The sequence below is a fragment of the Mobula birostris genome, chromosome 2 (assembly GCF_030028105.1).
Source record: "Mobula birostris isolate sMobBir1 chromosome 2, sMobBir1.hap1, whole genome shotgun sequence".
In the NCBI taxonomy this organism is placed as follows: domain Eukaryota; kingdom Metazoa; phylum Chordata; class Chondrichthyes; order Myliobatiformes; family Myliobatidae; genus Mobula; species Mobula birostris.
In genome coordinates this window covers 33500088-33560708 of record NC_092371.1, presented here as the reverse complement: position 1 = coordinate 33560708, position 60621 = coordinate 33500088, and the positions used below count along the sequence as shown (strand labels likewise).

General features: G+C 40.7%; 1 protein-coding gene across 3 annotated transcripts; it reads left to right on the top strand.

Annotated features, from left to right (window-relative positions):
- Positions 1-4763: 4763 nt before the first annotated feature.
- On the top strand, positions 4764-56125 carry znfx1 (zinc finger, NFX1-type containing 1). 3 transcript variants are annotated; one of them, XM_072239744.1, is made up of 14 exons: positions 4764-4985; positions 19115-19235; positions 21728-23623; positions 27136-27267; positions 30085-30233; positions 30893-31036; positions 32581-32698; positions 33937-34166; positions 34500-34639; positions 36029-36183; positions 41204-41349; positions 45973-46083; positions 48627-48722; positions 51949-56125. In XM_072239744.1, the coding sequence occupies exons 2-14, from the start codon at positions 19130-19132 to the stop codon at positions 54394-54396; spliced, it is 5871 nt and encodes a 1956-aa protein (XP_072095845.1). In that variant the 5' UTR covers positions 4764-4985; positions 19115-19129; the 3' UTR covers positions 54397-56125. The 3 variants fall into 3 exon arrangements, with proteins under 3 accessions (XP_072095845.1, XP_072095838.1, XP_072095852.1); XM_072239737.1 differs by lacking the exon at positions 4764-4985 and adding an exon at positions 5048-5177; XM_072239751.1 differs by lacking the exon at positions 4764-4985 and adding an exon at positions 6076-6302.
- The last annotated feature ends 4496 nt before the right edge of the window (positions 56126-60621 follow it).

Sequence of the window (60621 nt, the reverse complement as noted above, 5' to 3'; positions counted from 1 at the left end):
TCTGGTTCCATACACACTTTTCCACTGTCACACTTGATTGGTCCTATTCTCTCACGTCTTATCCTCTTGCTCATCACATACTTGTAGAATGCCTTGGAGTTTTCCTTAATCCTGCTCACTAAGGCCTTCTCATGGCCCCTTCTGGCTCTCCTAATTTCATTCTTAAGCTCTTTCCTGCAAGTCTTATAATTTTCTACATCTCTGTCATTACTTAGTTTTTTGAACCTTTTGTAAGATTTTCTTTTCTTCTTGACTAGATTTTCAACAGCCTTTGTACACCATGGTTCTTGTACCCTACTATCCTTTCCCTGTCTCATTGGAACATACTTACGCAGAATGCCACACAGACGTGAGAGCACAGCGGAACATCTGGAAAACTTCTGAAATGACTGCTTTGCTACCGCTGCTACTGTGTGATAACCAGAATCTCCGGAGCTGAAGGCCCGGAAATCCTCGGCTTTGCGTGTTTCAGCGGCCGGGGAGAGGTTTAAGGCGCTCGGGAGGCTGTATCGGAGAGGCTGCTCGGAAGCTCGGAGTTTTCGGACGGATGGACTCAGGGTCGGCTGGGGTCGGCTGCTTCCAAGGTATCAGCAAGTTGATGGTGCCCGGAGGGTTATGGCAGGGACTTCCTCCCTTTTGCTGCCTGCTATCGGGGACTCGGGAGTCGATCGACTCGGGACTTTGAGAACTTTTTTTTACTGTGCCTATGGTCTGTTCTTTATCAAATTATGGTATTGCTTTGCACTGCTGTAACTATATGTTATAACTATGTGGTTTTGTCAGTGTTAGTCTTTGGTCTGTCTTGTTTTCTGTGATATCAATCTGGAGAAACATTGTATCATTTCTTAATGCATGTATGCATTTCTAAATGACAATAAAAGAGGACTGCGTGTTCTCATAATCTAAGTCTAAAAAATATCCCCTGAACATTTGCCACATTCTTCCATACATTTCCCTGAGAACATCTGTTCCCAATTTATGCTTCCAAGTTCCTTCCTGATAACCTCATATTTCCCCTTACTCCAATTAAACGCTTTCTTAGCTTGTCTGTTCCTATCCCTCTCCAATGCTATGGTAAAGGAGATAGAATTGTGATCACTATCTTCAAAATGCTCTCTCAGTGAGAGACCTGACAGCTGACCACATTCATTTCCCAATACCAGATCAAGTACAGCCTCTCCTCTTGTAGGCTTATCTACATACTGTGTCATGAAAACTTCCTGAACACACCTAACAAACTCCACCCCATCTAAAACCGTTGCTCTAGGGAGATGCCAATCAATATTGGGGAAATTAAAATCTCCCATCGTGACAACACTTATTATTGTATCTTTCCAGACTGTCTCCCTATCTGCTCCTCAATGTCCCTGTTACTATTGGGTGGTCTATAAAAAACACCCAGTGGAGTTATTGACCCCTTCCTGTTCCTAACTTCCACACACACTCAGTGGACAATCCATCCGTGACTTCCTCCTTTTCTGCAGCCGTGACACTATCTCTGATCAGCAGTGCCATGTCCCCACCTCTTTTGCCTTCCTCCCTGTCCTCTCTGAAACATTGATAGCTTTAAGTAACCATTCCTGTGCCTGAGCCATCCAAGTCTCTGTAATGGCCACAGCATCATAGCTCCAAGTGCCGATCCATGCTCTGAGCTCATCCACTTTGCTCATGATGCTTCTTGCATTAAAATAGACACATCTCAAACCATTGGTCTGAGCGCATCCTTTCTCTATCACCTGCCTTTCCTATGTCTCTCACTGTCTCCAAGCTTTCTCTATTTGCGAGCCAACAGCCCCTTCCTCCGTCTATTCAGTTCAGTTCCCACCCCCAGCAATTCTAGTTTAAACTCTCCCCAACAGCCTTAGCAAACCTCCCTGCCAGGATATTTGCCCCCCCCCCAGGATTCAAGTGCACCCCGTCTTTTATGTACAGGTCACGTCTGCCCCAAAAGAGCTCCCAATGAATCCCTGCCCCCGCTCCAATCCCTCAGCCATGCATTTATCCTCCACCTCACTCTATTCCTATACTCACTGTTGCGTGGCACAGGCAGTAATCCCGAGATTACTAACTTTGAGGTCCTGCTTTTCAACTTCCTTCCTAACTCCCTGTAGTCTGTTTTCATGACTTCCTCCCTTTTCCTGCCTATGTCATTGGTGCCAATATGTACCACAACCTCACCTTCCCACTTCAAGATAATGTGGACGCGATCAGAAACTTTCCGGACCCTGGCATCTGGGAGGCAAACTACCATCCATGTTTCTTTCCTGTGTCCACAGAATTGCCTGTCTGACCCCCTAACTATAGAGTCATCTATTACTGCTGCCTTCTTCCTTTCCCTACCCTTCTGAGCCACAAGCCCAGACTCTGTGCCAGAGAGAGTCTGAGCACATGTTGCCACTGTTGCTTCTCCCAGGTAGACTGTCCCTCCCAACAGTACTCAAACAGGAGTACTTATTGTTAAGGGGGACAGCCACAGGGGTGCTCTGTAGTATCTGCCTCTTGCCCTTCCCTCTCCTGACTGTTAGCCACTTATCTGTCTCCCGAGGCCCTGGTGTGACTACTTGCCTACAGCTCCTCTCGATCACCTCCTCATTTTCCCTGACCAGACGAAGGTCAGCAAGCTGCAGCTCCATTTCCCTAACCCGGTCCCTAAAGAGCTGCAATTTGATGCACCTGGCACAGATGTTGCCTTCTAGGAGGCTGGGAGTTTCCCAGACTTCCCACATCTGACACCCAGCACAGAATGCCAGCCTCACAGATCTACGTCCTGTTTCTATTCTTCATAGATAACCTACCTGGCCTCAATCCATTATCACCGAAGCCCTGTTGAACCAAAGCCCTCCAACTCTGTCTCCCTCTACTCCGTTGCCTGCTCCTCTGATGCCCGCTCTGTAAAGCTGTCTCCTTTTAAACTTCATGCCAGTCCAACTCGCTGATGTTCACACACTTCCGCAGTCATCCCTCGATCAAACCGCTGAAGAAAAATCTGTCTCCTTTTAAACTCTTCGTGCCGGTCTAACTCACTGAAAAGCAGAGTTTCCCTTCTTGTGGCCAATACTCATGCCCTAAGTCAATATTACCAAAAATAGATATATTGGTGGTTCCTATCACTCATTTCTATTTATGAATTCTGTGTACAAAATGTAATTGCACTTACTAAAAGACAATAAGATATAGGAGCAGAATTAGATTACTTGGCCCATTGAGTCTGCTCTGCCATTTCATCATGGCTGATCAATTTTCCCTCTCAGCTCCAGTCTCCTGCCTTCTCCCCATATCCCCTCATGCCCTGACTAATTAAGAACCTATCAACATCTGCTTTACATGTACCCAATGACTTGGCCGCCACAGCCACCTGAGGCCATGAATTCCACATGCTCTAGCTGAAGAAATACCTCATCACCTCTGTTCTAAAAGGATGTCCCTCTATTTTGAAGCTATGCCATCTGCCCCTAGACTCTCCCACCGTAGGAAACATCTCCACATCCACTCTATTTAGGCCTTTCAACATTAGATAGGCTTCAATTAGGTCATCCCTCTTTCTTCTGAATTCCAGTTAATACAGACCCAGAACCATCAGATGCTCTTCAGATGACAAGCTGCCCAATATTGGAATCATTTTCGTGAACCTCCTTTGAATCCTCTCCAGTGTTAGAACATCCTTTCTATGAAAAGGAGCCCAAAACTGTTCATAATACTCCATGTGAGCTCTCACCAGTGCACTAGAAAGCCTCAACATTACAATCTCGTTTTTATATTCTAGTCCTCTTGAAATGAATCCTAACATTGCATTTGCCTTTCTCACCACCGACTTAACCTGCAAGGTAATCTTTAGGGAATCTTGCACAAGGACCCAAATCCTTTTGTGCCTCAGATTTTTGAATCTTCTCTCCATTTAGAAAATAATCTAGGCTTTTATTTCTTCTGCCAAAGTGCATGACCAATCACTTCCTGACGCTGTATTCCGCCTGCCGCTTTCGTTGCCTATTCTCTTTATCGGTCTCATTCCTTCTGGAGCCCCCCAACTTCCTCAAAACTATATTATAACGATGTTCCCACTTCCAAAACTACAGCATTTCTGTAACGTCCACTGATGGGCAGCATAGAAATGACAGAGCACTTTTTTTATTCCATGGAACTTAAAACTATGGGAGGTTATCAGTATTATTTGTTTGTGCATATATTTTGATATCCTAAGGCGACGCAATGTCAAGGCACATCTTGTTACAAAAGGGTATGGATGGAATGGTAAATCCGGGATTTCAGAATCGGGTTTATTATAACGTGATTTTTTTTGTGACAGCATTACAGCGTAAAGACGTAAAATTGCTGTAAATTGCAAAATAAATAAAAATGCAACTAAGGAATATTGAGGTAGTATTGATGGAATCAAGAGTCGTTCAGAAATTTGGTGACGGCGGCGGGGTGGGGGAAGAACCTGTTCCTCTAATTCTCTGTGTATGGGTCTAAAGGCTAATGTACCTCCTTTGTTTTTTTTTAAATTTGCAATTGTAAAATTGAGAATTGAGAAATAGATTAACTGCACTCTTACGGTTCTCGGTATTTTGGTTTTCTAGTCAACTACTTTTTTTTAAGCCGAGCTGCATTTTTTTTTACTCGGATGAAACCGGGTTCGGCGTCAGCCGCCGCGGAGACGGGATCCGCCTTGAGCAAAACGGTGGCCCTATGATTCCAGCTGATCATGCGATTGGCTTTCAGATCCGGTCGCTGTTGTTTCTTCAGACCAGGAACCAAATCGAGGAATGAAAACCGAAAGTGACGAGAATGAGGGCGGTGATGAATCAGTGCCACTTTATAAAAGGAGGGCGATAGCGCGGCTGATCAGACATAGCAAGAAGACTAATCTGACCGACAGGCAGTAGATGAAGCGATCTGTTCACTGGCATTTTGATTATTTTACAGTATTTTAGTGCTGTCGCCATCGCTAGGCGAAGCAGCAGTGAGGTGGACAGGAACAAAACAAGGTGAGCGCGACAGTAACCAATAAGACGGGCGGAGATGAGTGTTGTCTCGTTGTAGATTAATGTTCGGGGTCGTGAATGGGTGAACGGAATGAAGGAGAGTGGATGTATTTTCGCGTTCTTGACAGCGACAAGCTCCCCAAGCATGAATAACTCATGACAGTCAACTCTGGGCAAAGTTCTTCCGGAAGTAAAGTGCGTAAACAGAACGCGGAAGTATGTTTATTGTTGTAACAAAGTAACTGCAGTGAAAAACTTCTTAACACCAGGGGAATTGCCTTGAAAATGCTCCCTGCACCCCTTCCCCTATAAAGGTGACCGAATTGCGCTGCCTTCGCGAATATGTAACGCGAGTTGCGTCCTCGTCCAGGTTCTGCCGAAGATGATGTCACGAAGTGGGTGGAGATTGGTGACCCATTTTTATTTCCCAAATGCTGATCAATTATATACGGTTTCTCGGTATTTTAATCGGATTTTCCAAAACAGCTTTGTTCAGAAAACAAAAATTGTTTTGACTTGTTTCCGTACCCACTCACTCAAAACGGGAGGGAGGTATGCCTGGCTACCGTGATAATTCTTATCAAATAAAATTTCACGCAAACAGGCGTGAGAATATCATAGCTCACATTTTTGTTTCAGTGTGAAACAAGAGGGCGACCTTCTGGTACGTCTTTGTTATTCAGACCTTTGCTATTGACATTCAATCCCATGGCCTAACTTTTTGAACATATTGACAACAAACCGAGTAACCTAATAAATAAATAAGGCCACCTTTACGCGAGTATGGAAATAAACTCTTGCTTCCTGTTTTGCAGGATGTAATTTCACCGATAATCCGGTGTTTGTTTTCGAAACTCTTTTGGTGTTGAAATCACCATTTTCCAACAAATGTGACACAGTGAATTTGCTTTGATAATATTGGGAACAGAGGCTCATTAAAAGTAATGTTTGTTTACCGTAATTGCTGCAAAATAGGAGGAGACCGATTGTAAACTGCAGCGATCCATTGGCTTATATATTTGCTTTTTTTCCTTATGCGGAGGTAAAGTAGCGGACATATTGGGACTGGGTTCGAAATGTTGCTATGCACGTCTAAGTGTATGTCTGTAATAATCGTTGTCACCATGGTAAAATCACCACGTTACCTCTCCCATGGATGCTTTCAGACCGATGTGAAAATGATGTCATTGCACCATTGGGTTACTGCACCATCAAGTTGTTTCCTCGCTCTACCTTACAGTATTCCGGGGGATGCATGTTTTTGCCAAAACTGTGAAAGCTAGTGCCATTTCCTGATGTTCTGTAAGCAATTGCCTGCAGGTACAGTATAAACTGACGCTGTTGATTGTGTGACCTCTATCTATCATTCGCTCCCTCAGTGAAGGTCAAATCATCCTTATGGGCATTACATGTTTGGTCCTACCAGGGAGGACAGCAAAGACAATGTTTAAGTGCATTTTAATGTAAGTTTAACTGTGCAGTAACGCAAAAATATTTCAGCTTATTGGGACACCATTTATACTCCCGCCTTTCCGGTGAGCTGTAAGACTTTGTTGTGCTGAAAGTAGGAGTTGATCTAGTGAAGGTAGTAGCGCCGGTAGTTTTATCAGAACCCTCCAGTGTTCGCTCGGGTGCGTGCTGCTGACCACGACGGATAACGGTACTCTGGCGGAATGAATTGCTCAGAGTAAAAATAACGATGACTTCGTTTCAGAAGATAGATACTTCATTGATCCCAAAGGAAATTGCATTGTTACGGTAGCATTACAATTGCATAGATATACAAATATCAGAGGCGAAGTAAGAAAGAATAAAAAATAGGTTACCTCTTACAGGAGGGGATAATCACTTCCCTGGCTATAGGTTGAATCATAGAGCCTAATGGTCGAGGGTAAGAATCCACCGCTCTTTTGGAGCAGCGCAGTTGTCTTAGTCTATTACTAAAAGTGCTCCTCTGTTCAGCCAAGGTGGCGTGCAGAGGATGAGAAACATTGTCCAGAATTTTCCGTAGGGCCCTTTGTTCTACCTCAGCCTCCAGTGTGTCCAGCTTGACTCCTATAATAGAGCCGGCCTTTCTGATCAGTTTATTAAGCCCGCCCCAATGGCTAACGGTTCTGGTTCCACTAACACGTCAAATATGTGTGAGAGTCAATTACTTTGAGTTTCAATTATGAATTAAAATATTGTATAAAACAATCAAGTTTAATATTAGTACTTAAGAATAAACTTATCAATTTTATTAATATAAACGTTTATTAGGTTTTCTAGGGGTGCCATATTCATCACATGAACCATTATTTGCATTAAATTTGAAGGAAGTTGCATATAAGTTTGCCTTCTTGGGAAGCAAATTTATATTTATCTTTCTGCTAGGAATAATTATCTAAAATATCTGAGATTGGCAACTTGAAAGTTGAGTAAAAAGTGCAGACCAATTTGATAATCATGATAAAATATGTAAGACAAAAGTACCATTTCATTCTTACTGTTGAGTAAGATTTTTAAAAAAAAGGACAATTAGGTTTGAAGAGATTAAGTGGTAATGATGCAATTCTTGTTTTGGAAAGCTATTCTTATGATGTTTGCATCACATGACAAGAACACAACATGTTTTTAGTGTGTATTATGTTTTGAAAAAGGTATAGGTGCTCAGTCTTATGATACAGAGCAAATTGTATTCTATTTTACAAAGATATCTACCGACATATATTAAATACTACATTTGAAGGAGGATTTGAGTGTAAAATGTGCTTCATTACAATGGAGACCACTTTAATTTTCCTTAAGATCTCAGAGAAATTGTAACAAATATTTATTGCCTTGTGGGCATGAATTTTTTTCATAGAAAACCTACAGCACAATACAGTCCCTTCGGCCCACAAAGTTGTGCGGAACATGCCCCTATCTTAGAAATTACTAGGCTTACCTATAGCCTTCTATTTAAAATTTTCCCAGCGACATCACAGTTCATGTTAAGTTCACATAACTTAAGAAACAGAATGTTGGATTGGTGGTAAAGAAAATGTTAATTGTGCCATGTGTGCAAACCATCATTATAAAAAAATTAAAATGATGCATCATAAATGTACTGCTCCCCTTATAATCTCTTATTAGTCTCTGGCATTAATTAAACTACACCCCAATACTGTTACAGCATTGCGACAAGTCCCAGTTGCCCCATGTTATTCACTGTTACTTCGAAGTTGTCATGTAAATGCATCAATACATAGCATTTATGTATACTACTATATCCTATTAATGGGAAGCTTGCATTAGATATTTTGAAGCAAGGAATTGTAATTAACGCTTATATCAGGCTCTGTTTAGTTCGTTACTCCCAGTTGTGCCACTGGCACTTAGGGCAGCAATGAAGATTACCCATCACCGTCTGACCTTGGCCATCTTCTCTGTTGTGCCCCAGGTATGGTTCAAGGTCATTATTTCTGTCTCTGTGGTATGGCACTAAATTGTCTTTGGTCTCCCCATTTCCTCTGTCCTTCAGGGGTTCAGTGAGTGCTGACGATGATGGAGTTGGCCTCTGTTCTCATCACATGTCCAACCTATCTGCAGCATTTCCTCATGATGATTTTGGCCTTGAGCTCTTGGTGACACTGAATAAGGGTGATGAACTTAGAACATGGATCAGTACATGCAGTCATGATGCAATGGCCTTAAAATGGTTTTGGCTATCACAAGGGCAGGATTGGCTGCTTGGTGTTCCAGGGTTTAGATCCACCTTTCTCAATCTTTTTGCCCTGGAGGAAGCCTTGAAATAATTTTCAGGTCTCAGGGAACCCCTGCGTAAAAACTATTGCAGGACATTTACAGCTCATGGTACGTTAGTGTGATCGGTAAGTTGTAGGTATAGTTATCCAAAATAATTATCAATGCTCTTATGAGTAGAGAATGAATTCTTGCAAACCTTTCCTGGGAAAAGAACAGTTAGTTAAGTTTAGCTTAACTTTCTTGAAATTAATCTCTTTCTTTCTTGTTCATAAATTTTAAAGGCTCATAAGGCAAACATAATAGGTTTCTGTTAAATAACTGGCTTAAACCAAAATGGTATTTCATTTTTCTGAAGGTAGGCTTGGTAGATTTAATTGAAATAAAGATTGTAAATTGATTTTATTTTATGTTATTTACAACATGAACATTTATCGACAAAGTTGAATAGTAACGTTATTAAAAACTATAAGCTAAAGCGATATGAATAAAAATATAGCCTAAGACACAATTTTATACAAGACTTTGAAAAAACATTTACTTACTAAATGAGACATGTCTGTAAAACACATGCGTTAATAAAATATAAAAAAGAAAGCATAATAAATGAGAAAACTGCAAAAAATATGAAAACTTCACAATACAATTCACTTTTTGCAATGTTTACAACAACAGCAAAGTGGCAGGCCAACAGCTGAGTTGCGGTGTGGAAGAATTCCTTCTTTAGAATGAAAATTTCCCTCCAGTGTTCTACTACATTGATGGCTTGTTTGATCCTATAAGTCAGTGCATAAGGGGAAGTTGGGCGAGTTAATTCGAGAGGGAGAGGCTGACATTACAGCCCAAATTGGGTGAGTCCATTCAATGCTCAGAAAGTGCACTTCACGTTCCTCATCAGCCTCTTCTCCATCAATTATCAGCCTACCGTCCTCCCCTCCGTGCAATACAGCATTCACCGTTTGTCAACGGCCTCCCCTATCTCCCGTTGAAAACTGGGAATGGACTCAATCAGATAACTGTGCTCTGCCGTACTGGGCTGAGAGATTTCGAACGAGATAGTTAGCTGGGCTGCCTGGCCACAGCCCACCACTGTGAGTACTAGCATTGCAAGTTGCACAAGTCCAAAAAATGATGTTACTTTTTTAACCACAGTCTCTCGCGGAACCCTTAGCAATTTTCTGTGAAACCTCAGTTGAGAAACCCTGGTTTAGATGTTTGAAAGGTGACAGGGAAGTAAAAGACACGGCATTGCTGATCATCAATAATGTCACAGCTTCAGAAAGGAAGGATATCATGGAGGGAATACCTACTGAATCAATGTGGGTTGGAAGTCAGAAACAGGAGGGTGCAATCACCCTGTTAAGAGTAGTCTACAGCCACCCCACCCCCCATTCTGCCCAGCAACAGGGAAACTGAAGAGCAATTAAGTAGGCAGATTTTGTAAAGGTCAAAAATAACAGTTGTTGTCATGGGTGATTTCAACTTGCCTAATATTGATTGACACCTTAGTGCAAAAGGTTTGGATGGGGCAGAGTTTGTTGAATGTGTTGGGAAGGATTTCTGATACATTATGTACACAGACCAACTGAAGGAGAGGCCTCACTGCATCTTGTACTAAGTAATTAATTTGTTCAGATGACAAATCTCGCAGGATGAACATCTCGGAGATAGTGACCATAACTCACTAACATTTAGCATAGCCATGGGCAAGGATGGGAGCAGACTGTATGGGCAGGTATTTAATTGGGGGAAGGCAGATTATGAGGGTATGAGGCAGGAACTTAGGTGCACAAATTGGGAGCAGATATCCTCAGGGAAATGCACAATGGAAATGTGGAGGGAGCACTTGCATGGGGTTCTGAATAAATTTGTCCCATCTGAGGTAGGAAGAATATGGCAGGATGAAAGAACTATGGTTGAGAAGAGAGGTGGAACATTTAGTTAAGAGGAAAAAGGAAGCATACTTAAGGTTTAGGAAGCAAAAATGAGTCAGAGCACTTCAAGGTTATAAACTAGTCAGGGAAGAGCATAAGAATGGATTTAGGAGAGCTCGAAGGGGACATGAGAATGACTTGGCAAGTAGGATTAAACAAAACTCCAGGGTCTACATGTACGTGAAGGTCAGTAGGATAATTAGATCATTGGTAGGGTTGCTTGGGGATAAAAGGGAAAACATTTGCCTGGAGTTGGAGGAGGTCCTTGATGAATACTTTGCTTCAGTGAGAGGGACCTTTATGATTGAGGTCAGCACAAAACAGATGAATGAGCTAGAGCATATTGAGGTTAAAAAAAAGGCAGTGTTGGAGCTTTTGAAAAACAATAGTATAGATAACACCCCGGGCCCTGATGGGATATATCCCAGGTTACTACAGGAAGCGAGGAAAGAGATTGCTAGGCCATTGAAGATAACATTTGCTTCCTCACTTCCCACAGGAGTAGTATCTGAGGATTGGAGATGGGAAATATTGTTCCTTTGTTCAAGAAGAGTAATAGACCAGTGAGTTCTATGTCAGTGGTAGGCAAACTCATGGAGAGGATTCTTAGGGGTGAGAATTTGGAGAAGTATAGACTTACTAGAAATAGTCAGCATGGCTCTGTGAGGGGCAGGTTGTGCCTCACAAGCCTGACTGGCTTTTTCAAGAAAGTGAAAAATACAAATTGAAGAAGGTAGATCAGTGAATGTGGTTTATATTGATTTTAGTAAGCCAGTTGGACAAGATTCCCCATAGAAGGCTCATCCAGAAAGTCATGAGGGATGGGATCAATGGAAACTTCGCAGTGTTAATACAGAATTGGCTTGCACACAGAAGGTAGAAGGTGGTAGTAAATGGAATATACTCTGTGTGGAGTTTGGTGATGTAGTGTTATGTGGGGAACTGCTTTGAGAACCCTGGTGTTTGTGATTTTAATAAATGACTTGGATGAGGAAATGGAAGGGTGGGTTAGTGCATTTGCACATGACACAAAGGTTGGTAGTGTTATAAATAGTCTAGAAGGTTATTGCAGGTTACAACAGGACAAAGTGCAGAGCTAGGCTGAGAAATGGCAGATGGAATTCAGTCAAGAAAAGTATGAAGTGATACACTTTGGAAGGTCAAACTTGAATGCAGATTCAAAGATAATGGAAAGATTTTTAGCAGAGTGGAAGGACAGAGGGATCTTGGGGTCCAAGTCCACTGGTCCCTCAAAGTTGCTGCCAAGTTGATAGTGTGAATAAGGAAGCATTAGTTTGTTGGCTTTCATTATTTGGGGACTGAGCTCAAGAGCCATAAGGTAAAGTTGCAGCTGTATAAAGCTCTGGTTAGACTATACTTGGAGTATTGTGTTCAGTTCTGTTCACCTCATTTTAGGAAGGATGCAGAAGCATTAGCAAGAGTGTAGAGGAGATTTACTAGGACGAGAAGTGACTTTATAGAGATGTATAAGATTATAAGAGGCATAGATAGAGTGGAGCCCCACTCAGCCACTTTGTTGGTCATAAGGAAGGCAAATACAAAATTAGCTTTCATTGCTAGAGGACTAAAATATAAAAGCAAGGATGTAATACTGAGGCTTTATAAGGCACTGGTCAGACCACATTTAGAGTTTTGGACCCCTATCTAATAAAGAATGTTTTGGCATTGGAGAGGGTCCAGAGGAGTTTCACGAGAATGATTCTAGGAATGAAAGAGTTAATGTATGAGGAGCATTTGGTCGTTCTAGACCTGCACTTTCTGGAGTTTAGAAAGAGGATGGGGATCTCAATGAAACCTATTGAAAATTAAAAAGCTTAGAAAGAGTGAACGTAAATGTGTATTTAAGTAATATTTGAGTAATACTGTAAATATGCTGTTTGATTATGCATTCTTTGTTTAAATAATTCATAATAGTTATATGTATGAAATAAGGGAATTGCATACGTCGTGACTCTACCGTGTCATACGTGTGCACCTCACTGACAATAAAAACTAAGTTGGACTCTCATTTCGGACTCTCTCTTTTCCTTTAAATTAGTTTGATGGTTTGGAGTTACAAAACAAAACCACGGAGATGTTTCCTATAGTGGAGAGTCTAGGTCCAGAGGACACAGCCTCTGAATACAAGGACATCCCTTTAGTACAGAGGTGAGGAATTTTAGCCAGAGGGTGGTGAATCTGGAATTCATTGGCACCGATGGCCATGGAGGCCAACGTATAGAGAATACATAAAGCAGAGGTAGATAGGTTCTTGTTAGCAGAAGCGTTAAAGGTTAAAGGGAGGAGTCAGGAGAATGGGGTTTAGAGGGATAATAATCAAACGGCAGTGCAAATTCGATGTCCCAAAGACCTTAATTCTGCCCCAATGTCTTAGGGTCTTAAGGTTGTACAACAGCCAGTGTCTTTTTCCCAGGGCGGCAGTGACCGATATCAGAACGCATCTGTTTAGGGTGAGTGGAGCAGAGTTTAGTTGTGATGGCACAGGTGGGCTGTTTACACAGAGAGTGGTAAAGACCTGGAACGTGGTGTTTCAATAGGTTTCAATAGGTAAATTTGATATCTGAGAAATGTATACTTTTGCTGTGGGAGGTGGTGTTAGAGACTGATACAATAGGGACATTTAAGAGGCTCTCAGATAGACAACAAGGATGAAAGGAAAATAGAGAGTTATGGCCTATGTAGGGGGTAAGGGTATATTGATTGGGAGTATTTTAAAACTTTGTAAGATGAAGGGTCTATACTGTGCTGTACAAGTTCTGTGTTCTGTATGAGTCCGCTGTAGATGATGCTTTCAGATTGTGGCATTTGGATAATCTTCTTCATGTCCTTTATCCAGGATCAATTTTATTTGCCATATACATTTACAGGTACTAGGAATTCGTTGTGCTTTGGTGCGACATGCAACAAAAAAAACAATATACAACATTTATAAAGAATTATATAAAATAATGCTGGAAGTATGCATATGGAATAAAATGTGCATAAATAAATAAATAGCAGCATGTATTTACAATGTAGGCAGAATTATAAAATGTTTAGTTACAGTGCAGTGCAGTTACTGACGTAACTCTGGGCGAGAGGTGGAAGCTAACTAGAATAGTTGATCAGATTAATTTAAGTAATACACACAAAATGCTGATGGAACTCAGTAGGCCAGGCAACATCTATGGAAAAGAGTAAACAGTTGACATTTCAGGCCAAAACCCTTCATCAGATTAACTGCCCGGGGGAAGAAACTTTTAAGGTGGTGTGAAGTTTTTGTTTTAATAGCCCTATAGCTTTTGGAAAAAACAGTTTGTCCTGTTCCTCTGAAATCAATTGTTCGACCATGTGGTGAAGCAGTATTCTGGTGGTGATTTCAAGTCAGTGACATTTGTGGTAAAATCATGTTGACTCCATGAATCCCGGTCAAACAAAGAGGAAAAATACATCCCATTTTTAATTACTAATGAATAATGTGTCCAGCAAGTGATTATGCCTAGCTATCAAAAAGTGGCAGGGTAGCATTGTATAATGAAATAATACTAGCCATTATAGAGGATGGATATTTGATTGAAGTACCAGAGGTCAGCCAGCGCTTCTGCAACCTGGACTGGATTTTTTGTTAGTTATTTTTAACTTTTATTTTTTCTCAACTCAAGCTGGTAAAACCTGAGGTACAGGCATAGCCAAGCAGGCTCATTTCTCAATTGCTAGGAACTTTCAGACTACTCTACTGGTGTTCTGAAGATTTACGTAACTATTCCTGTATAGGCCTAATTGTTTAATGCTTTGTGTGGTGACTTTGGGATGATACCAATTGTAGATATTGCTATTGGGACAACGTATACTCTTGTTCATGTTCCATAGTCTTTCAATTTCCTCTTTTAATTCAGCACTTTTCTGGTGCTTTTCACATTGATTTCTATATGTGTGTGTTTGGTATGGCTACATCAATTTAATAAGTTGTTCTTGCTTGTTTATCTTGTAATATTATATCCAGATGGTTATTATGGATTGTCCTATTTGTAATAATGAATCAGTCATAATATAATTTGTGGGACTCTGACTCTAAAACTGGATCAGGCTTGTATTTATAGTGAGGTATGGTGTCTTTTATAAGACTGTATTATTATTATTATTATTACTACTACTACTATTGTCACATGTACCAAGATACAGTGAATAGTTTGTCAAGCATACAGTTTACTTCATTACACAGTGCATTGAGGTAAAACAAAATAAAACAATAACCAAACAGGAAAACATGTAACAGCTACCGAGAATTACAATGCAGGTATACAACAGGTGCAAGATCATGATGAGGTATATTGTGGGGTCAGGAGTCCAACTTATTGTGCTGAAGAGCTACAAAATAATCTTATAGCAGCAGGGTAAAAGCTGTTCTTGACCCTGGTGGTTTATGCTTTCAGGTTTTTGTACCTTCTGCCCAGTGGAAGAGGGGAGAAGAGAGAGTGCCCGGGATGAGTGGGTCTTTGATTAATAGGCTGCTTTACTGAGGCACTGAGAAGTAGTGACAAGTTCTAGCGATGGTGAACTGTGTCCACAACTTCATAGTTTCTTGTGGTCATGTGCAGAGTAGTTGCCATGCCAAGCCATTATGCTTCCGGATAGGATGTTTTCTATGGTGCAACAATAAAAATTGGTGAGGATCGACGGGGACAAGCCAAATTTCTTTAGACTCTTGTGGAATTAGAGGTGTTCAGGCATGGGCTAGACATATGTCAGGAAATATAAACTAGCATACACAAAGTGCTGGAGGAACTTAGTCGGCCAGTCTGCATCTGTGGAGGGGGATTAACGGTCACCAGTTCAGGCCAAGACCCCTCATCATGACTGGAAAGAAAGAGGACATTGTGTGGGAAGGAAGTGGGGAAGCAAATGTCATCAGTTTGGAGACTACTAAGACAGAACATGAAATGTTGCTCCTCCGGTCTGCATCTGGCCTCAGCATGGCAGTAGAGAAGGCAGTAGATACACATGTCAGTGTAGGAATGGGAAGTGGAATTAAAGTGGATGGCCAATGGGAGATTCTGGTTGTTACAGTGGATTAAACAAGGACGCTCGATGAAGCAATTTCCCCCAAACTGTGTCAGGTTTTGGTTGTCTTTAACCTGATGGCATCAACGTTCCAGTAACTTTTCACTTCTGTTTTCCTCACACCTTTTGTTTTCCCTGATACCTCTGGCCTCTTTACCCCTTCTCTTTCCTCTCCCTTGCCCTTCCAACCTGCCCATCACCCACACTTTCCTCCATCATGTTTCCACCTGCTTTATTCCATGGTCGACTGTCCCCTATATTTACGTATCAAGTATTTCAGTATACTGCTGCTATAATGTTAATGAATTACACAACATATGCCAGTGATATTAAATCTGATTCTGATTTCTATCAGATTTCATTTTCTTCAGCCCTTTGCCTCTTCCACTCATCACCTTCCAGCCTCTTCCAGCTTCTCAAATCATTCCCACTTCCCGCCTCCCCCTGCCACCCTCACCATCTCCCCATCTGCCCTGTCACACCTGGATTCATGTATCACCTGAAATCTCTGCTTCTCCCCCGCCCTCCACCTATTTATTCTGGCTTCTGCCCTTTCTCTCCAGTCATTTTGAAGTGACTTGGCCCAAAATGTCTAATGCTCATTTTCCTCCATTGACCTGCTGAGTTCCTCCTGTATTTTGTGTGTATTGCTCTAAATTTCCAGCATCTGCAGTTTCTCTTGTCTCACCAAGTACGTAGTATTCAGAGACCAATCTTATAGAACTGTGTAGAAGTCTTAGGTACACATATATATAGCTAGGTTGCCTGTGACTTTTGCACAGTACTGTGGTTGCCAATGTGGAGCAGAGAGCGAGTTTGTAAATCTGGCATGAGCAAAGGGTGGAGCAGTATGGCAGAGGAGTGCTGGGGCGGGTGCAGATACACTCAGCCCTGGCACACCGGGCAAGATCATTTTAATCCAAACAGTTGGTTTATTGATCTTTCTTCCTTCCCTCTCACTTCCCCATTTCTCAACCATGATTCCCCTCTCCCATTCTCAGTCTGCAATAGACCCATATCAGAATAAGGTTTATTATCACTCATGTCTTGAAATTTTTTTTTGCAGTGGCAGTACTGTACAATACATAAAATAACTACAGTATTGTTCAAAGGTCGTCGACACCCTATTTATATATACAGTATATGCCTAAGATTTCTGCATAGAACTGTAAATGTCCCATAGCTGTCCAGACTAGATACTAAATATGGAAGATTAGTTTGTAATCCTGTAAAAACCATCCCTTCAGGTATGGAAAACTCTGAGCTTTATGTAATTCTGCATTAATTTTTACAGCACTGTGCATTCCATATATAATCAGTTGACAGTGACACTTTGCAACTTTGCTTAAACTTAAACAAAAGCTAATAGCTAATAATTTATCATTGAAACTTGTCCTTGCACACCCATTCAGTGAGGGATGTGCATCTAGGTATTTGCAAACTTTACATGCCAAATAGAATGATGTCTATGGATAATATTTTTCATATTGTTATTAGGGGCTAGCTGATTATTTGTAGGGACGTGAAGTACGAAATGTTGCTTAGCTGATTTCAAATACGTGATCCTGAACAGTTGTCTGATATTCCACCCAGCATTCCCATTAATGTGAAAGGAAGCTGATCCACAGTGAGAAAATAATTCTTGTGCTTCTAATTGTTTTACGGGGAATCTCTATTTCTCGTAAGCAGAAGAGATTGTGCGCTGGCTGCAGAACCAGAATTAGAATCAGGTTTATTATCACTGCTGTGCAGTACGTCATGAAATTTGTTGTCCTGTTGCACCAGTACAGTATGACATATATATATATATATATATATAAACTAAACAATAAAATTGCAAAAAAGGAATAGCAAAGTAATTTCTGTGGGATCATGGATAGTTTAGAAATCTGATGGTAGACACCAAACTTTGAGTGCGGGTCTTCAGGTTCCTGGGTTTATTAGTTCAGGAATTTATTATTTTTTAATTTGCTGAGCTATTTATAAGGGTACATGAAGAAAATGTGCAGGGAATTATAATAACAAACTTCTCTTTTCTAATTAATCATTTGAAAATATTGCTAGAGAAAGGAATGACATCTGTCTACCAACAATGAGAGGAACTCTCTAATCTCAGAATCACATTATTGCCAGTCAGTGAAACTCACCAGCATTGATTGCCATTCGGTGCCAAGCATAAAGCACGGGGCATACCATAACAGACAACACAATAGCAACCAGCAATTTACAAGACAATATTGCAAACAGCCATAAGCAATCAACAAGTACTAGAATGGTCACATGCGTAAGCATCAATAATCAAACTTATATAAATATAAACAGAAACCGGGGGGGGGGGTGATTGATAAGTTCGTGGCCTAAGGTAGAAGGAGCCAACTTTAGAAAAACTAGCCCATTTATTTTTCAACATAGTCCCCTCTTACATTTACACACTTAATCCAGCGTGGAGCATACGGATCTCTTCTTTGTAGAAGTTGGCGTCTTGGACCTCCAGAAAGTGCTCCACTGCGGGGGTGATTGATGAGTTCGTGGCCTAAGGTAGGAGATGAGTTATACAGCTCTCGTTACATGCATGTGCAGTTCAACTCTTTGAGTGATTATGCAGAAAGTTTGAAGTTAATAACTCATCTCCTTCTACTTTAGGCCTCAAACTTATCAATCACCCTGCTGTGGACCACTTTCTGGAAGTCCAACATGCCGACTTCTACAAAGAAGGGATCCGTATGCTCCACAACTGCTGGACTAAGTGTGTAAATGTAGGAGGGGAAAATGTTGAAAAATAAATGTGCTAGGTTTTCTAAAATTGACTCCTACCTTAGGCCACGAACTTATCAATCACCCCTCGTAATTTTAATCAAATCCATGGATCTAGAGTCATCATTGAAATACCAAATCATAAGATATTTCAAACAAATTATGGATTTTGTTATTTTCACAGACCATCCTTGTGGAATCCCAGCTTCTAAACTTTTCACTGTTAAAATGGTTAACACGTTGAGTAACAGAACATCTAATTTTCCTAGGATTCATTGCCTGGGGAATTCAGTTCATTGCTGACACTGTTACGTTTGGAGAGAGCAGAGAACTTGGGCATGTTTTCAATTGTTAGTAAGTGTCCTTTGAGATCTGTTGGATGACTATGTGCACATAATTTGGGTAGAGACCCGAGCTGGATTTGCCTCTGGTACTCATTCAATCAAATTGATTGCGATGACTTGTAATCTAGGTTTTGCTAACAACTGTTGCTTGAACAAACTTCAAGGACTGAAGACAAGAAAAAAATATGGGAAGCATTATGAAACTTTTTTTTTGCTGCTTTTTAGACCTTAAACCAGGTTGCACCAGGTTTTCTTGGAAAGCTCTATTTGTTGCTGGTAAAGTAAATGACATGTAATGGCTTGATGTCCTTCACAGAGCAAGCCATTTCGAATGGATCCAGGCTACAGGTTGAGGGACCGAGAAGGTGAAGTGGAGAATCCATTCAGAAGAACAGCTACAGCAGAGCAGTCAAGACGAAATCCTAGAAGAGGGGATGGTAAGAGTTTGTTTTGGAAGATTACTGACAGTTCTTTAAGTCTGTATTTTAGATCTAGTTTTCTTTGTCTTTTACAATGTTCTTTTCTTCTTCCTCTCTTTATGCCTTTCTGAAGTATTCACCATTTACCAAGGTAGAAAGGCAGGTAAGTGACCTGCTTCCAAGCCTTAATGATTGCTGCTTGAAGCTGGATTGATAGAGAGGAATGGTGAGATCCTGGAATAGGAGGATCAGCTTGGGAGTGATACAGGACCTCAGGAAGACAGCAGGATTAGATTGGGATTGATATATACAGTGTGGAGAAAGTTAGTCTTAGAACCGCTGGGCCATGGTGATCCTGCTGCTAGGTTTGGAGGCCAATGATCTAAGGGTACATTGTTTTCATCTCCTCCATTCTTGTGGTTATAGGGTGGTCACACAAGAACATTAGAAGAACGAAAGATGAAAGGATTCCTACTAAGAGTCTGTTTCCAGTGGACAAAGTGTCAACAGTTAGGCTGAAGCATAAGGGTTTGACATTTACAGCTGAGATGAGGAACAATTTCTTCACCAAGAGTTATAAGCCTCCAGAATTCTTTATATTAGAGATTCTCAGGCGTAGCATTTTCATCATATTGATAGATAGATTTTGAGCATAATGAGAGTTTGAGGTTATTCCAATTGGACATACAAATGGAGAAGATCTCCCAGAATCCTGTGGCGTGGAGGGATAGGTTTCAGTCATTGACTGTCCTACACTTGGGGTCCTAGTTCTGGTTATACTGTTTCTAGATGATATTTTGCAACTTAACTTTGAATTCTTGCATCCAATAAAAAGACCTCGTGCGTAATGCCGCCTCTAGTAACAACCAAGATAGGGAACCAACCTCATTAGAGTACTGCATCACGGTATTTAATTTCACAATGTATTTTCAAGGTACAAGGTTCAGCTAAATATTGTTGTGTTCAACTTCTTGAATAATGCAGATATTTCAGGACAAGGGAAACCTGAGTCAGTGTTGATTGTTCTCTTTCTTTCCCCAAAGAGGAAGCATTAGTATTTATTCCTCTTACACCTAACCAGTTTTCATCTACTTCTTGCTTTGACTTTACTTTTTTTTTGCATTACTTTCTCATGTTTGTCTTAAATTTTCCATTCTTTCACTGTTGACCTTTACTCTCTGGATTGTAAATGAGATTGGCAGGTTTGATTCTGAATAGAGCCCTGCAGTATTAGATTGAGCTTGAATTTGTAAAACCATCCATTAAAATATCTTTCTTGCTACATTATCACAATATGGATTAGAACCTATAAACTATTAGCAATAAAACAATGATGACCATGTAAAATATGCATTAGTTGTAGAGTCCCAGAAGATCTGAGTTGCAATGATTATTAATGTAATGGATCTGAGAAAAGGCAGAAGACTGCATTTGATTCACATGATTTTTGTAAATATTCACATGGCCTTGAGGGACAATTTCTGATCTTGGTGCATGCCTTGATTCTTGTTTCCACTTTCTCCTCTTCTGGAGTCCACCTAACAGCTGAGGTAAGTGTTCAGGGTGTAACATATGAAGACTGGACCGCGGCATTGATTCTAGCCAGTAATGGGAGTTCAGCAGACTCCTAATGATCTTGTAGCACTGAGAGTAAAGAGGTTCTTCTTGTGTCCTGACCAACGCACACAGAAATAAATTTTCTTTTCATTTCCAACAAAACTAAAAAATGCTGGCAAATTTCAACAGGTAAGGTAACATTTGTGCAAACAGAAACAATCAATGTTTTGATTCTTTGACTCTATCCAACTAGCTTGTATTTAAGTTTCATATTTCCAGCACTTGCAGTTTTTAAAAAATATATTTTCATTCACTTGTCATTTCATCCTTTTGATTATGGGACTATAGCACACAAAATAGCTCCTGTATTTACCCACCCAAAGACAGTCAGCATACTATCAAAGGAGGTCACTGGCTATGATGCAATGTGGGAGATCCAACACACATGTAATCTCTGTGATTTTATATTTTCTCTCAGCCAGGAAACACAGCCTGTTTTCAAAGTGGCGTTCAGATAGTTATTAAATACACAGCCAATAAACCAAACTGTAGATAAGAAACTGCAATATAACTAGCTGGTGAATTTCAACTTTTTAAAACTAGAATGCAATTTAAATCCAAGAAAGATACTATATTATGCAATAATTTTGAGAACAGCACTTTGATGGTAAATGCAATATTAGTTGTAGGATAGTTGGTTGTTTCAAGTGACTTTTATAATGCCCAATTAATTATATTTAAAATAATAATAATAAAAAACTAAGGTTGCATTGTCTGCTGTGGTCCTCTCGAACTGAAGAACAGGCATTGTCCTGAATAGCAAACCATTGCATGGAATTTTGGAGCTCATTAAATTTACAATTAATAGAAAGGATAAAAGTGCTTTTGAAAGCATGTGGTAATACACAATTTGACTGAAATTTAGAATGTGTTTTCCTTTTCAATGTTTTTAGCCTCTGCAGAAAGAGCTTTACCACAAGGATATCATCATAACAGGAACCAGAGAAATGCCACAGGAGCACCAGACAGAAAAGGTGCACCACATCCCAGGAGAGCACTTTCAACACCTAGGCCAGGAGAGTTGCTCCTAACCAAAGATTTTGGAGAAAGGAACCAAGATCGTAACTTTAATCACAATCCCAGGAATGCAGATGGGAGGCAAAATGGTCCCAGGGCGAATCGGAACACAGCTGGTAGAGCCCCCAGCGTTCAGGGCAATTGTCAAGGCCTCCAGCAGGTTAAGAGGGACCAGCACAATGAACATAGACATGAACCATGGAGAAGGAATGACTTTCCTGAGGGAGGCAGAGGAAGACAGGCTGAAACGCAGGATAATTTGCACCATCAGGAAAGGAGATCTCACAAAGTACACACAAAGGACAAAGAACACAGTGTGAGAAAGTTAGGTTATAAAGCACTGGAGAACCTTCTGGATAAAGAGCCATCTGAAATTGTTATAACATTAGCTTGCAGTTCTGGCCTGAAAGACGTATTAAATAAACAACTAGACATAGGTTTTATCCAACTCATTTGTAAAGTTTTGCATAAGGCTTGTCAGTCTAAGACTGATCGTCAGAGCATTCAACATCTCTTGGGCATGGTAAAGGACTCTCAATTTCTGAAGGTTCGATTGCCTCATTATGTGGTTCAGATGAGTACAGATTCGGTGCCTGTCCGTAGAGAGCAGTACCCTGAACATATTGAAAGAATTTTGTTCTTGCTTCAGGAATTAATAAGCATCTTTCCAGCCAGTTCAGTTCAAGAGGTGTCTATGGTAATTTTGGTATTGGACCCTACGGTGAATACACTACGGGCTGCTGGGGTTTCAATTGGTGAAGAGATTGAAAATAGTATGGAAAAGATAAAAAATATAATTCAACACTTACAGCAGAGAAAGCGAGATGGAACTCTCAAAAATGACACCCTTATGTTGCTAGACAATAAGGAAACAAATCCTGAAGACAACTACAGAAGAATGACCATCTATCCTACTTACAATGAGATGCATCTTGAAGAGAAGCCATTTCTGCGACCTAATCTAATTACTGAAAAATATACAAATGCTGAAGTGTACCTTGACACCCATTTTCGTCTTCTGAGAGAAGACTTTGTGAGACCTTTGAGAGAAGGTATCTTAGACTTGCTTCATAATTATGATGGCAAAGGCCTGAGGAGGAAAGTATTTGATGACATCAGAGTATATTTCAATACCCGCATCTTAGTCCCCCTGTGCACGGCTAGTGGTGTTGGGTATAAAGTTCAGTTTGACATGCAGCCCTTGAGGTTTGTCCGGTGGCAAAATTCAAAGCGTTTGCTGTATGGTTCACTTGTGTGTATGTCAAAGGACAACTTTGAGACATTACTTTTTGCAACTGTGTCAGATAGGGATCCTAAGAAACTCAAAGAAGGTATTGTCTATCTGTCCTTCAATGCACGAAGCCGGCCCCTGCTAGCTGAAGTAGAACCTTCAGATTGTTTTTTGATGGTGGAAACAACAGCATATTTTGAAGCCTACCGCCATGTTCTTGAAGGACTACAGGAGATAGAAGGGGAGGATATTCCCTTCCAGAAGTATATTGTAGAATGTAACACAGATATCCAGGCCCCAAGATACTTATATTACAATAGCCAATATGACCTTGAACCACTAATGAAGGAGAAAGCAAAACGCTCTGAGGAAATGGACAAAGACCCATTTCAAATTTTGATGAGGAACACCAAAATCATCGTTCTCAATAACACATCGTGGCCGTCAAAGGAAGCATTGAACTTGGATGAGTCACAGATGAAAGCTCTGAAGATGGCACTGACTAAGGAACTGGCCATCATACAAGGGCCTCCTGGAACAGGTACACTTGATGAAACACATTTTTAAAATTTTCATGTGTTGCATGCTTTACAAAATTGCAAAGTATATTTTAAAGAAATTTCTTTTATTTGTTTTATTCTCCCTCCCCTGCTCTCTATTCTGGAATTGTATGAGACTGAAGCTTTGAGATTACTGTGCATGTAGCTCCTTCAGAATACTGGTTTACATAGATGTTTACAGGAGATGGTCACAATCCTGCTGCTGGACTTCGACGGGATCTAATGATCATTCTATTGCCCTCGCAGTGCATATGTACAAAGCTAGCCTGGGAGTTAAACACCTTCTCAAAAATCACCCTGGCTGGAAGCTTTCTTCAGGGTTTTTAATGACGAAAAACTAGAAAAGCGACAGAGTTAAGTAAGATATGTATTAAATTCAATACAGAAACTTGTTATGAATATACAAATACCACAGATTATTCTCACGATCAGTGTTAACCAAGGCAATACACACATGCAACAGAACATTACTATGGTGTGTAGATCAGAGTGAGCCTGTGGCGCAATGACAGCTTACGAGTAATAGCAATAAACATAATACTTCCTTCAACGTACAGCGACTAAAAGTTTACAATATTAACTAGAACCTAAGACTCACCGTTATTGCTTTTCAAGTGCAAATAACGGGTGGATGGAGATGGTTGTCTTTCTGCCATGACCTTCAAAATGAATCCCAAATTACCTGTACGAGAAATGATGTAAAAGGCAGCTTATGTACAGGAAATGATGTTCGTACAAATTGAACTGCTTACAGAGTGAACATCACCTCTCAAGGCAGAACACAATCATTGTACTTTTGACTGGAGCTTCCCATAATACACATAGGGAAATGTGTGAGTCTAAGGTGAAGTGAAGATGAGCAAGAGCAGCGTAATGGCTGTATCTAAGGGCATGGGGATTGGATCAGTGAACATGGTGAGTGTCTGTGGCAAGGATAGTGTCCAGGGGCAGCAATGGATATGCACTCAGTGGCCACTTTATTAGGTACATCTGTACGTGTGCTGGTTAATGCAAATAACTAATCAGCCAATCACGTGGAGCAACTCGATGCATAAAAGCATGCGAACATGGTCAAGAGGTTCAGTTTTTGTTCCCCAAATATCAGAACCAGGAGGAAATGTGATCTGACTTTGACTGTGGAATGATTGTTGGTGCCAGATGAGGTGGTCTGAGTATTTCTGAAACTACTGATCTGGGATTTTCACACACAATAGTTTATAATGTTTACAGGGAATGGTGCAAAAACAAAAAAAAGTCTAGTGAGTAGCAGTTCTGTGGATGAAAATACCTTGTTAATGAGAGAGGTCAGAGGAGAATGGCCAAACTGGTTTAAGCTGACAGGAAGACAACAGTAATTCCAATAAACCCATGTGAGAACAGCAGTGTGCAGAAGAGCATCCCTGAATGCACAACATGTAGAATCTTGAAGTGGATAGGCTACAGCAGCAGAAGACCACAAGCTTCCTAATAAAGTGGCCGCTGAGTGTAGGTTCAAGGTTTGGGCTGTTGTGGAAGGGAGTGTGCAGGGTGAGAAGAGGGATATTGGGTGAAATCAATTCTGGTGAGGTGTGGTGAAGTCTGTTAGTGGTATGTAGATGAGGGAAAATGGTGGACCTCGTAAAACAGACAAATATGGGATTTGGAAAGATCTGTCTTTATGGGAGTTCACTGCCATTGTTATTGTGGCAATATAGAGATAAAGATATAAACATTGATTCCCCCCCCCCCCCCCCGCCACTGTGCTAACACTGGAGAAGCTCTGCATGTAGTTTCTTCATTGTTGCTGGCGACTTTAATCATCCAGTTTTAAAAACAGTCCCACCCAAATTCTATCAATGTGGATTTTGCTGCCAAAGGAGAAAATGCATTAGATATGGTTTACACCAGCATCTGTGGGGCTTACAAGGCAGCCCCAAGCACTCCTCCCACCCCGACTTTGTTTACTATAATCACTTATCTGTTATGTTAATACTTGCACACAGACCACTGCTTAAACAAGTCAAACCAGTCCACAAGGAAATGGGGGTTTGGCAACCTCAGCATTGCAGGATTGTTTTGAAAGCATGGATTGGAACTTGTTCAGGGAGGTGGCGACCTATGATCATCTTATAAACATGCCAGACCCATGACTGGCTGATTGGCGCAGTGAAGTGAGGACATCACTGCCATTCAATCCATCATGTTTTGGGCCAATGAGAAGCCATGGCTAACAGCAGAAGTCCAGGCACTGATGAAAGGACGGGATGATGGGGGGGGGGGGTGTGGAAATAAGATGGCTCTCAGGTCAGCAAGCAGTGCATTTTCCTGCACTATTAGGAAGGTGAAACAGGACTAACACATAACCTACAGCCATTTCCGTGATAGCAGGGACATGCTGCGAAGGTGGCAGGGCAATCAGACCATAATGGACTGTAAGACCACGCTGCAGACGAGTGACAGTGATGCTTCTCTTCCTGATAGGTTGAATGTCTTCTAACCAGGGTTTAACGATATGCTCGTGAGTAAGCCCCCACTCCCCACAGGAGCCAGCACCCTGGCCATAGCTGATGTAAGGCAGACCCCAGTCAGGGTCAACCCACACAAAGCGGCAGGGCCTGATAACACACCTGGTTGGGTGCTGAGAGACTGCAGCCTGGCTATCAGATGTTCTCACAGATGACTTTAACGTGTCCACCGTCTCTCCAGGCTTCAAGGCTGCCACCATTATCCCAGTGCCCAAGAGGCCGACGATAACCTGCCCTAACCTCTACCGTCCAGTGGCACTGATTTCAATAATAATGAAGTGCTTTGAACAGCTGGTCTTGACATGCATTAAACCTGCTTTCCCACTACATTGGACACTTACTAATTTGCATAATACTCAAATTGGTCCACCAATAATGCAATAGCCTCAGCCCCATACTTAGTCCTGCTCCGCCTGGAGTATGGTGTCTCTTACCTCAGTACACTGTTAAAAGGCTTCAGTTAGGCGTTCAGTACAAGTATTCCTCAGAACCTGGTGGACAAACTGTCGTTGTTGGGTCTGAACACCTCTGCGTAACTGGATCTTGGAGCCCTTGACAGAGAGATCTCAGACAGTCCCGTGTTGGCAGCAACATGTCTGGCTCCATCACACTGATCACCAGTGCCCCCCACTCTCCCCAGGGCTGTGTGCTCAGCCCACTGCTCACCCATAACTGGTCTGCAAGATCTAGTTGCACAACAGTATCCAAGCTTTTATTGAGGTGAATGGCCTCAATAATCATGATTGTTCCAGTGTGTTTTTAACTAGAAAACAAAAACTGAAGGAATCTGGTATCTGAAGACTAACCAAGATTTCCTTTACAAAAAAAAATTGAATTCATTCTTGCAATGTGTACTTATGGTTTTGCTTTACAATTTGTATAATGCTTCTGGAAAATTTGAAGCAAATAAATGTTGCAATGTGCATGTCAGTGATAATCTGATAGTTTTCTTCAAACTTTGTTAATAACAGTTAATTCATCATTTTCAGGAAAAACTTATGTCGGATTAAAAATTGTGCAAGCACTCCTACATAATGAGCAAATTTGGCAAACACATTTGCAGAAGGCTCCAGTTTTGGTGGTGTGCTATACAAACCATGCTCTTGACCAGTTTCTTGAAGGTAAGATTCTGTTTTTCTCTGCTTGAAATTTGTTTTCAAATTTATTCAAATTCTGAATATTATATATAGTTACCTCTGCATTTTGTTAACTGAAGCAATTTTCTATCTTTTTTGAGCCTACATAAATTAGATAGCTGTGTAATGAAGATGTTACTAAAGTTCCTTAATTGTTGTCTCTTGATTTATAATATTAAAGATTGATTGTACTGGAGTTTAATTTTTTAATATTTGTAATGGGCAGTGTGGAATAATAATCCTTATGTGGATCGTGTACATGATGTACTTTATTCATCAGTTGCAACTACACTATCAGAAGTGATGTACAAGGCTCAAATTAGTCATTAGTTGAAGAATACTGAATCTACCACATATTGCAATTAGATTTATTGGTTATAAGCCTGAGATACAATTCTGACAAATCTGTTGGAATTCTTTGAGGAAATAACGGGCAAGGTAGAGAAGAGAGAGTCAGTGGATATTGCTTACTTGGATTTTCAGAAGTTCTTTCATAAGATGCCACAATTGAGGCTGCTAAAGAAGATAAGAGCCCATGGTATTACTGTAAAGATACTAGCTTGGATGGAGATTGGCTGACTGGCAGGAGCCAGAGTGGGAATAAAGTGGGCCATTTCTGATCGGCTGTCAGTGACTAGTGGAGTTCTACAGGGGATGGCATTGGGACCGCTTCTTTTCACATGATATGTCAATGATTTGGATGATGGAATTGATGGCTTTGTGGCCGAGTTTTCAGATGATACAAAAATAAGTGAGGAGCAGGTAGTGCTGAGGAAGCATGGGGTCTGTAGAAGGAATAAGACAGATGAGGAGAATGGGCAAAGAAGAGCAGATGGAATACAATGTAGTGAAGTGTATGGTCATGCACTTTGGTAGAAGGAATAAACGCGTAGGCTCTTTTCTAATTGGAGAACAAATTCAGAAATCAGAAGTGCAAAGAGACTTATGAGTCCTTGTGCAAGATTTCTTAGAGGTTAATTTGCAGGTTGAGACAGTGGTAAGGAAGGCAGATGCAATGTTAGCATTCATTTCAAGAGGAATAGAATACAAAAGCAAGGATGTAATGCTGGGGCTTTATAAAGTATTGGTCATATTGGTGTATACACTTGGGAGTATTGAGAGCAGATCTGGGCCCCTTATCTGAGAAAGGATGTGCTGGTATTGGAGAGGGTCCGGAGAAGTTCGTGGATGATGCAGAGATAGGTGGAGAGACAGAGCAGTGAATTTGTGGAATTTATTGCCACAGGTGGTTGTGGACACCAAGTTATTGAGCACATTTAAAATGAAGGTTGATAAATTTTTGAGTAGTAATGGCATTAAATGTTACTGGGAGAAAGCAGAAGAATGGGGTTGAGAGGGATAATAATTTAGCTTTGATGGAACAGTTGAATAAACTTAATGGGCCGAACAGCTTAATTTTCCTCCTATGCTTGATGGTCTTATGGGCTAAAATCTTGTAGCATGTCTGCTACTGCAGGATATTATGAGTGCTGAATGTGGCTTGGAACATTGAGTTGCATGGTTCCATCTTATTTTTCATTTTGTAAGATTATAAAGAGGCTTGCAGGCCAAGTGATTAAGATATTAAACTCATTAAATTTCATTTGCATAGAAATTCTGTTTTATTATGCAAGGCAAGTGCTTATAATACTAACTTACTGTTCTATAATGTTATTTGAAATGACTAAATGATAGAAACTATATTTCTTGGTAAGGTTTTCTAAGAACATCCAGAAGCTAGACTAATATTCTGTTTTATTTTTCTTTTCCTTTCTCTAAAGATATTTGCTTGGAGATTCTGTAATGCTGTGCAATGTTTTTTTTACATACAAAGGGAATATAATTTTTTTTAAAGAAAATCTCAATTGCAAAACGCAATCAGGTACTTCCAGATATTTGATATGGATCCTTGTGATAAACTCACAAAGGTTTCAGATGTATGGATATCAAAGAGTATAAGACACAGTATTGATGTCATTTACGTGCAAGTTTCTATACAGGTGAAGGCAATGAACTCTCATTTCCACAGAACACAAGGAGATCTAAGCTGAAGGTTAAGGCATGTTGGGCTATTTAAGATCTAGCTCAATGTGAGTTACTGCTGCTTTGAGGTACCCTTCTTCCTCCAAGTGAATTTCACAAGCAACAAAGTATTAGTCATCCAAAGAAAGCACCAGAACCATTGCTTTGTCTTTCCATGGGAAATCCAACAGGAGTGCCATTAATAAAGTACTAAATGGCACAGAATGCAAACCCAGATTTTTAGTAAGAGCATAGGAGGTTTTTAAGAGAAGATGGTATTGGGGTGTTAGACAAAGGTTTCTCTCTTATCCGGCTCTGTCTGACAGAGGAGAAGCTTAGCCAAATCAACTTGTATAGTCATAGCAAAGAACAGCACAGAAACAGGCCCTTTGGTCCATCTAGTCCATGCTGAAACTATTTAAACTGCCTTCTCCCATCCACCTTCAATGGGACCATAGCCCTCCATACCCTACTATCCATGTACCTATCCAAGCTTCTATTAATGTTGAAATTGAGCTCGCATGCACCACTTGCATTTGTAGCTCATTCCAAACTCTCACGACCCTCTGAGTGAAGAAGTTTTCCCCTCATATTCCCATTAATTTTACACCTTTCACCTTTAACCCATGACCTCTGGTTATAGTCCCACCCAACTTCAGTTGAAAAAGCCCTCATTTCTAAATCCCTCATAATTTTGTATACCTCTATCAAATCTCCTCTCAATCTTTTACATTTTGAAGAAAACAGTGTTACTAATAAAACTTACTATTCTTTTGTCAGGAATCTATGGATTTTTGCACAACGGTCTGGTCAGAGTGGGTGGAAGGAGTAACAGCGAACTACTGAAAAGATTCACCTTGAAGGAACTGCGGAACGCCAGGGATTTCAGAAAAAAACTACCTCAGCACTTGCGAGGAGCCTATTTTGAAGTAAGAATGCAGCATGTATTCAGATTCTCAGCTAGCCACCAGCAAGATAATTATTAATTAGTGCATACTACTGGAGAAATCAGAATTTACAAGCTTTATATTGATATTCTTGAGCCTCTTTTAGCTGATGTATATCTATCGCTCTTGTTTAAACAACAAGATCCATCTTCAACACACTGTCCTAGTGTCCATTGCCTCGATATTAGACCTTTAAGTTGCATTTACTGCCCCCAACAAATCTGTATCCTGCCTGGTCATCAGTAGTGGTTGAAGACAGGAGATGAGCCAGGACTGAAGATGGAGTATTTGACTCCTGTGCCAGTTGATCTGGAGAGCAGAAAATTCTACACAATAGATTGAGTGTCAGGGGGAGGGGAGGGGAGGATAAAAGGGGATAGAGGGAAACTTCACTTCTTCTTTCCATTTTTAAAACTTTATGGCACCTACTTCTTTCTTCTGTTCTCTCCTCTTCACCTTCCTCTTCCTCTAACTTTTTCCCCTCTTCTTTCCCTCTTTCATTACCACTATCAAATTGGTATTTTTTATTTTAATTATATCTTCTTTAGTGTATAAAGCATTGCTAAGTCTCCATATCTTTAAATGAATATTAGCAACATTTGCATGAAGTAACTTATTAACTAAATTCTAAATTGTTAAAGGTAACAAACCAGATGAGAGAATCTGAGCAAAAGATTTGCACTGCAGCAAAACACTTGGAGTGCACAACACAAGGAATTCTCCATGAACAGTATTTGGAAAAATGCATCTCGCCAGTGCACTGGCAGAGCTTGCAGAGTGGATGGGTAAGAATTATTAGTTATTGCTCGATTTTCTTTCCTGTTACAATGAAGTATGTTGAAGAAATGGCTCCATAAATTTCATCATGCTTTATCACAACAAGTGATTGTTCATCATATGGACTCGAAGCAGTTTAGTAAACCTTTTTATTCAAGATGTCAGTAGATGACATCAGGGCGGATATAACAGTTTTTGGCTTTCCCTTTGTTGACTGATCATTAACTGGTCTAGGTTAGACAATTCATTACACAGCTCTTAATTTATCAAAGCTCACACTTTAATGTCTCCGCACAAACATCAATGTAAGTATGTTGAATCCAGACCAACAACTTAAAACATGAATTCTACTGTTCCCTCTGTACTAATACTCACTCGACACTGGTGCCAAGCTGTATGGGTCCTAATGCCCTTCCCTTGGACAACATTGGTGTCGTGGAGAGGGGAGACTTGCAGCATGGGCAACTGCTGGTCTTCCATACAACCTTGCTGAGGCCTGCGCCCTGGAGAGTGAAGACTTTCCAGGCGCAGATCCATGGTCTCGCAAGACTAACGGATGCCTTTAATACTCACTCAGACCACTTCTCCCATCTATAGCACCAAAATAGGGGATCTCCCATTGGCTAAAAGATTCATCCTTTTTCTCCTAGTCCCTAACATGGGCTATGATAGTTGACTTCTGGAGTTCTCGCTGCTTTTGAAGCCCCATATTTTTGTACTCTTTCCTTATCAGTTCAAATGCTGCGTTATGATCTTGTTGGCTCTGGCCTGTCTGGCTAATGTGTTTCAGCTTCCCATTGGTTCTAGTCCAAATTGTCAGGCATCAAATTGTTTATCTTTCTTTCTGTTGGTTCTGAATCACCCTGGTACTATGCTCAAGTTACTCAGGTGCAGACACAGATTCCCCTATTCATAAACCTGCAAGTAATATCATACCAAAGAAGCGTCACAAATAACTTCTTATTTGGAAATAATTTTTAGTTCATCAGATTATCAGGAGTATCACTGTGTCTGCTTTAAGCCATTTTGAAGATAGATCTGTTTCTGAGCAGAAACAGATCATAAGACAGTTCACAAAATAGAGGTTACAGAGCAGTTTCACAAAATGGCAACCTCCATTTCTTCAACCATATTGCAAGAACAAAGACAAATGGTTTGTCCACTTCCACTGTCCTTGACTCATTTGACTTTGATGTTGTCTACCAGATTTTAGTTCCTTCATGGACGACATCTTAACATCAACTGTAATGAAAGCTTTAACTTCTGTAATACAGATGACCTCTAAATAATTGATGAACTTTAGAGTATGTTTCAGAACTGAAATGCATTAGGTGTTCTTTGTTGTACATTCTTCCTGTATTAACTGATTTTTAAACACTAGTTTGAGTGTTTATGATCCTCTGTGTCTAAGCCATGAAACGTATTCAGTTTGAATTAATGACTCTGTAGCTCTTTCCACGCTGACCTGCCAAGTTTTTCCATGTTATGATGTTACCACAGATTTTAAGTTTTTTATTTTCATGAAGTTTTACTAAATGTTTTAATTTTGCAGATTTTTGATAATCAATTTCCTGGACAAAAGCATTCATTACTCTTAGAGTGGTTGGGTCTTGGCTTCATGGGTGTACCTGAAATTCCTGGAAGATCACCACTTAACATGGAAAATGCAGGTACTAAAATATTCAGATGTGTTTTATTGCAACTCTTAGGTTGTTACTGGGCCACAACTAACATTTTACTCCATGATTCTGAACCTAAGTTTTGAAAATCTCATGTTTCCATCTCAATTGCTGTGATAATGTTGGTTGAAAATCTGGGCAAAACATGCAATTATCCTGTAGTATTAAACTCAATAGAATTGGAGACATACAGGCTACCGAAAATTAGTGAAACTCTTGAGGTATGCAAGATTTCTATGAGAGAACTTAATGAAGAACAGAGAGACCAAGTACAGTTCCTTGAAAGTGGTGGCACTGATAGACAAGATGGTGAAACAGTTGCCTGACACAGTTGCCTTCATTGGTCAGGACACTGAGTGTAGGAGATGAAACGCTACGCTGCAGCTGTACAAAGCATTAGTGAGATGCAAGTATTGTGTGCAGTTCCAGTTGCCTAGTAATTGGAAACACACATGAAGTGCTAGAGGATCTCAGCAGATCAGGCAGCATCATGGGGAGGAACAAACAGTCAATGTTTTGGGCCAAGACTTCACCAGGACTCCAGCAATAGGAAAGATGTCATTAAGCTGGAAAGGGGGCAGTGAAGATTCATAGGGATGTTGTCAGGACTACAGAGCGAGACTGGCGGGGCCAGAGTGTGGGTGAGTTCCTAACTTAATACTTCTTGTCTATATTCACCAGAATAAAAGTGTGGAAAGTGGTGGAGTGGCTGATACTCTGGAATTTTTCAGCATTTTGGAGGAGGTGTTAGATGTCATGGATTTCACCAGGAAGGATAAATCCTCAATGCTTGGTGAGATCTATCTGCTGTGAGAGGCAAAGTGGGAAATTGTCGGGACCCTGAGGAGACCTGAATCTTTGTTTACCACAGGTCGTGAACCAGAAGACTGGAAGATAGCTAATATTGTTACTTTATTTGAAGATAGCAGTGATAAGTGAGGTAACTACTGGCCAGTGAACCTTGCGTGAGAGGTAGGGAGATTACTGAGGGAGAAAATAGAACATATTGTAGAATTTTGTGAATAAAACGTGTGTGTTGTTTTACATGCTTAACAAAAGCCACAGATGTTTACTTCCATTACAAACAAACCAAAAGAAGTCCTCTTACAGTGATATTATTACGTAAGACACCACCTCTTAAAGTGAGAGAAAACTACAGCACTACAGGACTCTATTCTGGCCCTATTCCTCATGTCCTTAAAAGAACTGAACCTTTTTTTTGTGTTAAGATGACCAGGAAGATGAGGATGAGGATAAAGATGACGAGGAAGAAGAACTCATTCATATCCCTGAGGAAGCAGAGCTCATTCAGGCAGAGAGAGTGATTGATGGGAATGAGCTAAAAATGAGGACCAGGAAGAAGGAAGATGCTGATATTGCTGAACTGGCAAGCACATTGTTAGCAATGAATCTGAACCAAGGAACTCAGGCAGCACACCAAATAGAAGAAGGCTGGCAAGTAAGTGTAGACTAGAGGTTCTGAAATTAGATCTTTTCATTAAAGTTCGAAGTGCTTGAAATTGTCAAATCTAATGTAAGTAACAAGCACTGTTACTTGGTTCAGTGCAAATTCAGCAGAGTATACTGCATGTGTACTCTGTACTGTACTGTACCAGTGTGGGTCAGCAAATACTGGGCTCATTATGGATAGAAAGTCTTGGGCAGATGCTGCATAACAAGAATATACACTTGAGCAGCTATTCTGTACTCAAGTTGCTTGTATTTCAAAATAACTTGTTCATATGGCTTCTCAGTCCTGCTCTTAGCATGGTGTGTCCTTGCTTTTGAACAGCAACAACGCACACAGAAGAAGAAAATGAAAAAGAAAGCAAAAGGGGAACTGCAGAAGAGTGGTGTTATGTCTGCAGCAGAGCAGAAAAAAATTACCAATATCTGGCTGCTCCCTCTCGAGGACAGGTGGCGTCTGTACAGGTGAGAGGATGCACATTGCTCTCTATCAATATTCCCTCTTTCATTGGAAAAAAAACAATAAGCTGCAGATGCTGGAATATTATAAAGAGTAAATGCTGAAAATATTCAGTAGATGAAGCATCATCAGTAGAGAGGGATGTATTTGTGTTTCAGGTTGATCAACTGATGAAATGTCATTTTATCTGATCTCAGTAATTAATTCTTTTCTTCTCTTGGCAATCTGGCTGCTGCCTGAATTTTCTGTTTCAAGTTTAAATTGGCCAGTGTGTTGTGTTTTCATTGTTAATAAACCCCCTGGTGCTCTTGAAACCATCATTTGGTTGCATTAGCCATGATGTTATTAAATAATGGAGTTCACCAGAGGAAATGAGTGGCCTCTTCCTGTTCCCAGTTCAAATATCCATCGATAAGGCATGGATAGTATGCCCAAGGAAGTATGAGGATGGAGGAGGAAAGGATCAGGCCTGTCTTGATCCAGAATGAGTGAGATGAGAGAAGAAAGATTAGGACGTCTAGTTTGCAGTATCATTTGAGGTAGTCTCTCAGTGTCTTAGACTTGTTTTTTTTTGGTTTTTAGGGATGGATTTGGGGACAGAGCGGGGAGTTATGGGTTAGGTTAGGGTTGAGGGACAGGGATGTGGTGGAATTAGAGGACAGGCAAGGATCTAGCTCAGTGCTCAAAAGCCAGTTGCATAGACAGATGAAGAAGGACATCTGTGGTTGGATATTAAGCCAGCTAGGATGAGGATTCATGGCCCCAGTTCAATGAGTCATTGGTGCATTCTGGGACTGGAGTTCCATGCTGGTGACCCACTAGGTTTGCAAGTCAGCAAGACCGGAGCTTGAGGCCTGGGGTTCGGGGTCCTAGTCATCAGAGAATCCAGAATTCAAGGCTTAGTGCGAGTCCTTATTCATTGCCATCGGTGAATCCTGGGGTCGAAAGCATGACCAAAGCCTGAAAGTCTTGACGGAAGTTGAGGTCTGATGCTGGAGTATCTGAGTATGCTGGGTAAATCAAAGGCCCAATGTCTGCAAATCCACTAGTCCGCTGGAGGCCTGAGACAGCCTGTCTTGGGCCTGTTTTTGGGCTAAAGGACACATTGCCCCACATACTGCCATCACTAATAAATATTTCATCCCCACTTGTCATCTGCAAAAGATTGCAGTAACGGTACTCTGTAGATTAAAATGCAGCCATTTCCTGAGATCTCTGGTTGTTCGAACCTGGGTAAAGTCAGCAAAGGCTATTAGCCACCAGTTAGTGGAAAAAGACTGACATGCCATGGTTCAGTACTTGAAAACCTGGCACATTGGAAAGGAATAGTTATGAACTTTTCCCATAACGTTAGTGAATCTGTGATTAATTAATGTAAAACTTTGAAATTCTAGATTGTGGTTATCCATATATCAGATGGATATAAGGCGACGGATAATCCAGCATGAGCAGCTGTATCAAACAGCAGCTGACAGACTGACAGAGTTGAGGCTACAAGAAGACCTCTGGGTCCTGAAGGAAGCTAAAGTTGTTGGAATGACAACCACAGGTTTGGTCTCCTTAAGTCTATTAAGTATGTGAGTCAATAGAGTTTGGGCACTTACTTAAAAACTCACCTGGATATAAATTGGCTTTAACCTCCAGGAGACCTGGGGGTCAGAGTCAGAGCAATACAGCCCACATTGCCCTATGTTGCAAGGAATTAAAACATAGGCTGGCCAAACTTTCCCTCTTATTCAGGGCCCTCTGGCCCTTGCAGCATTCTTGCAAGTCTTTTCTGCACTCTTTCCAGTTTAATCATGCCTTTCCTATAAGAGCATTCAAACTGTATACATACTCCAAACACAGGCTAGCCAACAACTTAGTATAATGCAACATAATGTCCTAATTTCTATGCTCAAAGTCCTGACTGATAAAAGACAGCAGGCAACACACATTTTTCACTACCATGTTTACTTGTGATCCCACTTCCAACAAACTATGCACTTTTATTCCTCAGTCTTCTGTTCCATTGACTATGGGGGTCCATAATACAATCCCACCAGAGAGACCGTCCTCTTGTTTCGAAGTTCTCCCCATGTGGCCTCATTGGATGACCCCCAGATTGTCATCCCCAAGTATTCCTGTTACATCCTGCCTTATTAATAATGCAGAACTCTTTCCTCATTTACCTGTACTTATGTCACACCTGTAGCATGGGAAAATTGAATTGATGGTTCTCCTTTCTCTGAGTCATATTTCTGTTATAACTATAAACATCCCACACCTGAGTCAATTTGTGCTGTGTTCATCCGCCTTACCTGTAATGAAAAAAACCTTGTGCAATGAAATGAGCGTTGTAACTGAGTATTCCTTTCCCTGCTTTTACAATCTCCTTAGTTATCCTGATTACCTAATTTGCTTTCACTGTTCACTGCTTTAACCTGCTTCAAAGGCCCAGCTCCCTGCCAAATTTGTTTAAACCCTCCTGTGTAGCACAACGATATTGCTCCCTGTCCCATTCAAGTGCAACCCATCCACCTTGTTCGGCCTATCTCTACCCCAGAAGAGATCCCAGTGGTCCAAGAACCTGAATCCCCACCCTTTTGGCCAGCTGCTCAGCCACAAGTACGTCTGGCCTATCCTTCCAATTCTGACCTGGCTTGCGTATGGCACTATAGAGATCACTACCCTCAAAGGAAGATGCTTCTAACTTCTTACCTCACTCCGTACTCATTTTGCAAGACCCCAATCCTTGTTTTACTTATGTCATTCGTACAATGATCTCTAGCTGCTCCTCTTCCCCCTCAGCTATTTTCTACAGCCACTCAGAGACATCCCTAATCTTGGCGTTTAGAGGCAACATACCATTCTGGTATCTCTTCTGCAGTCACCGAATCTCATGTCTGCTTCCCTCACTATTGAATATTTTATCATTGTTAACCTGTCTGACTTCATCTTTTCCTTTCGAGCTTGATGTAGTTACTGTGCCAGAGACCTGAATACTATTGCTGGCACCTGAAAATATATCCCCCTCCTTCCCTCCCCCAGAGTAATACAGCCCAGAGACAGGCCTTCAGTCCAATTGGTCCATGTCAACAGTATCCAAAGAGGTATACCAGTTATTTATCTGGAGCCTAAACCTTGGGTTGGTCACCTCCATAGAAGTCTCATAAATGATGTTCTCAAATTCCCAGATGTTCCTACTCTTTCTCCGTTTCTTTGACCCAGTCTATCAGGAAATGCAGCTTCACACTGATGTCATTAGAGACTGAGATTCCTTGATTTCCCACATCCTACAGAACAGCATTCCACTGCTCTAACTACCATTCTACCTATACTAAATCAAGTACCAAGGATCAGCAACAAAATCAACTTTACTTGTACTTCTTCACCAAAGCCTTTTTAAAGATGCATGTTCACTCTCAACACCTGGGCCATTTGCTCAGCCTCCTCACATCAAAGCCTAAGCTCATCACTTCTACGAAGCCCTATCTTGTAACTGCAGCTCAAAAATGGCTGCTCAACTTTCTTGTTTTTGGCTGCTGTTAATTAGCTAATTAACCAATCCACTGTTAACATGCTTCTTTTTGGAACCTCACCAGCAAAGCCTGAAACCTGGTTCATTTAAAACTTTACCACTGCTCTGTGATAAATGTGTAAATGAAATGTAAACTTGTTTTAATATGGTTTAAGGCCATTTAATATGGTGTTGGCACGTGGACAAGTGGTTAAGGCGTTGGTCTAGTGACCTGAAGGTCGCTAGTTCGAGCCTCAGCTGAGGCAGTGTGTTGTGTCCTTGAGCAAGGCACTTAACCACACATTGCTCTGCGACGACACTGGTGCTAAACTGTATGAGTTCTAGTGCCCATCCCTTGGACAACATCTGTGGCATGGAGAGGGGAGACTTGCAGCATGGGCAACTGCCGGTCTTCCATACAACCTTGCCCAGGCCTGCGCCCTGGAAACCTTCCAAGGCGCAAATCCATGGTCTCACGAGACTAATGGATGCCTATGAAGGCCATTCAGCCTAATCAGTGTGCTTTCCGTTCCATCATGACTGATTTTTATTATCTCTCTCCCATAATCCTGCATTCTTCCCATAACCTTTGATGCCCTTACTAATCAAAAACCAATCCGCTTCAACTTTAAATATACCCAGTGACTTAGCCTCAACAGTAGTCAGTGGCAATAAATTCCACAGATTCACCACACTCTGGCAATGGAAATTCTTCCTCACCTCTGCTCTAAAGGGATGTTCTTGGATTCTGAGGCTGTGCCTTCTGGTCCTAGACTCCACATTTGTGGGAAACATCCTCTCCATGTTCACTCTAACTAGGTCTTTAAATATTCAATAGTTTTCAATGAGATCCCCCCTCATTCTTCTAAAGTCTAGTGAGTATAGGCTCAGAGTTATCAAACACTCCTCATATATAAACCCTTCTATCCCTGAGATTCTCATGAACCACCTCTAGACCCTCTGCAATACCATGACATCTTTTCTCAGATAAGAGTCCCGAACTGCTGTCAATACTCCAGACGTGCTCTGACCAATACCTTATAAAGCCTCAGCATTACATGCTTACTTTTATATGAGAGGCCTTTTAAAATGAATTGTATTTGTAGTAAGTTAACCATTAGTGAATACTGCTCCATGACTCCCAAGTCCCTTTGCACCTCTGATTTTTGAATTTACTCTCCAATTAGAAAATAGTCTGCACATTTATTCCTTCTACCAAAGTGTATGACCATACACTTCACTGTATTCCATCTGCACTTCTGTGCCAAGTCCTCTAATCTGTCTAATTTCTTGTGCAGACTCTATGCTTCCTTAGCACTATCAGCTACCTTTGTATCATTCACAAACTTGGCCACACAGCCATCAAGTCCATCATCCAAATCATTGACATATAATGTGAAAGGAAGCAGTCCCAACACTAACCTCTGTGGAACACCACTAGTCACCAGCAGCAAACCAGTGAAGACCTTCTTTATCCCCTGTCTCCTACCAGTCAGCCAGTGTTCTGTCAATGCAAGTATCTTTCCGGTATCACCATAGGCTCTTGCTAATCGGCCTCAAGTGTAGCATCTTGTCAAAGGCCTTCAGAAAATCCAAGTAAACAACATCCACTGACTCTCCTTTGTCTATCCTGCTTGTTATTTCCTCAAAGAATTCCAATAGATTTGTCAGACAAGATTTCCCCTTCAGACCATGCTGACTTGGCCCAGTGTATCATGTGCCCCAACAACCTCGGAACCTTATCCTTAATAGTGGACGCCAATATCTTACTGGACACTGAAGTCAGGCTAGCTAGCCTATAATTTCCCGTCTTAGCCCCTTCCCTTCTTAAAAGTGGAGTGGAATTTGCAATTTTCCAGTCCTTTGGAATGATTCTAGAATCGAATGATTCTTGAAAGATCAAGTTGGTTGATGCACATTGTACAAAAATCTTCATTTATCTATGTAGCAAGGTACCCGAAGGTTGATATGGGCAGCAAATTGGCACAGCTGACAGGACCACTACCTCACATTGCTGGAATCTGAGGTTCAATCCTGCCTTTGGGTGCTATCTATGTGTTATTTGTATGTTGTCCTTATGACTGTGTGGCTTCCTTTGGTTGCTCTGTGCTCTGGTTTCCTCCTATGAACAAGTTCACATGGATTACTAGGGTAATTGGACATTGTAATTTACCCCTAATGTGTAGGTGAGTGGTAAACTCTGGGAAGAGATAATGGAATGTGGGGGGAATAAAGCTGGATTAGTGTAAATAAGTGGGTGGTTGATGGTCACTGTGGACTTAGTGGGTGAAAGGGCCAGTTCCTGTACTGTACCTCTCTCCTACTCCACGTTCTCCAAGATTTTATAGAAATTACACAATCTAGCTATATGATCATCGCCTGTCTCATTGCTCAATTAGGATTTAAGTGTCCCCTTTCCCGCTGCCACTACTGTTTGCTACTTATTTTGTAATTGCTGATGTACTCAACAGCTACCAAAGGAGAACCCAATGGACTTTCCTGTTATCCATTCCAGTTGACGCCACTCTCTGGCCCTCAGTAGATTATATGTGAAGAGGTTGTTTGCTATGGTGGGGGAGTCTAAGACCAGATGATACAGCATCAGAATAGAGGGTTGTCCTCTTAAAATGGAGGTGAGGAGGAATTTCTTTAGCCAGAGAGTGGCGAATCTGTGGAATTTGTTGCCAGAGGTGGCTGGGAGGCCAAGGCAGAGGTTGATAGATTCTTGATTAGTCAGGGCATGAGGAATACAGGGAGAAGGCAGGAGATTGGGGCCGAGAGGGAAAATGGATCAGCTGTGATGAAATGGTTTAGCAGACTCCAGGGGCCAAATGGCCTAATTCTGCTCCTGTGTCTTCTGGTTTTATAGTCTAAATGTTGAACTTGAAACTCCATCCACCACTTCTACTGGCAGCTTGTTCCACACTCTCACCACTCTCTGAGTGAAGAAGTATCCCTCAGGTTCCCTTTAAACATTTCACCTTTCACCCTTTACGAATGACCTCTAGTTCTAATCTCACCCAACCTCAGTGGAATCTCAAGTGTTAAACTGAATTATTCATTTAAATAGGTGCAGCTAAATACAGGAAGGTTCTGCAGGAAGTACAGCCCGGCATTGTGGTGGTAGAAGAAGCTGCTGAGGTTCTTGAAGCCCATTTAATAACAACACTCAGCAAAGCATGTCAACATCTCATTCTGATTGGAGACCATCAACAGGTCAGTATGCACTGTTTCCTCCCTATTGTCCCTTCAGTAGTTGGTAATTAATTGACTTTCATAACCTTGTTTTCATTCTCACCCAATTGTTATGAAGTTCAAGGTTCAAAGTACATTCAATATCAAAGTATGTTTACTACGTACAAGCTTGAGTTTCATCTCCTTAGAGGCAGCCACAAAACAAAGAAACCTGATAGAACCCATTTAGAAAGATCATCAAACACCCAATGTGCAAGGAAAAAAAACAAATTGTGGAAACAATAAAAGTAACCATTAACATTCAGAACTGAAGTTCACAAAAGTGAGTCCACAGCCATTAAACCAGTTACAGCCGATCCAGGAGCACGTTAGTTGCAGGCCACAGTCTCAGTTCAGCGCACAAATGAGTAAAACAAAATGAAATTGATGATATCTATTTCCACCCTTTTTTCTGAAATCTAACAATTCAATGGAATTGGGTATCCTAGCAACTAATGTATAATGTTCATCTTCTTCATCTATCCACCCCACAGATCAGGTGCTTTTGAACTGACCAATGGCAGGTAAACATGTAGGAAGAATTACTTTATTTTTGATTATTTCACCTTACAAATAGATGCAAAAGCCCTTGGACTAGAATTTGTACTTGTGCTTTCATGTTTGATTGCATATTTCTTCCAGTTACATCTCTTTTGGGTGAATCTTAATGGCCTAAGCATTCCTTCTCACAACACTGAGCAAAATGTTATGCAGCTGAAAATAGAGCAATATCAAACCCAGTCCCGGCTGCATATCCCCTGGCAGGAACGCAATTGCGTGACTTCTTGATGGGACTTTCATTAGCTATAGAAATGTTATACTAGCATCCAATTACAGGTTGAGTACCCCTTATCCAAAATTCCGAAAGCCCTCTGAAATCCAATATTTTTTCAAGTGCTGATATGATGGAAATTTCCCTAAAGCATTGGGAAAGTTCCCAGATGACATGCGGGTCCCCAAGCATTACAGTCAGCTCTGAGAAGTGATCTAACATATGTAATGAACAAAAGTTAATGAGAAATAGAAAAACACCGTATAAAGTGAAAAATAAAAATCTTGATTGTGTATTGAAAGAGTGGATTTGTCAATGTCAGAGTTAATATATGCCATTTAAAATGGTATGCTGGTCATGAAACAAAGATCTATCATGACAATCTAAAATTGAAGGTAATTGTGAATATTTAGTAGGCTGGTTGCAGAAATTTAAGAAAAGAAAACATTTTAAAGATAAAGCATCTGCTGATCATGAAACAGCAGAAAAATACGTTGATATTTATGAAGATCATCACTGATGAAAAATTTAACACCAGAAAAAGTATACAATGCTGATTGTTTTTTTATAATTTACATAAAACAAAAAAGTAAAATACAAATACAGTATACTGTAACCTTTTAATTAAAACATGGCAGCGTAGGGGAGACTGAAAGCCTGCTGTTGTTTGTTGCTGTTCAACAGCGGATTCAGGTATTCTCTCCCAATGCTGCTGTGCTGCTTTTGTTACCCTGCACACATTGTATTTTCATTATATTAATGCTAAGTAATAATTTTTACTGTTAAGTGCATATGTATGATGAACAAGTCTTAGACAAAGTCTGCTTGCCAGTAGCATGTAAACAGAGTCGGAAATGATGGTGATCCCATGATCCATATATTACAAATACGGAAAAAAAAAGCAATTCCAGCCCCAAGCGTTTCTGATAAGGGGGTACTCAATCTCTATCTCCAAATCATGTCAAAAATCAAATAGTGCCCAATATTCATCTCCAATCTGAACTTCAGCTTCACTGATCAAAGGATCCAATATTTTGTTTTGACTCATGGCACAAAATCTCACCAACCATGTTTTCCTGAAACACTCTAATTAAAAGGGTCAACGCACAAAACTGCGTACTTTTTTGGTCTGCTCCCCAGAACTCTGTATTCCTACTGATCACAATGGTCATATTTAACACTGAGCCTTTTTTAATCTTCAATCACTTTTCCATACTCAAATCTGGCATCCTTTTGGGGATATCTCTCGGTACAGTTTGGAAATCAATCATAGGCATTGGAGGTAGTCGCAACGATCATACACAAGCAGGCACTTAAGTACTCAGTGTCCAGAATTTACAAGGAGTGTAACATTCAACTGATTGTGTGGAGCAATGTCTATGCAGGCTAGGCATCACTAAGATCATCAGAAATGATCAGTGGCTAACTTTGGACTGCTTATGTGGAAATATGAGATTGAATCTCACCAAGGCAAAAGGGAAGTTCAAAATTAATTATTTTAAAGAGTTCATTTTAAAAATAAATGAGTTTCAACAGTGGTAACCATGAAAGAATTAAATTGTCATTTCTGGTTAATAACTGCCTTCCTTGCCCTCTCTGGCCAATGGTAGGTCTAAAATCACATAAGATCAACTATGAACAGCTCTCAACAGTTCACAGGTAATTCTGGACAGACAACGAATGCAGGCTTTGCCAGCGACATCCTGTATGGGAATAACAGAAACATGATCTACAACCTCAAATACATGCTAGAACATGTGTTTGCCCATGAGAGCTGAGGATTATGGACATTTTTTGTAGTGTTTCTCTTTGCAAAAATATTCTAGAAACCTCTTGCTACGACCATCAGAAAGGAATCCAGGATCCTACTGCATAAATAGTTGGGATTCTGTGGTTACTGTTCTTCACCAGATATTTGTGAGTCCTTGAAAACACTTTGAATCCCTTCTCCCACTGTTACAGTATCTATCTTGAGAAAGTAGTATTTATTTGGAGATACAGGCCCTTACGGCCTACTGAGCCACGCTGCCCAGCAACCCACCGATTTAACCCTAGCCAAATCACACGACAATTTACAAAGAACAATTAATCTACTAACTGGTACGTCTGTGGACTGTGGGAGGAGATCTGAGCACACGAATGAAGCCAATATGCACACAGGAAAAATATACAAACTTACTTTTGGAGGATGCTGGAATCAAACTCCGAACTCCGACGTCCTGAGCTGTAATAGCATCGTGTTAACCACTGTGCCATCGTGGAGCCCCAGCATGATCCTATAAGAGCTGGGCCCTGAAACTGCAGCTGCAAGGCTATGTGTTGGCACTTTGGAGATCTTGCAATAGATGATTTGTATATAATTTAATCGTGTATTGAAACTAAATATGCAGAAAATACTATGAAATCCAACAGCACATTTCTGGGAAGCTGACAATTGGAGATTGTGACCTTTTTCTCACCTTTTAAAAACAACATTAGGTTCAAACTCTGAAACAACACTCTTTTAATTCCACTGAAAAATAAAAACTAAAAACTACAAGTCCATTCAATATTAATAGCCCCATCTGGTATATAGCTACAATTCAACACTGGCTCAGTAAAATGTAGTTTACGCTTTGCAAATTACCTTTTTTTTTGGAAGCAAGAACTGGAAGGACCACCAGCCACCTTGGGCAAAGTTTGGAACTTCTGACTTCTAGCAGAATGTGCTGTGCCACTTGTACAGTTTTATGGTCTGTCAGTAAAAAAGGCACCCATACCAAATTAATAATGAGGCCATTCAGGAATACAGTTTGCCCTCTTTATAACTTCAAATGCCAGAATGTAAAATTCCACATTATAACCATACTTACACTTTCTGTGTTGCAGGCTCATCTTTAAAAAACAGTTTCTCTTCTTTCAAATTGCCTTGGGTCCATAATCCATTGCATAAAGTGTGTTGTAAAATCCAAACAGTAGATGTTCTCAAATAATGGCAAGTGCAGCTAGCAAAGCATAACTAAGAGAATGCATTACCTTTAAATGTACGATGCTGCTTTAAATTGTCAAAATGTATTCTCCATTTGTTACCTAGTGAGATTTTTGTCATCACAAAATGCAAACAGAAAACCAATACCTAATCCTCCTAGGGTCTTGATTTTAAAAAAGACTACTAGTTTTTTTACTGTTAAATAGAGGACAGCCAGTAGAAAAAGATTTCTTTGCTACAAAGCTGTATTTCCAAAATGGCACTTAAATATTAGTAGTATATATCCTTTAACCAACCTGAATATTCAGGTGTTAAGTGCCAATCAAAGACATTTAATTATCCTTTACAGTTTTTAAATGGAAGCACAAAATAGTGCAGTTGATTTCAATAACTGATGAGCACCACAATGTTGATGAGATTTGATGCCCGTTGCTTCAAAAAAAAAGAAAAAAATACTCGCTAAAAAAAACTGCTGGCTAATCTGATCTCTACCTGGGTTCCCTCTTTGTGTAGTTCCTTTGTCAGCCCCAATGCTCTCTCTGAAGTGAAGAGCTCTTACTGTCTGAGGATTAGTTACCAAAGTAACACGAGTTGATTTTGAAAGATTACTGTTTAAGAAGATTTCTTCATTAAATCTACTTTGTAATGCAGGTTGAAGTTATAATTCAAGTCTAGCCACCAAATATGCTGAGCTGTAGATAGTTGGTGACCATCCATTTGCTCACTGTGATGTGGCTTCTTGAAATTACAGCTCTGTTAATCTTTCTGTACTTCGAGTGGTCTTGAGAATATGTAGTTGGATGTTGATAATCAGATTATATGGATTATCTTTATGCTACCTTCAGCCATTATGTTTCCTTGACAGCTTCGTCCCAGTGCAACAGTGTATGATCTCGCCAGAAACTTCCACTTGGAGGTTTCTTTATTTGAAAGGCTTGTAAAAGTCAACGTTCCATTCGTGCGGCTGGATTATCAGGTGAGAACAAGTGAGGTATATGCCAAAGAGTTTCATGACCCAAAAAAACATTGTTATTATGCTTTTTAAACAATTGAAAAACTGGCATTTTCTATTCACAACCTGAAAGTGAAAGGCCATCTTTAAGGTTTTAGGCAACATCAAGCCAAAAAAAAACATCTTTGGTACATTTCCAAGGATTGTGTCTTTATTAGAACATTATAAATAAGGGCACCTGGAGATTATTCGGCCCTTCGCACGAACTATGATACTAATTAAGATCATAATAGATCTTTCATTTCCTCACAATTTCCCTGCAATAATCCATACCATTGACTTCTTTAGCATTTGAAGATCTATTAATCTCCTGCCTTAAATTCACTGACTGAATCTCTACAGCCTTGTTGGCTAGATAATCCTAATGATTCACTGCCCTTCTATGTGAATAAATTTCTTTTTGAGTCACTCCTGGCAAGCCAACTCCATATTTTGAGATTCTAACTCTGGTTTGTGATACCCTGTCCTGGAGAAGCATTGACTCTGCATCTGTACAGATTACATTTTATGATGTGATATCTCTCATTGTTCACTCAGTTTCTTTAGGCAACAAACTCCTCTTAGTGATCAATATATTAAACCTTGGCTGCATTCCCATGATTGCAGATATTTTCTTCCTCGGGCAGAGAGGCTGGACCTGTTCACATTGTTCCAGATATGATCTCATCAGGGCATTATTTCATGGCAGCAACACCGTACTTCCCGGGGTTTCATATCTATGAAATGTCCTTGCAGAAAAGACTAGTGTACTGTTGAGCTTTCTAACTGCTTGATGTACTCTCATGTTAACTTTCAGTGGTCCATGAACAAGAGCACTCAGATCCACCTTTTAATTTCCCAACATATTAAAAATATTCATTTACTATTTTAATGGAGCAATATGAACACAAACAATTTACCCTTCTATTTTGAAGTTTAAAGGGTTGTCAGGCTGCCACATTAATTTAAAGTGAATACTGATGTTGCATTTATTAGTGATGATCTAGTTCTTATCCTCATCAATTATTCCACACTGCAGTGAGTATAAGGAGTTACATTCCCATGGTCTCCATGTCTACAGCACAGATTTCAGTCTAATGCTATCACTATACATTCAGATGGCCCAGCTCTGGAACAGAACCAAAGACCAACTACACCACTGAGAGAGCATCAAGTTCCTGAGTTGGCTTGATCGTCTCCTATACTGATGGTTGCTCTTCCAATCTAGCACAAGAATGACTTGGATACTTATAACAAAGTGAAATGTTTCGACTGTGTACCCACTGTGGATGATGTTTTTCAGTCCACTCCTCCCTTCATATGCCTTTTCTGAGCAGCTCCTAGATTACTTCCAGTTACAACATCCACATACTACACTCATTGATAACAATGTCCCACAGCTCCTTACCTGCTTCAAATTTGACTCAATCATGGTGTCTTAGTCAAGGCTACATAAGAATCAAGTCCCCAATTCACCAACCAAAGTCATCTCACCCATGACATCAACTTCTCCACCATTTGACATACTTCCTATACAACTTGTAATACCCATCTTCCCTTCATGATATGAGCCCTGCTCTATGTGGAAAGTTATCAATCGGACTAAGTGATGCATTGTTTTACAAAGATGAAGCCACGCCAGGTTGGAGTAACAACACCTTATATTCCGTCTGGGTAGCCTCCAATCTGATGGCATGAACATTGACTTCTCAAACTTCCACTAATGCCCCACCTCCCCCTCGTACCCCATCCGTTATTTATTTATATACACACATTCTTTCTCTCTTTCTCTCTCCTTTTTCTCCCTCTGTCCCTCTGACTATACCCCTTGCCCATCCTCTGGGTTTCCCCCCCTCCCCCTTTTCTTTCTCCCTGGGCTTCCTGTCCCATGATCCTCTCATATCCCTTTTGCCAATCAACTGTCCAGCTCTTGGCTCCATCCCTCCCCTTCCTGTCTTCTCCTATCTTTTTGGATCTCCCCCTTCCCCTCCCACTTTCAAATCTCTTACTAGCTCTTCTTTCAGTTAGTCCTGACGAAGGGTCTCAGCCCGAAACGTCAACTGTATCTCTTCCTAGAGATGCTGCCTGGCCTGCTGCGTTCACCAGCAACCTTGAGTTGTGTTGGTTGAATTTCCAGCATCTGCAGAATTCCTCGTGTTTGCATTGTTTTACAAAGAAAGATTAAGAAGCTCGAATTCTATCTGCCTCAGTTTGCAAGTGTGATGTGATTGAAGCAGACAAGATATCAGAACACATCCTTTCTTGCCACTGAGATTGAATTGACTGGTCCGCATTTGCTGATCTCATTCCCCATCATTTTGATTTGAACAATAGTGTTAACATTTTACCTTTTGTGAATTGTCTAGTAGAGCACTGTATAGAAGGAGACGACAAGAACACCAATTTATGTTACAACCAGATTACCCATGATCTTATTGAGCAGCAGAACCTACCTGAGATGCCAAATGGTGTACTTCTACTCCTGCTTCATACACATATTTATAATGAAGGGTTAATTCTTTTTGCAGCATCGTATGAGACCAGAAATTGCTGAGCTTTTAACTCCTCACATCTACGAGCACCTGGAGAATCACCCATCTGTAATGGATTATGAAAACATTAAGGTATATTTTTTACATTAGCGAATAGTACATATTCAGGGGAATAAAATGAGTGAAAATGAATAGTGTTTACTGTTACTTCAATGATTTATTGATTCACTGACAAACTTACTATTACAAAAGTGTCTTCTCATTTCAGTCACTGGGAAATCAAAGAAGTATATTTAAAATAAAATACCCAGTTCTGCAGCTCATTGTCCTAGATTTGACCCTGCCTCCTACACACTAAATCATAAATTAGTCCATATAGCAGTGGGTATAAGGATCAATAATTAAAATAAGTGCAGCCACCTAAATTTTTGATGCCTGGTGATTAAAGCTGACTTGTTTAAAAATTTCCCTGGGTTGTTTTCCCCTGGTTTCCATATCTAAAACACAGATTTTAGTCTGACGCTACCACAATAAAGTCAGATGGCCCAGCTCTAGAATAGAACCAAAGACCAACAACACATTATGCTCCGGTGTCAGCTTGATCCTCTCCTATACTGATGGTTGCTCTTCCAATTTAGCACCGCAAGAAGGAAAGATTGAGAGGCTGGAGTTTGCAAGTGTGATGTGATTGAAGCAGACAAGATATCAGAACACATCTTTTCCTTATCATTGTCCCTAAAAACTTTCTTACCATTAAGATTAAGTTGACTGGTCTGTATTTGTTGGTCACATTCCCCATCCATTTTATTCAAACAATAGTGTAACATTTTACCTCTTGCGAGTTGTCTGGTAGAGCACTGTATAGAAGGAGACTGGAGGAACACCAGTTGATGTTACAACCAGATCAGCTGCGATCTTACTGGATAGCAGAAGAGCAAATCATCCTAAGGAACATAACCCACAGGAGACTAATTGAAAAATCCAGAAATACTGACTAGAAATTGTCATGAACACTATTTCAATGCTGAAACAGGCCAACACTTGCTCACCCTGACACATAATACACAAACACAACTTCTGGCATCTCCATTGAGATCCTGTCACTAAGTACATCTTTCCCTCCACTGCACTCCCCCCTCCACTCTCTGGAAGGATCACTATCTATGTGACCCTTTTGTACCTTTTCCCTACCTCGCTGAGCTCCCTGCTGGCACTTGTCATATTTGTATGGATAACAGGCAGGACAAACAAAAAGAGTCAGGATAGACAGGAGATGTTGCTTACATGGATTTTCTGAAAGCTTTTGACAAGGTGCTACACATGAGGCTGCTTAACTAGAGCCCATGGTATTATGGGAAAGATACTAGCATGGATAGAAGATTAACTGACTAGCAGGAGGCAAAGAACAGGAATAAAGAGGACATTTGGCTGCCGGTGACTTATGGTGTTCTACAGGGGTTGGTGTTGGGACCGTTTCATTTCACATTAAATATCAGATTTGGATGATGAAATTGATGGCCAAATTTATGGATGATATGAAGATCAGTGGAGGAGCAGATAGCCTGCAGAGGACGTGAGTAGAGTGGGCTAATGGGCAAGGAAGTGGTAGATGGCAAACAGTGCAGGGAAATGTATGGTCATGCACTTTAGCAGAAGGAGTAGAGGTGTAGCCTGTTTTCTAAATGTGGAGAAAATTCAAAGATCAGAGGTGCAAAGGGATTTGCAGATTGAGTTGGTGGTAAGGAAGGCAAAGAGAATGTTGGCATTCATTGTGAGAGGACTAGAATATAAAAGCAATGATGTAATGCAGAGGCTTCATAGGTCATTGGTCAGACTGCGCCTGGAGTATTCTTGGGCCCCTTAACTAAAAAAAGATATGCTGGCCATTGGAGAGGGTCCAGAAGAGGTACATGACAATAATTCCAAGAGTGAAACGGTTAACATAACAAATGTTTGATGACTCTGGGCCTGTACTCGCTGGAGTTTAGAAGAATGAGGGGAGATCTTGGTGAAACCTATCGAATTTTAAAAGGTCTAGCTAGAGTGGATGTGGACAAGATGTTTCCTATAGTCAGGACTAGAGGGCCCAGCCTCAGAACAGAGGGATGTCCATTTAGAACAGAGATGGCGAGGAATTTCTTTAGCCAGAGGGTAGTGAATCTGTGGAATTCATTGCCATAGATGGCTGTGGAGGCCAAGTCAATGAGTATGTTTAAAGTGGAGGTTGATAGTTCTTGATTGGTCATCTTGTTAAAAGTTACGGGAAAAATGGAGAATAGGATTTAGAGGGATAATAAATCAGCCATGATGGAATGGTGGAGAAGACTGGATGGGTCAAAAGATCTAATTCTGCTTCTATGTTTTATTTCCTTAAGTCCGACACCTGCCCCTACACCTCCTTCCTTACCAACATTCAGGGCTTCAAGCAGTCCTTCCAGGTGAGGCAACACTTCACCTGCAAGTGTGTTAGGGTCACCTATGGTATCAGGTGCTCTGCTCCCAATGTAGCCCTCTCTACCTTTGTGACACCCGATACAGATTGGGGTATGACTTCATTGAGCACCTTCATCCTATCCAACACGAATGGCGGGATCTTTCAGTGGCAACCCATTTCCAGTACAACGTATCCTCTACTGCATTGATGATGCTCAACGACGAGGGGTTACCATATTCCATCTGAGTAGCGACCAACCTGAATGGCATGAGCAGAGATTTCTCTAACTTTTGGTCATCACTGCCCCAACCCCCTTCTCTGTTTGTCCATTCTCCATTTTAGTTACCTTTTTCCATACTCCCTTTCCACTGCCCATCGCCTCCCTCTGTTCCCCTCCTTTTTCCCTTCCTTCCATGATCCATCAACCTCTCCTATTAGATTCCTCCTTCTTCAACCCACCTCTTCCACCTATAACCTCCCAGCTTCTTCCTTCTTCTCTCCTTCCACCTCACTTCTGCTCCCTTCCATTCCAATCCTGATGAAGAGTCTCAGACCGAAATGTTGACTGTTTATTCCCCTCCGGAGATGCTGCCTGTCTTGCTAAGTTCCTCCAGCATTTTGTATATGTTACACATAATACACAAGTTCAGTAATTTGACCTAACTTGTGTACCTAATTTTATAGCCAGAACAGTTTAATTTCAGTTGAGGAAATGCTATTGAACACTTGGTAGCCTGGGCTGTAATGGAATTAACTAACCCTCAAACTTTGAGTGTGTCACGCTTCTGCAAAAAGTTAATTGGATAAGTAGACAAGTTTATAATTGTCCAGTTCAGGTTAAGCTATACAGAACAATTTTAGTTGATCATGATGATCTTTACGTTTTTTTTTAACCTCTCTTCTCGCTCCACAATTTTTCCACAGGGAATTTCAACAAATCTGTTCTTTGTAGAACATGATTTCCCCGAAGAAGAAATCCGGGAAGGCAAAAGCCATCAGAATCGGCACGAAGCCGCTTTTGTTGTTGCACTCTGTCACTATCTCATCTGCCAGGATTACTCTCCTTCTCAGATCACAATCCTCACCACCTATACAGGGCAACTCTTCTGTCTGCGCAAAATGATGCCTTCTGAGAAATATGCTGGTGTGAAAGTTCACGTGGTCGACAAATATCAGGGAGAGGAGAATGACATCATTCTGCTCTCTCTGGTAAGAAGCAATGAATCAGGCAAAATTGGATTTTTGCAAATAGCAAATAGGGTCTGTGTGGCACTATCAAGGGCCAAGAAAGGTCTTTACTGCATAGGAAACATGAGTATTCTAGCAAATGTTCCTCTATGGAGCAAGATAATGCATACCTTGCGTGCAAGAGGCAATATTGGTCGTGCACTGTTACTATCTTGCCAGAACCACCCCAAAACAAAGACCTTAGTGTCCAGAAAGGAGGATTTCAGCAAAGTGCCTGAGGGAGGCTGCTCCCTGCCATGTGAGTACAGGCTGGACTGTGGTCATGTTTGCACAAGGGCATGCCATCCATATGATGTGGACCACAAGAAATTTGATTGTTTGAAACCATGTCAGAAAGTGATTTGTGCAGTTGGGCATAGATGTACAAAACGATGCTATGAGAAATGTGGCAAGTGTGAAGTAAAGGTGGAGAAGATCATTCCTAAATGTGGACACTTGCAGCAAGTGCCTTGTTTTAAGAACCCAGCAGATTTTTGCTGCAAAGAACCTTGTTCAAAAATACTTTACTGTGGACATGAATGTACTATGTCCTGTGGAGAGAAATGTGCAAAATGCAAGAAGCAAGTTGCAATAACCTTAAAGTGTGGTCATGTCCAAGAAGTAGAATGTTACATAAAAGAAGCTGCAAAGATTGGGAACTGTGTTCCTTGCAAACAAAAATGTAATGCTATCTTGGACTGTGATCATAACTGTCCTGGATCCTGCCACCTTTGCTACGAAGGTCGCTTTCATGAGAGTTGCAAACAGCCATGCAAGCGTTTGCTAATTTGCTCCCATGAGTGCTTAGAGCCCTGCACAAAACAATGCCCTCCATGTCAAAGGCTCTGTGAAAATCTGTGCAAGCACAGCAAATGTGGGAAGAGGTGTGGGGCTTCATGTACTCCGTGTGTAGAGCCTTGTGAGTGGGCATGTAAGCATTATAAATGCCGAAAGCTCTGCTCAGAGCCATGTGACAGGCAACCTTGTAATGAGCCTTGCAAAAAACTGCTGAAATGTGGGCATCCTTGTGTCGGACTCTGTGGTGAACCATGCCCAGGTAAATGTCGTGTTTGTGACCGTGCTGATCTCACTGAAATTTTTTTTGGTACTGAGGAAGAACCCGATGCCAGGTTTGTTCAACTGGAAGACTGTCACCATGTTTTTGAAGTAACTGGTTTTGACCATTACATGAATGATGGTGAGGGGGAAAGCAGTGATACAGTTATAAAGCTGAAAAGCTGTCCAAGATGCCAAACTCCCATCAGGAAGAATCTGCGTTACGGAGCAATGATAAAAAAGAGCCTCTGCGAAATTGAAAAAGTAAAGAAGCTTGTTCATGGGGATGTAGAAAAAATCAAGCAATGTGCAACAGATTTGATAGTTCAACTAAACACATACTCCATCATAGCTGAACAGTTTCCAAGTCTGTATGAAGACTTGCTCTCTTCATTGCAGTCATCTGGAATGTCACTGTATAGTCTTTCTGTCATTGAAAATAAAATTTCGTTTCTTTACAGACTTGCTAAACTTAAAAGCCAAGAGGTGAAATTAGATATGTCTATGAAAGAAAAGTTTAATACTAAATTATATGAGTATCTAACTTGGATAGGCAGACGTCGAGAACGATTTACAGAACAGGAGCTTAATGACCTGCAAAGTGAAATTCAAAGGCTTACATTCCTTGTTGACCTCTATGTTCGGTGCAGTAAGGCATCAGGGAAAAAACTGGACTCTTCAACAGAACAGACTGTTGCACGTGTGCAACACATCCTTGAAGGCACAAGGAAATTTACCAAAGGGGATGAAAAATTAGTTCAAGAAAACATGGAAAAATTAAAGTTGGCTCTGCCCGAAACTGCTCTTGGCATTTCTGATTCAGAGCGAGTAATGATCGTTAAAGCAATGGCCCTTCGTCAAGGTCATTGGTACAAGTGTCCAAATGGTCATGTCTATGTTATCACAGAATGTGGAGGTGCAATGGAAAAAACCAAATGCCCAGATTGCGATGCAATGATTGGAGGTACCAACCATGCTTTGGAGCATAGCAACCAAGTGGCTACAGAAATGGATGGAGCTCAATATCCTGTCTGGTCAGATACTGCAAACAATATGTTGAATTTTGGAGAACTTGCAGAATTTTTCTGAGAGTAAGCAAGGGTTCTCATTCATTCCTATGCATAAAATCTTGGAGTGTTTACAGAATCTTGTGGTGACTTTGCAGAACTTTGATGATGCTGTTGCAAGGCATGAATATCAGGCTTCATTTTATCCAGGGGCTGTGCCGTGTGTTTTATCCTTTGCAAATTGAAAGCAAAATTGATTAGGTTGAATTACAATATGTTTTGGATTAAGTTTGTATCTTGTGTCTTGAAACAATTGCATTTTAGTATAATTAAATATCGGTCATATGTTTAAAATGTCTTTAATCTAGAAATGATTCGAAGTTTGTATGTGTTGCAGTCAATGTTGATCTGTAAACCCAAAACAAATTAAGAGTAGGTGGACCTCCTATTCATTGGTTTTTCACTTTGTACTCTAATTTTATGTTTTGCTTTTACTTGTCATTAAAATGCAGCTTTCATAGTTTATATTTCCTCTGGAAGGTAATTGACTAGTTTATTGCAAAAATGCACACTTGGAAACTGAGGGACTAACTAGGTTTGTATAGTTGATTTTATCCTTTACAAATGAATGCCACTGTCCCTCCTACTGATGGTAAATTTGCAGCCATCATCCACAGGAAACAGGAAACTCAGGAAATTTCAGTCTAAATACTGTATAATCTGGAGGAGCCTGGGGAAATCCCTGTCAAGAGAAGCCATGCTCCTGCCATTCATTGGGATATTTGGGCAGCATTCTCTATGCCGAGCCTCCTCTTCACCTAGAAGTAGGTGAGGTAAATCTGTCAGCGAAAGTGGTGGCGAGGAAACAATGTGGTTGTGCAGTGAACCAACAAAGATGAAGGACTTTTTTCATCTGAATTATACTCGGACTTTTTTTTACCGAGCAAGTTTCATTCTGGCTTGTATACAGCTCTGAAGCAGCTCCTTAGCAAAGGATTTTCTTCATGAAAATTACCATATCAGAAGAACAAAAATTGGGTATACCAGGAGGCTCCCAGCTTGTGGAGTTTTAAGTTATTGTGGTGAGAATAACAGACCCCACTTTCTACAAATCTATTTTTGCACATCTTTTGAGTCCACTTAGTGACTGGAAGGCCAAAAGATCTCATGGCTCAGTTGCTGAACACCTCACGCTTGCCTCATGGTTGAGTAGCTAAAGTCTGCAAATGTTGCATCTTGACGTTTAATCCAGGAGTAATAGACCAATGCTCTACTAAGTCAATTGAGATGAATATGTTAGGAGTAGGTACCAACCCAGTTGATGAGGTCGTTATATAAAGAGCTGCAATATGCAAGGCTTCAGGAACATTTAAAGGAAATTGGACAAACATTGTTTAGGGAAATATGCACCTATTGAAGTGCTAGTACATCTCTAGAGTTTGAATATTAATGTTTGTAACCCTAGGACATGGTTACCTTTCAAAACATTGGCTGTCATTGACAAACCATTCAAGGAGATACTGCAGCAGCATTGTAGGAAAATGGTTATCTTCTGTCAGTATTAACCTTCATCCCACAGAAAGTGAAGAATCTGGTTTGTTCCGATTATTGGTTGTGTGAATGATTTCTAATCACCTTTTTGTGGTTTTAATGTAAAGTTATTAACTTTTAGCAGATTTTGTTTTGCCATAGATAATTTTGTTAGAAACCTTAAAGCTGTTTGTCAGATTAAACCGTTAATTACAGAATTGCTTGCGCCCAATATTCAATGTCCCTCAAAAATGTAAACAAATAAAATTACTTTAATAAAACTTCTGGAGTCAGTGAAAAGAATGCTAAATTAACATTGGTTTCAAAAAATGGTATCAATGAAAGAGAAGTGATATTTTGCATTGTGGTGTCAACTCCTTTGTGGGCAAAAACCAGACTTGCTCCATGTGTGCCAATCTTTATTGGCTCAGTTTGGTCCTAATATATTGACCGTCTGAAATTCAGTATAGTTAGCATTTATTATCAAATACGCAACAATGCGAAGCAATGTTACATTCCCTGATATTTGCATGGTAAAACAGTGAAACAGCTTTCACAGGACATTTAAAAAAACAAATAATCAGTTGCTTAGTCCGAAGAATTTCTTTAAGGAGAGCTCAGATGAGCTTGAAAAGTGGATCTGCCAGGAAGCCCTGCTACGTTTGCAATGGGAATCATTTGGCACTAATATGATGGTTCAGACTGTGCAACACAAGAGTATTTAATCTGTATGTGCAGGCAAAATTTAGCAAAGCAAACCAAAATGGTGCCATCAGTATTCCAGTGGCAAGGGAACAATTAGATAAACACTCAAGAGACATATATTGCATTGAGCAATTAGAGGTGCATTTGAGGTGGAAAGAGTAAAAAGCAGAGTGATTTCAAAATGGAAAAACAATTAACAATTATCAAAATATCAACATAAACATTGATAAAATCAACTGTTGAAAAGGCATACATAAGCAATGGAAGAAAAATGTTTATACAGAGAAAGTTTAATATCAGAACCTTACTGCTGGAGGAGGTGGTGGAATTGAATACAATCACTATATTTGAGGTAATTTAGAAAGGGAGGTGTAATAGAGAAGGTATGAAAGGAAAACCTTATGTGACCAATGACTAAAAGTGACAAATTGTTATCAACGTTGTGGCTATCCCTCGAGGTCGAGGATGATCGTCTTCATTCTGAAGAGGAGGCCCGCAGATTGAAGACGCCTAAGCGTGTATTTGTTTAACGTGTACTTGATGTTGCACTCCAAGAAGCACATGATACTTCACAAATCAACTGATTCCAATGGCATGGAAACCACGACGATTGGAGCTGATGGATTTGTTGCAGCCTTCACCCGCCTTCACAGCAGTTGATTTCGAAGTAATTTCATCCGCCTGTTCCACCATTGAAGTCTTGGTTGGATTGTTCTTTGTCAGGGACCTCACCCTCGACCTTACCACCATGGGTGACCCTACCAGGAGCATAGCTCGAGATGGCATTGCTCTCGGGATCATAGGACCACACAAGCTTCTCCACCACGACAAGGTGCCAATCCACGGAGAGAAAATAGTTATATTTGAGAAGGAGATGTTGGTATATATTTGTGATTACGAGGTTTCACTGGATCTTGTTGGGAAGACGATCCACAGTGGTTACTAACCACAAGCCTTTTGTGACCATGCCCTGACTGTTCGGCTGTTATCATGATGATGGCCCGTCTCAATCAAAAGGATTATGATGTTGAGTACAGAGCATCAATACTAAATACCTTATTGACATTATCTTACAACGAAGCAATGACAAATGCAGGTAATGAAATTTATAGTCTGAAAACAATATGAGCTATTTTTCCTGTCAAAGCAGGTGGAGTTACACAAGGGGATGTGATTTTTGAGTCAAGTGCATGGATGCATGTTAAGATACAGATTGATTTAGACACAAGTCCGGGTGAAGGCATGAATTATTTCAATGATAAATCTGTCTACCAACCAAGATTGCATAAAATGAATACATTGGATGAGATACCTGGAAAGAATTCCAGATGGAACACCCAGGTGTGATGAATGTGGAAACAGTGGTTGGATGATTTTACTTTTCTAATATCGTACAGGAGGCTGAAGCATTAGGTGTAGCTTCTATCAAGACTGCAAAACAGAACTTTCTAGAACACTAGTTAAGACTTGGAGGTAGCCTGCAGGCCTACTTCTAAACAAATGTTGACATTTTGCAGTACTATTTAACAGCCATTCAACGTGGTTAGAAAGGAAGCATTCAAGGTTGTTATAACACCACACAACATATTTAGAGTTGCTATCAATCCTACATTATACAGGACTTAAAATATCTAAAAGGAAAATATAATGTCCCATGTAACACTGATCCAGGGCTCCAATTTTCTATGAATCCAACACAGATATTGGAGGGAGGGACATTAATTCCTCAGACTACCACAATTCTTTAAGAGCTGAGACTGGACTCTACTCACTGTTTGCTTGCTTGCTATGGCCAGATCATCAGTGACCAGCGCATTAAAGACTGGCCTAGTCAGGATACTGAGCTGGTGGTAGACCTGAGGAGAGCTAAGGTACCGGTGACCCCTGTTTCCATCCAGGGGGTCAATGTGGACATGGTGGAGGATTACAGATACCTGGGGATACGAATTGACAATAAACTGGACTGGTCAAAGAACACTGAGGCTGTCTACAAGAAGGGTCAGAGCCGTCTCTATTTCTTGAGGAGACTGAGGTCCTTTAACATCTGCCGGACAATGCAGAGGATGTTCTACGAGTCTGTGGTGGCCAGTGCTATCATGTTTGCTGTTGTGTGCTGGGGCAGCAGGCTGAGGGTAGCAGACACCAACAGAATCAACAAACTCATCCGTAAGGCCAGTGATGTTGTGGGGATGGAACTGGACTCTCTGACGGTGGGGTTTGAAAAGAGGATGCTGTCCAAGTTGCATGCCATCTTGGACAATGTCTCCCATCCACTACATAATGAACTGGGTGGGCACAGGAGTACATTCAGCCAGAGACTCATTCCACCGAGATGCAACACAGAGCGTCATAGGAAGTCATTCCTGCCTGTGGCCATCAAACTTTACAACTCCTCCCTTGGAGGGTCAGACACCCTGAGCCAATAGGCTGGTCCTGGACTTATTTCCTGGCGTAATTTACGTATTACTATTTAACTATTTATGGTTTTATTACTATTTATTATTTATGGTCCAACTGTAATGGAAACCAATTTCCCCCGGGATCAATAAAGTATGACTATGACTATGACTTCAACATGTACTTTCTATGAACCCTGTAAAAGATGTTCTGAGTCACTGCTTTGCTTTGGCCTTCCTCTCAGACCTACTTTTGTTTGAGGTAGGCACATGTCCACTCAGTGGTCACTTTATTAGGTACACCTGTACACCTGCTCATTAACGCAAATATCTAATCAGCCAATCATGTAGCAGCAACTCAGTGCACGGTCAAGAGATTCAGTAGTTGTTCAGACCAAACATCAAAATGGGGAAGAAATGTGATCTAAATGACTTTGACAGTGGAATGATTGTTGGTGCCAGGCAGGGTGGTTTGAGTATCTCAGATGTTGATGATCTCCTGGAATTTTCACACACAACAATCTCTAGAGTTTACAGAAAGTGGTGGAAAAAAAAACAAAAATATTAAGTCAGCAGCAATTCTGTGGGCAAAAATGCCATGTTAATAAGAGGTCAGAAGAGAATGACCAGACTGGTTCAACAAGGAAGGTGATGGCAATTCAAATAATCACGTGTTACAACAGTGGTGTGCAGAAGAGCATCTCTGAGTACACAACACATTGAACTTTGAAGAGCAAGGGCCCCAACAGCAGAAGACCACAAATGCACACTCGATGGCCACTTTATAAGGTACAGAAGGTAGCTTATAAAGTGGCCACTGAGCATATATTAAGTAGAGGGATTTTGCCAGTTAAAAACAAAGCTCGGTGATTTGAATGAGCAAATATGTTCTGTGTGGAAGAAAATATCGCTTTTAGTTTGTCATGAATGGTTTAGACTACTGTCCTTTTTCAATGGGCATTCTAACAGATTTTGTACTATTTTTTATTTTCCTCTATTTCTTATATAGTAATGTCTATGGGACTACCGAGAGATTGGACCAGTGACCATGTTCTACCCTGGAATCCTCTGTAATACAAAGGGGCTTGCTGTAGCTCCACACAAGAAGGCTCTTCCATAAATCCTGCCCACATCTTATCCTAGCCTGAATCTGTAATAAGCCTTAGATTAATGATCGGAAACATTAATATCTTTCTTTACCACGTACTTGAACAAGAAGTCTTCAATAGGTAATAGTGCTCTACTTGGATTGTTTCAGTTTACATAATTTATGAACGAGATGGAGAAGAAAGGAAAATTTTATTTCTCTTTACCACCCAATGTCAAAAGCTTGCTTGATAACATAAGAAATAGGAGCAGGAGTAGGCTTGCTCCAACATTCAATAAGAATCTGGCCGTGGACTCATCTCCACCTACCTGCCTTTTCCTCAGAACCCTTATTCCCCTATTATGCAAAAACCTATCCACCCTTGTCTTAAATATATTTTCTGAGGTAGCTTCCACTGCTTCATTGGGCAGAGAATTCACCAGATTCACCACTCTCTAGGAAAAGCAGTTCCTCCTTATCTCCGTCCTAAATCTAATCATCTGAATCTTGAGGCATGTCCCCCAGTCCTAGTCTCACCTATAAGTGGAAACAAATTTCCTGCCTCTATCTTATCTATCCCTTTCATAAT

Bases quoted from the DNA above. Each gene is read 5' to 3' on its own strand.
- znfx1 (XM_072239737.1), top strand. From the start codon at position 5,139: ATGACAGTCAACTCTGGGCAAAGTTCTTCCGGAAGTAAA. The intron at 31,037-32,580 runs GTAAGAATTATT...TTAATTTTGCAG, and splicing joins AGAGCTTGCAGAGTGGATGG to ATTTTTGATAATCAATTTCC. The intron at 48,723-51,948 runs GTATATTTTTTA...ATTTTTCCACAG, and splicing joins TGGATTATGAAAACATTAAG to GGAATTTCAACAAATCTGTT.